We start from the raw sequence: 70666 nt of genomic DNA, 5'->3' as shown, positions 1-70666 counted from the left end.
CTCTCCCTCTCTCTCCTCTTCCTTTCCTTTCATTGTTCGTGCAGTTAATCGAAACCATTTTGGGGTGATACATTTTTTTAGTGATCTAATTCTATGATTCTATTATTCTACTGACCCTTATTGTCATGCAAGGGGGTGTGTGTGTGTGGAATCATTCAGCCTGTCAGCGATTTCATACACTGCACTTGCCGTGACTCATGGCTTTGCGTAAGTGATGCATCTGTAAAAAGCTTTGATAAACAGTAGATCCGTGGTAAACATTTATCTCACAGAAAGACTTGTCCGTGTGACGACGGCTCCTTATAAGGACTTCCCTCACCCCACCCCACCCCAGCCGCCCCAAAAGGAAAAACAGGGGGGGGGAGGCACTTCCGCACAAAGACACAGACAGTTTAAAGAGATTTCTGTACGCTGTTTCCCGAAATCGCAGGCCCTGATCTAACACTAGTCATGTATAATTAGTCATATTTCAACAGCCAGTGGCTCCAGATGCAGCCAGCTGGGTCTCTGGAAAATGTAGGTGCATATCTAGATGACCATCTGCATTTACATCAGCTGCAGCCACAAACCCAAGCCTGCTTTTTTCATGTGGATCTCCCTTAATGGAAAGAAGCAGGTTTCAGCAGCCCTTGGCCATTCTCACAGCTAAGTTGTCCAAATGCCTTGGCGTCGTTCTCCCGCTATTTGCACCACGTCTGCATGCTTTAAGGGCAAATGTGCTGGCGCAGTGGAGCCAGGGACCCAGGAGACCCAAGCTCCAGTGTTGCTTTCGCAGCAGGGAAAAGGACACACCATCTGCTAGATGGATATTTGCCAGAATTGTGAGCCTGGAGGGTTGGAAGGAAACGCTGGTGGGAATGCTGGAAGGCCAGACATGATTGGAAGATGCTGGTTTCTATTTTAAATGACCAGTGACCCATTGTTACGCCTTTTGAATTCTGTGCATAAGCAAAGGATACCAAGGAACTTCCAAACGAAAGGACTGCATATAACATGGGCAAGAATCATGCTTGCAAAAGTTTGGAAGGCTAGTGGCAAGCCTAATATGGTGGAATTGATTAAGGAATTGGTGGGAGGCAATCATTAAACTGAGAATGGCATTAAGGAAACAGAGGGATTATAAAGGAAGACTGAATGGATGGAGGCCAGAGTTTTGTAATAGATAAGAAAACGACTTGGCCAAAGTAGTGGCAAGCTTTTTATTTTCCATTGAATACCTTGATCAACTTCTCTCTCTCTCTCTCTCTCTCTCTCTCTCTCTCTCTCTCTCTCTCTCTCTCTCTGTGTGTGTGTGTGTGTGTGTGTGTGTGTGCTTCTTAATGGACCTCACTTGCTTTTGTGACAGGCATACTTTGAATCTAGTTCAAAGTTCTATGGTAACTACAATAGTCTGGTGGTTTTGAAAGGAGGAGCGTGAGACCAATTGAGCTGCAGCAAATTCTAGTGCTTGCATGATTGTCCAAAGCCTGATCCAAGTTTCAAGGATGGCAGTGGAAGTGAAAGTCATTCTCCCTGTATCCTGTTCACCCCCCCCCCACATCATTATCATTAAAGAGCTGGGAATGTTGTACTCTCCCCTGCCTCCAAGTTTCATTCTGTTCTGCTCTGCTCCAAAGGAATCAATAAAGGTATAGCTTTTATGCCCAAGATGACAGATTTATAGTATTCCACCCCACTTTCTTCATAGGCTGAAATTATGTAATGTGTTTTGCCTGTCCACAACCATAAAGGCTACCCCGCTGTGCAAGTATTTACTGGAGAAGCATAAAACTGGCTTAATATTCGTTTTTATGACTTTCTGCTTTGAAGATAAGTCTTTCCAGACTTATTCTTCCATGATTGGTGAAATGATTGCTGTTTCATTTTTGACTGGAAGAAACTGTACCCCCCTTTTTTGTTGTTGCTCCTGAAATACAAGTGCTGTTTTTCACACATCAACAGAAATGTCATGATGTAACATCAAACCATGTGACATTCTTGGTTTATTGAAAAATAAAGTATCTCCAAACTAATGTCTATAGCGCTTTTGATGTATGAAGTGCTTCACAAATCTCACAGTAATGATTCCCATGCCCGCTTCTGTTGGGAGTTTGAGCGCAACTCAACTTGCAGAAGATGACTTTATCATAGGTTAAGAAAGCTAGAGTGAGGGACCTCCAGATTCTCCATACCTTTGACCCCTTAACCTGACCCCCTCTATCTCTTTGATGTTTAGACTGATCCTCTTAGTTTGCATCCGATTTATACCCTTCCTCCTCTTCCTGCTCCCACTTCACTCTCAGACCTCAAGATGAGAGGTCCCCATGGGACTATCCTTTGAGAACAAAGCAGCAAACATGGCTGCCTTCTCTTTGGTAACTTCACAGATAAGAATTAACAAGCACTTGATAGATTTATAATCCTTTTATTACGGCATCATGTTGTGAGCACATATACACAGCTCTCTGCAAGGAGGCCAGTTGGCTAGTCTAATCCTCCTTCCGGCTTCTGAAGCATTTTGGGTGCCAACAGGCAGTGGCGGAGTAAGGCTCCGCGGTACCCGGGGCGGCAAAGGAAACGCCCCGGGGGCGGGGCGTCGTGACATCACATTGTGACGTCATGACGCTCCGCCCCCAGGGCGTTTCCGGGGGTGCCGGCGCCGCTTCTGCAGCCCTCTTTTAAGCCGAAGAGCTCGCTTTTAAGCTCTCCGGCTCAAAAGGAGGCTGTGGAAGCGGCGATCCGATGACAGAGTGCGCCTGCGCGTGCAGGCGCACTCCGTCGTCGGGCCGTGCGCTGCCGCTCCCAGGGTGACGGAGGGAGCGGCAGCGCGTGGGAATGGTGGGAGGGGCTGCCTCTTGTCACCCCCACGTGCCGCCGTTCGCTCCATTGCCCCAGGAGCAGCAGCACCGCACACACCGTGCGCTGCTGCTCCCGGGGGGACGGAGCCAGCGGCAGCGCGTGGGGCTGACAAGCGCCGGCCCCTCCTGCCACTCCCCACGCTGCCGGTCACCCCGGGAGCAGCAGCGCTGCACGGACGGGGTGCTCCCTCGGCCGTGCGCTGTTGCTCCTGGGGTGACGGAGGGAGCGGCAGCGCTTGGGAATGGCGGGAGGGGCTGCCGCTTGTCACCCCCATGCGCCGCCGCTCGCTCCGGTCGCCCCGGGAGCAACAGCGCACGGCCGAGGGAGCACCCCATCCGTGCAGCGCTGCTGCTCCTGGGGTGACCGGCGTTGCCTGGGGAGTGGCGGGAGGGGCGCCGCTTGTCGCCCCCACCCGCCGCTTGTCGCCCCCACCCGCCGCTTGTGGCCCCTGTCGCCCGGGGGCGTACCGCCCCCACCGCACCCCCCTAGCGACGCCCCTGCCAACAGGAAGTTCCTCCCTCTCTCTGACTCCTTTGCTCTCTGATACATTCGGACCTCCGAGTCCATAGTGAGGGGGCGTCCCCCACGCTCTCAAGAGACGTCTGAACTAGCTTCCCCCTCCCTTCTTGTTCCCTTGTCATTATCCCAAAATTGGGTAACTCCTACCTAAGCTGTTCGGCTTCTTCTCTCTCTCTTCTTCGGAACACGCAGTGGACAAGGGGGGGGCGACTCTCCCCCCTCCAGCTCTCCATCAGAGAGAAGCTGGTCTGCCATAGAATGAATTCCCCAGTCCTCGTCTTCAGACCATTCCCTGACACTGCCTTTTTCTTCTGTAGATTAGGTAGTTAAATAAGCACGATAAACTTTTCTATCCAAGTCATGTACTTCCAACAATAAATTACAGTGTGCTTTTCTTGGGACACGGGTGGCGCTGTGGATTAAACCACAGAGCCTAGGGCTTGCTGATCAGAAGGTCGGCAGTTCAAATCCCCATGACGGGGTGAGCTCCCTTTGCTCGGTCTCAGCTCCTGCCAACCTAGCATGTCGAAAGCATGTCAAAGTGCAAGTAGATAAATAGGTACCACTCCGGCGGGAAGGTAAACGCCGTTTCCGTGCGCTGCTCTGATTCGCCAGAAGTGGCTTAGTCATGCTGGCCACATGACCCGGAAGCTGTACGCCAGCTCCCTCATCCAGTAAAGCAAGATGAGCGCCGCAACCCCAGAGTCGTTCGCGACTGGACCTAATGGTCAGGGGTCCATTTACCTTTACCTTTCTTTTCTTAATCTGTGAGCATTTCTGTGCAACAGGAAAAGTGTGCTGTCTAACCAGATTCACAAGGCATGCGCTGCACACTTTGAGTACAAAAGATCTCTATTAGGTAAGTGGATACAGCATTTCAATATTCACCATCATTGCTCCAGATTTATTCCCTCCCATGGAACCCTTTGATCCTGAAACCTAAGGACTCCTTCACTGTCTTAATCTCACGAAAAGCCTTCATCTGCAAGCTGCGTGGCACCCAAGTAGTGCATCTCCAGGGATTCATCCAGACCTTCACTTGCCTGGCCTGCCTCTTCCTCCTCTTCCTCCAGCTTTGAAGCTTCCGCTGCCTCTGATTCTTGCCTCCTGGCTGGTACCAGTCCCCACAGACTACTGCCCCCCTCTCCTGAGTCAGACTCCAGCCCCCCTTCCGCCAGTGCACACTCATCGGCATCCTGCCAGTCCCTGACACCTGCCTGAAATCCTGGACAGCTGCTGCCAGTCAGTGTAGACAATACTGAATCAGATAAATCAATGGTATCATTCAATATAAAGCAGCAAAGAAGATGCTCTACCTCTGAGCTATGGCCCTTCTATTTGTGGTGCCCCAAAAGGAGCTCACTGGAAGGGCAGATCCTGAAGTTGAGGCTCCAATACTTTGGCCACCTCATGAGAAGAGAAGACTCCCTGGAAAAGACCCTGATGTTGGGAAAGATGGAGGGCACAAGGAGAAGGGGACAACAGAGGATGAGATGGTTGGACAGTGTTCTCGAAGCGACTGGCATGAGTTTGGCCAAACTGCGGGAGGCAGTGGAGGATAGGGGTGGCTGGCGTGCTCTGGCCCATGGGGTCACGAAGAGTCGGACACGACTGAACGACTGAACAACAACAAAAGAGGAGCTCACCTGGTACTTACTTTAATATCTCCATATATTGCTGGACTACAGTTCCCATTATCCTTGACCATTGGATGTGCTGGCTCAGGTTTATGGGTGTCGGAGTCTAATAACATATAGAGGGCCACAAGCTCTCCATTCCTTGATGCAGACTTAAATGACCAATTACATTACTGTTGTACGGTCCTGTGATTCTCCAAGAAGGTTTTGTATTGCAATTTTCCATCCACAGCTTAATGGGTTAAAGCTGTTTTGCTTATTGTTTACTGTGAAGAATGGGGTTTATTTTAAGATGCTTCTGTATGCCTTATCACATGCACTGCTTTACTGAAAGTAAAATTGTTGCTTAAACCTCGCTCCACAACTTCAGTAAATTGCCCCCTTAAATGTACACTGCTTTCATAGTGTTTCAGTTTTAAACTACACTCAGGAATCTCTGCATCTTGAAGTGCTAACATTTATTATCATCTTAGTTTACAAAAGAAATGGGCCCAAGTGGCAGTGATAATCTATAAATAGAGCAGAAAATGGAATATATTCTTTTATTTAGAGAATAGAATATATATTTTGATGTAAGATTATTTGTAAAACCCTTTGGACACCATGCCTGTATATAAAGCACACCCCTTAGAGTTCACAGCAAGGCAAGTGGTCTTTGAAAGCCAAAAGGCAATAAATAAAGAAGACTTTATTTGAATGTACAGGGAGTTCTGTTCAAACCTAATTGCATTCAGTGTTCCTTGTTCTTTACAGTGCATTTTATTTCAGATATATTTTTAACATGAGATGAAAGGTTTTGTGAGGATTGAAACCACAAATAATTTTTTCGACTGCGTGCACATATATTTTTCAATTTCACGCTGCAAGCCAGAAATGGATGCCTTCAGCTGTTGTCTTGCCTGTAACTAGAAGCTGAGGGAGGGGGTGGGAATATTTGTTTATTTAGAATAGGGTGATCCAACTTTTCACACCAAGTGGGCCACAATAGTACTTTGACACAGAACCTGCAGGCCACACACTGCTTTGTTGTGCATGGGGGTGGTGTATTGAGGCCAAAATTTGACACCCCTCCCGGCATTCAGCTCTCACCGGCGGCTCCTAGAAGCTGTCAACATGAAACAGCTGCCACATCCTGGGAAACAGCTTTGACTGGCCTAAACCAGGTGAGGGTAGCCGATGGGTTCCAAACCCTCAGTGAGTTAGGGGCTTCCCCTGCATGCGAAGACAGGCTCTGGCAGATGGAGCGGACAAGACCAATAAGTGGGTCCAACGGTCAAGAAGGCGATTTCTGCATGTGCTGCAAAGGGAAGTGAGGGGCAGATGGGGCTCATCAACCTGGGAAGGGAACCCATCTAGCAGAAGGAAAACTCTTATCCTAAATCTCTGCTGCCTTGCAGGACACCTTCGGGAGGAAAATTAGGCTAAGGAGTAAGCCTTACACAAATCCAGAGTGGAATCCCTAAGACTCATTTTGCCATGTATGCCTCCTTCCAGCAACTCTTGCAGCCAAGCTGGTGCCAAATGTATTGCTCTGTTTTCCTTTGGACCACATCAGGAAGGCTGAGAGGGGGATCTTTTCATCTGAGCAGCCCAGGACCTCCATATATACTGCCCAGGCTTGAGCCCGGGGACGGTCACTTGGGTGCTGCAAATGCAGCAGTTTGACTTCACCCCCCCCCCCGAGACGCACTCGATTGTCTCTCAAGACAGACAGATGCCAAGAACAACTCTACAATGTGCTATGGACACAATAATGGTGCATTAAAGGTAAAGGGACCCCTGACCATTAGGTCCAGTCACAGACGACTCTGGGGTTGCGGCGCTCATCTTGCTTTACTGGATGAGGGAGCTGGCGTACAGCTTCCGGGTCATGTGGCCAGCATGACTAAGCCACTTATGGCGAACCAGAGCAGCGCACAGAAACGCCATTTACCTTCCCACCGGAGCGGCACCTATTTATCTACTTGCACTTTGACATGCTTTCGAACTGCTAGGTTGGCAGGAGCAGGGACCGAGCAACGGGAGCTCACCCCGTCGCGGGGGTTCGAACCACCGACCTTCTGATCAGCAAGCCCTAGACTCTGTGGTTTAGACCACAGCACCACCCACGTCCCCTAATAGTGCATTAGGGTGGATTTATTCTGCTCTGTTGCTCATTCTGTGATGCTTCCCCAGTGCTATCACATCACTGCTGTACAGAGAGCCTATAGCACATCAAAAGTGGGACAAAAATTAACCAGTATGTTTCTGGCATGAGAAGTAGTGGGGTCTCAGTAGGAAGTTAGTGGATATGCATGGATTGGAAATGAAGCAGTATGGCTGTCCCAAAACATTTGCAGGCACAAACACAGGATCACGTGTTTTACTCTCCAGCAGCATCATGAACACAAATCATCATGATCGCATAATGGAAGGGATGACTGGAGGGGCCCTGAGACTAGCAGCTAAATGCTAGCCTGGCAATGGGATGGCATCCTCCACCATACCTAAATGCAGCAGGATCATTTAGGGGCTGCAAGTCAGGTTGTGTGGTACGGGCAACTCGGTTTGCTTCAAACTCTTCACTTTGCCTGACATCCTGAAAGCACAATAAAACAGAAGTCTGTAGAGGACTGAAAGTGCCTCTAAAAGGACTGAATTATGCAATCCTGAAAAGCTGCAAACTCAGCTCTGCCCACTTTGGGCTCTGTCTCCAGCCACCATCAGCTGAAGGCCTCCATTGACTTTTCCTACAAATCAAAAATCTCCATTCCTGTTCTATGGAATCTTGAATTGCATCTTCTGGTTTGTCCACTGGGGGAACCCCCTGCCCCCAAATAAGCAATCATTGTTTTCACTCTAAGGTTTCAGATTTTTATAAGCCTGTAGGAGTCAGATTTGGTGGAAAGAGTGCCTGAAGAACTATGAACTATGAAAGAGTGCCTGAAGAGTACAGGAGGCAGCAACAAAAACCATCCCAATGAAAAGGAAATGCAAGAAAGCAAAGTGGCTGTCCAATGAGCCCTTACAAATAGCAGGGGAGAGAAGGCAAGCAAAATGTGAGGGAGATAGTGAAAGATACAGGAAATTGAATGCAGATTTCAAAAAAAAATAGCAAGGAGAGACAAGAGGGCCTTCTTAAATGAGCAATGCAAAGAAATAGAGGAAAACAACAGAATGGGGAAAACCAGAGATCTGTTCAAGAAAATTGGAGATATGAAAGGAACATTTAATACAAAGATTACCATAATAAAGGACAAAAGTGGGAAGGACCAAACAGAAGCAGAAGACATCAAGAAGAGGTGGCAAGAATACACAGAGGAATTATACCAGAAAGATATGGAGGTCTCGTACACCCTAGGAAGTGTGGTTGCTGACCTTGAGCCAGACATCCTGGAGAGTGAAGTCAAATGGGCCTTAGAAAGCACTGCTAATAACAAGGGCAGTGGAAGCGATGATATTCCAGCTGAATTATTTAAATTTTTAAAGAATGATGCTGTTAAGGTGCTACACTCAATATGCCAGCAAGTTTGGAAAATTCAGCAGTGGCCAGAGGATTGGAGAAGATCAGTCTACATCCCAATCCCAAAGAAGGGCAGTGCCAAAGAATGCTCCAACTACCGCACAATTGTGCTCATTTCACACGCTAGCAATGTTATGCATAAAATTCTACAAGGCAGGCTTAAGCAGTATGTGGACCGAGAACTCTGAGAAGTGCAAGCTGGATTTCGAAGGGGCAGAGGAACCAGAGACCAAATTGCGAACATGTGCTGGATTATGGAGAAAACTAGAGAGTTCCAGAAAAACATCTACTTCTGCTTCATTGACTACGCAAAAGCATTTGACTGTGTTGACCACAGCAAACTATGGCAAGTTCTTAAAGAAATGGGAGTGCTGGATCACCTCATTTGTCTCCTGAGAAATCTCTATGTGGGACAAGAAGCTACGGTTAGAACTGGGTATGGAACAACTGATTGGTTCAAAATTGGGAAAGGAGTACGACAAGGCTGTATATTGTCTCCCTACTTATTTAACTTATATGCAGAATTCATCATGTGAAAGGCTGGACTGGATGAATCCCAAGCCGGAATTAAGATTGCCGGAAGAAATATCAACAACCTCAGATATGCTGATGATACAACCTTGATGGCAGAAAGTGAGGAGGAATTAAAGAACCATTTAATGAGGGTGAAAGAGGAGAGCGAAAAATATGGTCTCAAGCTAAACATCAAAAAAACTAAGATCATGGCCACTGGTTCCATCGCCTCCTGGCAAATAGAAGGGGAAGAAATGGAGGCAGTGAGAGATTTTACTTTCTTGGGCTCCATGATCCCTGCAGATGGTGACAGTAGTCATGAAATTAAAAGATGCCTGTTTCTTGGGAGGAAAGCAATGACAAACCTAGACAGCATCTTAAAAAGCAGAGACATCACCTTGCCGACAAAGGTCTGTATAGTTAAAGCTATGGTTTTCCCAGTAATAATGTATGGAAGTGAGAGCTGGACCGTAAAGAAGACTGATCGCCGAAGAATTGATGCTTTTGAATTATGGTGCTGGAGGAGACTCTTGAGAGTCCCATGGACTGCAAAAAGATCAAACTTATCCATCCTTAAAGAAATCAGCCCTGAGTGCTCACTGGAAGGACAGATCCTGAGGTTGAGGCTCCAGTACTTTGGCCACCTCATGAGAAGAGAAGACTCCCTAGAAAAGACCCTGATGTTGGGAAAGATGGAGGGCACAAGGAGAAGGGGACGACAGAGGATGAGATGGTTGGACAGTGTTCTCTAAGCAACTAGCATGAGTTTGGCCAAACTGCGGGAGGCAGTGAAAGATAGGCGTGCCTGGCGTGCTCTGGTCCACGTGACGGGGTCACGAAGAGTCAGACACAACTGAACGACTGAACAACAACAAGGAGTCATAAAGGACTTTCACCTGCCTTGAACAGAAAAAATAATCAATCCTCCTTCTTCTGTAGGTGCTGTTGGCACATTCAGTTGCCGCACAAACAAGGTCATAAAAACAGAAACAATTTGTGGGCTTCATTGGAAGGAGATGGAAAGGGGATTGATTTCTGTTAATGGAGAGAGAGACAAGCGGTTTGAAAAGAACAGTTCCAGCTTGTTGGAACAAACTCCCACTAGACAGAAAGTTCAGCTAGAATGCTAAAGGGGAATGGTGCAGTTTCCACTTACTAATGCTAATGGAAGTTCCTTCAACACGTCTGATGAGCACTGCAGCCTTCGTACAAGCCATCGCCCTCCGGGATCATCTTCTAAACTTGAAATTCAGACCTTATATCAAGGTGGCCAATAATTAGGGACTTAACACCTCAGAAAGACGTTTTATGAGTGCCTTAGTGATAAATGTTAGGGGATGTTGGGTTTTTGAATCCACCAATAATTCTAGGCCAGCTATCTGAAGAATTCCCTGAAGCCCACGCAAATTTCCCCAGGTTCACGGTTGCACTGCATCATGGATACCATGAGCATTATATCACCTCTGTGCTTTTTACAACCCCTGAATCCCTTTGGGAGAAGATGGGGTACAAATATGATAGGTAAGTAAAATAACAGACAGGATAGATTTCTCATCCTCAAGAAATAATGCAATTTTCTTAACGCTACTGCCGTTCGTGTTCTCTCTCTCTCTCTCTCTCTCTCTCTCTCTCTCTCTCTCTCTCTCTGTAGATCACTACAGATACAGTGGTATCTCTGGTTACGTACTTAATTCGTTCCGGAGGTCCGTTCTTAACCTGAAACTGTTCTTAACCTGAAGCACCACTTTAGCTAATGGGACCTCCCACTCCACTGCTAGAGCACGATTTCTGTTCTTATCCTGAAGCAAAATTCTTAACCTGAAGCGTTATTTCTGGGTTAGCAGAGTCTGTAAGCTGAAGCGTATGTAACCTGAGGTACCACTGTATTACTCACTTTTGAGGTACCACTGTATTACTCACTTATGAGGAGGCTATAGCGCAGTAGTATTTTATTTATTTACTTAGGCTAAACTTTTCTTTATTCACACACCATGGTTACCGCTGTGTCATCCTGAAGTGCTACCTCCAGAAGAGTATTACATACTTTCGCGAGGCTGAATCACGTTGGCTGTACAGTCATCTCCAGGAGTATTGTTCTCCAAGGGCAACAAATATGGAAATAGATTCAGACGCACCATTTAAAGGTATCTGGCAGAACCCTTGCATAAGCAAAACAGCAACGCACATGAATCTCACACAGGTGTAAGTCAGCTTGGAGATGTTAACCTGGAGGTTTGAAGAGCAGCGTGGAGGTGTTTTGTAAATGGGTTTTCAAATAGGCCTGCACCGTGATTCAAAGTCCAGAGAATTAGGGCTTCAAAGAGCAGTGGCATCTGACATCACTATAGCATCAGGCCACTGAGAAGTGTGTGGGGCAGCCCCTTTGTTAAAATCAGCTCTGCAGGAATGGAGAGATAAAAATCTGGCCCACCAGCCAGAAATGTTTCGTCACCCCGATGTAGAGGGTGGGTGGAATTAGCCCCACTATACAACTTGTTTGAGAATAGAACCAGGTTAGAAACTTGGTCATCAGAATTTTATTTATTTATTTGCATAGGGCTAAACAGATGCAATGGTATGATACTCATACATGGCTGGGGTTTTCTGAAAAGAAAGTTAACAATTTATTTATTTTTTAACAATGGAACACTGGCTACTACATTGGGTTAGTAGAATCTGTCACTATGACAACCGCCACTCAGATTCTCTGCAGGATTTATAGCTGAGTCCTCCACACATTACCTTGGAACAAGTTCCAGTTGGCTTCAATAGAATATACTAAGGATTGCAGCCTTTGAAGAAAAAAAAAATCATTCATATGTAGCCACTCTGTGCATGGTGTGTGCTTCATTTATGCAGTCCAAATTGTGTTCATGCAGTGTTAATTCCAGGTGGGGTTGATTGTTTATTTATTTATTTATTTATTTATTTATTTATTTATTTATTTATTAATTATTATTTTGGAGGGGAATGATGGAAAGGCAAACGGGTGTTCCTCCTTGCTCCTGTCACTGCTTGCACGCTTGAAGACGATGGGCAGCAATAGTGGCAAGAAGAAAGAAAGACAAGGGGTTCTGGAGGGTGGTCAACAGTAGGCCCCTCTAAAATGTGGGCCTGGATGGGTGCCTGATGATGATGAGGAAGAGTTTGGATTTGATATCCTGCTTTATCACTACCCTAAGGAGTCTCAAAGCGGCTAACATTCTCCTTTCCCTTCCTCCCCCACAACAAACACTGAGAGACTGAGTGAGTGGGGCTGAGAGACTTCAAAGAAGTGTGACTAGCTCAAGGTCACCCAGCAGCTGCACGTGGAGGAGCGGAAACGTGAACCCGGTTCATCAGATTACGAGTCTACCGCTCTTAACCGCTCTACCACACTGGCCCAGATGATGCTGACATGACCATTCAGCTGGATAGCTTAGTTGGTTAGAGAATGGTGCTGATAATGCCAAGGTTGCAGGTTGGATCCCCTGGGACAGCTGCATATTCCCGTATTGCAGGGGGTTGGACTAGATGATCCTCAGGGTTCCTTCCAGCTGTACAATTCTACGATTCTATAACCAACACTGATTGGCCAGCATCCTAATGTGGTTGGCATGCCAGACTGAAGTTTCAATCTCCTCCTGGATTTCTTTTTTTTTTGGGGGGGGGGTGTTCCTCAGTTGTAACCAGAGGCAGGCATGATCTCAATTTTCATGTGAAAACAAATGCTTTGCATGCACTGTGTCATGTGATTGATTATGCAAGGTGGGGCTTATCTGCCCCCCCCAATGTTTTATTCAAGTTGGCACCCCTGCTGAGGACTGTAATTTATTACAGGCACTGGGAAACATAGCTCCGTGCAGTCTTTTAGCAAGTCTCAGCACCCATAACAAACTACAGTTCCTAGTATTATTTCAGGAGAAGCCATTGACAAAGCAGTATAAGATTGCTTTTAAGTGTATGGTGTGGATGTGGCCATAATTTCAGAGAACTGAAGGTGGTTTGAAAGAATGGGTGTCTCTTGTAGAGTGAACATTTCCCGCACATTTTGTCTGTAGTGAGCAGATAGATTGGAGGTTCCTATACCATCACGACTACTCACAAACTGCATTTGACCAGAGGCAAGACCAGGACAAAAGAAATACCCGCACATGCTGCAGAAAGCAAATCCTCTCTCTCTCTCTCTCTCTCTCTCTCTCTCTCTCTCTCTCTCTCTCTCTCTCTCTCACCATTTCCAGCTTTCTCATCTGCCGCTTCTCTTGTGCTTCCCAAAGCAATTACACACCCATCTCTCCTGAATACAGAGTTCATTTTGAAATTGGAATGAACCGTACGGAAAGTGCAGTTGGGTGTGTTAAACCAGGGCAATGGGGTTGCTTGAGTGTAAGGCAGACATCCCATTAACTTCCCTTCCAAAGGGAGAATAACACATCAGTCTTTCACGCCACCGTAATAAACGCAATTTCATCGACTCGCAGGAGGAGGAGAAACCCTTCCTTTCTCTCTATCATTGCACTTCACGCGGTATAACCCATGATTACGGCTGCAATTGCATCCCACCCCTATATGTTTATACTTCTCAGATTGCTTCTAAATACTTTATGGACTTTAAAGTAGAAAAGGTTAGAAAGGACAGGCGACACTTTACATGCAAATCTGTGTAGCTGCTCAGACAGGGGTTTGTTTGTTTTTCCCTTTAGGCAGGCATAGGCAACCTTCGGCTCTCCAGATGTTTTGGCCTACAACTCCCATGATCCCTAGCTAACAGGACCATTGGTCAGGGATGATGGAAATTGTAGTCCAAAACATCTGGAGAGCCGAAGGTTGCCTATGCCTGCCTTTAGGGAAAATAAGCTTAGGAGGCTGCAGTGTTGAATGGAGGAGTGCTATATTCTCCCTGCTGGCTGTTTTCCTCTCCCTTCAAAGCTTTCATGGGGACATAGGAAGCTGCCTTATACTGAATTAGGACTATTGGTCCATCTAATTCAGTAATTGGCAGAAGCTTTTAGACATGGGTCTCTCTGTTATGAAAACTTCCCGCGGGGGCAAGTTGAGAGACTGACCCCAAGACGGACGAAGCTTCCGTGCCCTCTGGCTTCTGGAGTCCAGGGGCACAATGTAATATGCAGTTGTTCCCAGCTTGAAAACAACATACACCAGCCATTTGGCTAAGTTCTACTTTATTGTAGATAAAGAGCAGAGTATGCCTCTGCGTAGCAGCTCATTATTTCAGAGCTGTGTCTTAAAGCATCTTGCACCTCCTGATGCAAAACAGAAAGAAAAGAAATACAACAGTAATTACAATGACATCACATGTGTGGGAGCTGGTATGCCCAGTGTAATTCCCACAGAGAGGAAACATGACTCTTGAGTCTTGTGACCTTGCTGCAGCGTTCGCAGCTCGTCATGTCATAATATCACAACACTCTCTCCCAGTCCTACCCAGAAAAAGCAAGGATTGAACCTGGGACTTTCTGCATGGGCGGCAGCTGCTCTACTACTGAGCTATAGCCCCTTGCACTAGCAGGGATAGGGACTCCAGCTACCATAATGTGGGAGATTGCCTGGCAAACCTAAGAAATGCATATTCTTGCTAGTTAGCATGAGAAGGGGTTAAGTCCACAGAGCTGTATTGCAGATAGGCCACTAGTCAGACCATAGAAATACAATTGGTAGAGAGGGCTCTGTGTGATGTCATTTCCCCTCTTCTCATGGAGATGAAGGAGCATACAGTACTTCCTGTTCCTCTCTTTCTCTTCAGGCATTTGCCTGAAGCTGGTTTTACTGTAAATATAAGCATTTTGCCTGCATAATCTTTACTGTTACCATTGCTGTGATTATAAAGTATGCATGATTATAAAGTAAGTAAATCTTATTTTTTTAACTTACTTTACAAGTTGTTGCCTGATTCTTTGTTAAGCGGGGTAAGAAAGGGAAAGTCCATTGCTGGACTTGGCAAAACAAAGTTTTACGGCCTAATTCCTATGCTTTGAATTTTGCAGCCATGGATGGGACTTTGAAACTTTGTTTAACCCACACATGCGGTGCCAGGAGGGGTAAATTGCCATTAATATACCCTCTCCTATCCATTAAAACCCTTCCCACACATAAGACCCAGCCAGGGTAGTCAATAATGGTCGGGGATAATGGGAGTTGTAGTCCCAAAGCATCTGCAACCCTGTATTGCTGCAGAACCAGCCACACTGCCCTAAATCCGCCTCGGGCTTCTCTCTTGGTTTCACTTCCACACAGCTATTAAAAGGCAGGGGAAAGTCTGATAATGGCAAGCCAACCATCATTATTCTTTTATGTTGAAAATATAATGGGCTGGAGATAAGCTAAGGCACTGAACTCTTGTTTCAAAATAAAGGGCTACTCTATTGGACCATTGGGCTCACATTTAAGAGAGTTAATCCTATTGGAATCTGAACAAAAAGCTAGGCTGAGAGTGATTACGCTGCTTACACCTAATGAGGCTATTGCGTTATGATATCCGCTGTTTACGTATTACATTTATTTCCAAGCTTTGCTCTAAAGCTCTTTTCTAAAGCTCCCAGCAAGGGATGATGCAGCATCTTCCATGAAGCCACATGTACTGCTGTGAAATCAAAGTAGGAATATTAAGATGGCTTATCCTTTGGATGACTCCTCAGAATTCCTATGAGTTTAATGGGATTTACAATCCCAAATGCTCCTAGAGTCTGCAATCCCAATATAGTTAGGGCCTATGATATAAAGGATGGATAATTCCGTGGATGATGGTGTCATTAGAAATATTCCGAACAAGATGTTGCTGATGAATTGCTGTGATTTTGCACAATCCACAAACAGAAATCGGGTAAATCTCAATTACTGAGAGAGTACTCCAGCATCAGCAATAGTATGAATCAGGTATACAAAAAGGAGTCAAGACTGAGCTGCAAACTCTGAAGGACACATAGATGAGTACCTACTTACAATGTGCATCATAGGTCAGTGACTCACTGTGCATGTTTACTTTGAAGTCCCACTGGGCTTAGTTTTAAGCAGGTATGCCCAGGGATAGTAGCTTAAGCCTGGCATCTGGAGAGTTGCTTTTGGCATGCCCAGTTGGATTTCTGCCACGTGTTCCCCTTTGAACAGCAGGCGCTTTCAGTCATCTTGCGAACCAGTGTGGAAAGGACTTTTCAAAAGCAGTTTACCACACAGTATTAGGTAAGGTAAAGGTAAAGGACCCCTGGACGGTTAAGTCCAGTCAAAGGCAACTACAGTGGTACCTCGGGTTAAGAACTTAATTCGTTCTGGAGGTCGGTTCTTACCCTGAAACTGTTCTTAACCTGAGGTACCACTTTAACTAATGGGGCCTCCTGCTGCCGCCGCGCCAACACCATGCAATTTCTGTTCTCACCCTGAAGCAAAGTTCTTAACTCGAGGTACTATTTCCGGGTCTGTAACCTGAAGCGTCTCTAACCTGAAGCGCCTGTAACCCGAGGTACCACTGTATGGGGTTGTGGCGCTCATCTCGCTTTCAGGCTGAGGGAGCTGGCGTTTGTCCACAGACAGCTTTCTGGGTCATGTGACCAGCATGGCTAAACTGCTTCTAGTGCAACGGACACTATGACAGAAACCAGAGCGCATGGAAACGCTGTTTACTTTCCCACCGCAGCGGTACCTATTTATCTACTTGTACTGGCGTGTTTTCGAACTGCTAGGTTGGCAGGAGCTGGGACAGAGCCAAGGGGAGGTCACCCCGCCGCGCGGAATCGAACCGCCAACCTTCTGATCAGCAAGCCCAGTGGTTTAGACCACAGTGCCACCTGCTCCCCTAGATTCTAATACCTAGACGGTATTAGAGACTGCTGTTCAAGAATTTAAAGTACCTTCATTTGGCTAGTGGAATTAGTTACATAGTTCTATGGAGCCTGGCCTATATCCAGCTTGATTTCAATATGCTAATATAACAAGGGTTTCTGGAAAATTAAGGGGAGGGGTCCACACATAAAAAAGTGAATTTAATTATTTTATTTAAATAGTTTTATTTTGCAATTGTATAACTCAGATCCTCGCATTTTACAAAATCAGTTGTAATTATTTCCCTGTGGTTACATACAGAATGAAACACCAGCCTGTAAGTTTTTTGTTTTTTTTAAGGGGGGGCGTTTAAATGTGTATTTGAATAGGCTCAAAGAGAGATGAGCAACCCTAGCCACCATCTGGTAAAATGGAAATACTCTCATTTAAGCCAAGTTCAGACTAACGAAGTTTGACAAACGTGAAATCCAAATACTTTCAACTTTGCTTGCCCTAAGTTTAAAGAGCAGGTCACTATCAAACAGAGGGATAGGCATATTGGCACCATCTCTTTCACAGTTTCATTCTGTTGCAATCCAGCACTCAGTTGTGGGGTTGCAGAGTCAATTAATACAAAAGTAATGCAAGGAAGCTGCATACTTACAAATGCACGAACAAACAGCATCAGTACAAAAATAAATTATTCTTATAAATGTATGCTTTATAAAAACAGTCTGTTCAGCAGGGGCCGACGTCAAGGTTGGTGCTCACTTGACTTTGTACGATAAAGCCTGTTTGAAACGTCGCTTGAGGTCTTGCATGTTAGGTGATTTGGGTCGAGAAATGAGGGACGACCGCCTCTTGTCTCCGCTACCACAGCTGTGCAACTTACTCACTTCTTTACAAAGATACTGAAATACATCACATACACCTTGGCAGCTATCACTGGTGGAGATTTCTAGAAACACACTGCCTAGTTCATTGGCCAGCTGCAGGCCATCGCTGGCCGCGACCTGCCTGGAGTGAGCCAAGTCGCCTTTGTTGCCTACAATGACAACAGGGATTTTAGAGTCTGGACGGATCTTCCGGATGTGTTGATAAAGGGGGCGGATGGACTGGTAACTACGGTGGTCTGTAATGGAATAGACTAAGACAACACCGTCCGCCCACTTCAGGCACCTGGAGAGCAAATCCAACATCTGTGCAACATCTTCTTGCACCTGGAAAGAAAAAAGAGCACATAGACTTAAATAAATGAGATACAAGCGGGAAGCTTTTCAACAGCAACTATATCAAATGCCTTTCCAAATAAGAACAGGTTTGCTTCAAGGCGGGCTGGTTGCTTTGGAAGGAGAAAATCCAGCTTGAAATCTGCTGCTGGCACAGCTGTTCCCAACTTGAGGCCCGCCAGATGTTTTGGACTACAAATACCATCGGCCTCAGCCAGCGTGGTCAACAGTCAAGGCTGATGGGAATTGTAGTCCAAAGTGTCTGGAGGGCACCAGGTTGGGGGAGGCTATCTTATCCAATAGCCAGTTCACAAAGGGTGCGTGACACTGGCGCATTATAACTGCGCCATGTGTGCTTCTCAAGTGTGGAATGGCTGTGTGCAACAGCTTTAGAGGCGCATCAGAACCAGCATGACCACTGATGCTTTTGCATCTGAATCTAGAAGGGATTGCCAAAGGCAATGTGTAGGTCTTCATCCGTGGTGGCTTTTGACCCCCAACCAGCAAGGTGAGCAACTCTACTGAATAATGCAGAAACAAAGAGCTTCAAATGACTTTTAGTTTCTGCATGAAACGTAGCAAAAGTCACACCACTTTCTAAACAGCCTACGAGAGCATTATTTCTAAGACTGCAATAATAGGAAGCTGCCTTATGCAGTCATAGACTATTGGTGAATCTAGCTTAGTACTGTCTACACTGACTGGCAGCAGTACCTGGAGATGCCGGCAATTGAACCTGGGACCTTCTGCGTGCAAAGAAGATACTCTTACAACTGCTGAAAAATGCTTGCTTGAAATAAGCCCTCTTGAAAACACAGTGGGTCTTCTGAAATGCCTACAAGTTACTTGCTGGTTGTGGTTACAGACAATTGCCATGCAATTCCACATTCTATGCAACAAATCTTTTCCATTTGTTTCCTCCAACCCTTTAACCATTGGACTTCAGTCGTAGAACGTCATTTGCATTAATGTGCAGGTTGCATCAATGAACGTGAAAGATAGCAGCCTACTCCTACCAATGGGAATTTTCTCAGCAACATTCATATCTACGGATGGAATGAATAAAACCTCAAAAGGCTGACAGAACGGACATATTTATGATTGTTTCCGTACCTCAATACATCCTGGGGTGTCTTGGATTTGCAAGAAAATCTGGTCACCTTCAACGTGAACGAGCCTTGAATAGAGATTGCCTGGAGAAAGAAAAATGGAAGCTCATTTAAAAACTGTTGCACTTTATTTGGAGGTAGGAGGTATATTATAAAGAAGCAGGGGAACTGATGTTAAACACATCCTTTCTCCATGGGGGTGCAATGTAAATAAAAGGAACCGGGGTGGTCAGAGAATTGGGGAGGCTTAGCTAGGCAACTCACTGGGTGACTAAGAGTCATTCACATTTTCTCAGCCTAATTTACCATTTTATGATGCTGTGAAGATTAAAAAAACTCACATACACTTTCCTGGGCTCTTCGGAGGGAGGGTGTCATTCTATTCATTTGTTAGTGTTCATTTATTATATCTCTAGCCCTCCAATGAGCTCAAGGTGCTTCATTCCCCTCCCCCTTTTTATCCTCACAACAACCCTGCGAGGGAGGCTAGGCTGACAAATAGTGATTTTCCTAAGGTCATCCAGGAAGCTTCATGGCAGAGTTGAAATCAGAACCTGGATCTCTCCAGTTCTAGTCTTACACTCAGTCTAACCACACTAGACCTAGGGTCTGCAAAATTATAAGGTTATATTAAAAAAACACACAACACTGCTTCTCCCCTGTCCTCTCCTCCCTTTTGGTCAAGCACAGAAGCACAGGAGAAGGGCTGCATGGTGTTATGGGAAGCATACTCAGATCCATTTCCCAGACTTCCCTGGAATGGAACCATTCAAGGCTATATGTGCATGATCCCCACAAGCACCAGGCCCAGATTCACAGAGAGATTCTATGAAAGAAAGAAGCTCACCTGTGTTGGGTTCATAGTCTCCAATGAACCTCCTGGTTAGGTACCGTACAATCATAGCTGAAAAGAAACGAGAGTTGTTGGGTTACTAGCGGTGACAAAGGAAGACGCATCGAACGACACACATCCCTTTGATAAAAATAGCATTTGCACAAAAAAGGGGGGGGGCTGTGATGATGTTCTGCTACAAGCAAACACAGCCACACAAAGCATTCAGTAAAATGAGTGTGGTCTCCTTAGCTACGATGGTTGCTTGCCAGCAGAGGCACCTCCAGCCTGTAACGCAACAGGCGTGTAGAGTCTGCTTCGAAAGCAACTCTCTTCTCTGAATATGTTCGCAGCTTCTTTGTGTCAGGAGAAGATCTGCACGTACATATGCCTCCGTGGCTTTAGGAGAGCATTCCCCCCCAGAAGTCATTCATTCATTCACTCATTCATTCTGGGAGACAAGAGGGCTGAAACGTGGATGGCTTTGGGAACAAGAGGTGGCTGCCTTGCAACAAACCAGGAAAATTATCCTTCCCGCTTACCAGGGGCGTAGGAAGGGGGGTGGGGATGCGGTCCGCCCCGGGTGTCATCCCTGAGGGGGTGACAAAATGGCACACCACCGGGGGGGCGGCACTTACCGCAGGGCCTGGCCTGCAGCACGCTGGAGCTATGTGTCTCTCCTGGGAGTGATGCGGCAGCTTGAGGCCTGCGCTGCCCGAAACGGCAGCATGGGGCTTGCGCCCACCAGGTGAACTCCGTGGGCAGCTCGCCACGCCACACCCCTGGCTGCTCGCCCTGCCCCCATGGGCGGCTTGCCCCATCTCCGCCGCTCCGGGTGCCGGATCAGCTAGCTACGCCCCTGCTGCTTACTACTGTCTGAACAAAGGGCAGCCAATGCAGATGTTGTGAACTGCAACTCCCATCAGCACGGCTAATGGTCATGGATGAAGGGGGCTGTAGCTCACAAAATCTGGAGGGCATCGGGTTGCGGGGGGGGGGGGCTGAGTTAGTCCACCAGCATCTGGCAGCTGCCTTATAGGCACGTCAAACCAAGGATGCATCTAGCTCAAGAGTGGCCACACTGACCAGGAATCGAGTGACTCCCTCTCCTTCCTTGTAGGTGGTTAAGCAGAGGTTGGATGCTTTAGCTGAGATTCCTGCATTGCAGGGGGTTGGACTCGATGACTCTTGGGGTCCCTTCCACCTCTACAATTCCATGATTACAAGGGTTGGGCAAACGGGACCTTTTGCATTCAAAACACGTGCCGCCGCCACCCACCCCCCGTCCCGTTTCGATCGGTTCCATCCCGCTTTGCAGCGGACACGGCGCAGCGGTGACCTTGGCGCTTACCGCTTTTCCCCACGCTCCCCGTTCCCAGCACAGCCAGCTTCACGTCTTTGACCAGGTAGTCGGAGGGGCACTCCTGGATCGGAGCTAAAAGGTAGTTGTGAGACATGATCGACAGCCGCATGGGGATAGGCTCCCCTTCCTCCCGCGCCCGGCGAGGCGAAGGCGAATCCGGAGGGGCGCAGCTAGCGGCGTCGAGGCGACCTTTCCAGAGGGCAGCTGGAGAGGAGGAGAGAAAGGACAGCGAGCCAGGTTCTCGGTTCCAGCTTCTGCTCCGGATCGCAGCCGCCGAGCCTTTAAAGCGCGCAGGGCGGCGGGCGGGCGGGAGCTGTCTCCGCCCCTTCGCCTCCATCTATGGGCCGGGGAAGGGCCGGCGCTGCGTGCGGAGGAGGGCCGGGAGCTGTGCGCGCACCGCGCCGAGCGCCGCCCAGCGCAGACCGTGGGAAATGCACGCGGTTCCAATGGTGCTCTGAGGTTGTGCGGCGGCAGCGGAAAGAGGGAGCTTTGTGTAGGGGTGCGCTTTATTGGACAGCCGCGGCTCGATCCTGGCTTGCGGCTTGGATGGGCGTGAATGAATGGGAGCCCCCCGCTCCGCACGCACCGGGAGTGACTACGACCTACGTGAATAAAATATGGGGAGGTGGGGTTTCCAGTATTTTATTGGAGGGGACCTTGGTCTCTAGGAGTCTGCTCCTATGGCACGCACAGACTGCCAAAAGGCAGAGGGTGACCCAGTAAGGCAAAGCCAACAACGACAACAACAACAACAACAGGTAAAGGAAATGCATCTCTAAAAAAAAGGAGGATGAAAGATGACACAGGTTTGTGCAACATTTGCGTTAGCTGATGTAAATAGAATTTAGAAATCATGGCTGCAGTTTAACAAGAAATACAATACATTTCACACTGCAATTTCACTGCGGTCAGGTGAGCTGTACACCTGCTAAGTTTTAGTCCAGGTTGGTGCTGACATATTGATGGCCTCTGTTGTCTAATCTGAGGGTCCTTCATCTTTTAACCAGACTGGACGGCCCTTCAAATATAGGACTGCCCTCTGTAAAGCAAGATGCTGGTCACTACTATATTAAAATATGGTGCTTCTCAAACTGGCTTCACACCTATCAGAGTCCTTAAGCTGCTCCTTAATTCGTCTCAAGCCATGTGCAAAAGGTGAAGAGAAGAATGCCATGGTACATCTGCATCGGCACAACTGGACGCCTTCCTTTGCTCCAGCTGCAACAAAATATGTCTTTCCTGTATCAGTCTCTACAGCCACAGCAATGTGCTGTAACTCGCCAGTGGTTTGTGTCTCTCCACCCATGAAGGAACTCTTCCATTGTCAGATGGATGCCAACCATGTCACCAGTGCCCACTGGGGTGAATGCAAACAGAAATGAATGAAGCTGTGCTGACATAAACAGCTAGGGAGGGAAGGAGCCATGAAACATGCCGGAAAAACAATTTCACTGCACTCTAAGGGAGCCATGTGAACACACCCTAAGTAACTGTGCACAGGACCAGGCTGCCCCTCTGTGTACAGCTGTCATGGGGAAGCAATGTTACTTGCAACATGTATGAAGTGTGCCTGTCACAAACACACGTCATGTTTTTGTCCTTTAAGCATCTTTTTACTCATATCTGGAAACCATGATTCAATCAGGGCGTCTGGCAACAGAAGACTGCTTATGTGAGCTTCTTCTGTGTGAAAATTAAAATCGCAGCAATTCTGGGGGTTTTTTTGCCAGTGAAACTTTCCTCTCAGAAGAATAGCTGCAGACCACGCGCGAGAGCAGTTTTCTGGCACAAAGCAGCCATGAGCACATAACTGCAGAAGAAGAGCTCTTCTGGATCAGACTGAAGGATCATTCAGTGCAACACCCTGCTTTCATATCGGCCAGCAGGGCTTGAGTGCGATAGTGCTCTTCCCCACTTGCGATACCCAGCCACTGCTATTCAGAGGCATACTTTCAATGATGCAGCGCAGATACACTCCGAAACAATTCAGGGATATCAGATGGGTATGCACAGTTGTTTAAAGATATATTTCTACAGAGCCTATGTGACAACTGCATGACAAAACGGGTGGGGCGAAATGACTGGTCTGTAAGGACAGGAGGAGTTCTGTGGAATCATGCTAAAAAGTTACTAAAACATTTTATTGGGGAGGAAATGTTCCCGTGGCTACCACAGTAGGCATGCATCCGATGTGGCATAGGATAGGACTGTCTGCTACAGAGCTACAGTTCCCAACAACATCCTTAGCAAGTTACAGTTCCCAGAATTCTTTGGGGTGGAAGAGTCTTGTGCTTGGAATGTGCGTTGAATGCGCTTTAAGTGTATTGTGTGGGCCTGCAGTTCAGGACCTGAGGGATTTCAAAGCACCGCTTCCAAAGATGCGAGGTGGCAGCCTTTCACCTTTAAGCGGAGATGCTATATGTACTTTTCCTAACTGCAAAAAACAAAGCTGCTTCACTGAGTGTTACTGAGTGAGAACAGCTATGGGGAGAGGGAGGCGACAGGGATAGGGAGCTGGGAGAACCAGCCCACAGCCCCCTTCCCTCGGCTTACTTCCAGACCCTACCCCAAGCACTTTAGAGTTGGAAAGGACTCTTGTCATCTAGTACAACCCCCTGCAACGCAGGAATATTATGCCCAACATGAGGCTCAAACTCAGGACCTGAGTGGGGGCAGTGGTAGGTGAGAGGACCATGGGGTAGGCTACACAAGCTAAAAACGACCCAATCCACATGGTCAATTATGATCAAAGCCAGTGTTTCCCAAACTTGGGTCTCTAGCTGTTTTTGGACTACAACTCCCATCATTCCTAGCAAGCAAGACCAGTGGTCAGTGATGATGGGAATTGTAGTCTGAAAACAGCTGGAAATACTGGGAAACACGAGAGAGCACCACATTGATTGCCTCTTGTTGGGGTTGATAGGAACTCTAGTTGAAATACTTCTGGATATCTCAATGTTGGCTCCCCTGGCATATCTAGCTAGATTTGTGTGATTTCACTGAGAAGAGTTTAAACTATACCAGCCTCCGGGCCAAGCTTTTGTTATTCTCCTCTTCCAGATTTTTATCTCTGGTAACAGTGTGATGCGTGTTTGTTGTGTCTCATGTGCCTCGCCGGTTTGCTCATAAACAATGCCATTAAAATTAGAATTTCTCAGTCATGTTGTGAAATGAGTAAAAAAAAGAAAAAGAAAAGAGTACGATATTGCTTTTGTAAGTGCAATAAACCTACATTGCAAAAATATTACGCTGCAGTACTAATCTACTTTTTAAAATTGTTGAATATATTTTTCTCCCCTGTGTAAAAATAAAATAAAACTACTGACACACTAAAAGAAATTCGTTCCCGTTTTAGTCCTCTAGAGGGATGCGCTTCATAGCTGTTTGGCTGAAATCTGTAAGAAAAAGAAACACCCTCACATATAAGAGAGATGAGAGGCATCATTATGTGGATCCACATGGAACATCACAGCTAATAGAGGTGCGTTCTGAGATGGTTTATTAGCTGGCACTCTGAATTGTTCCCTTCCAGTGTGAATTCAATTTCATGGGTGTGAACACACTGCTAGCAGACCACAGATACAGGGCATGTTCAGAGCAGTTCCCGAAATGCGGCAAAAGGTTGTGTACTTGGATGATTCGGAAAGGGAACCTGCAAGAGAATGTTGCAGTATGGAGTGCTCCTGCCTAGCATTGAGCCAGACAGTCTTTCTCACCCCCCCTCCTTCCCTTGCCTGTGGTTCCTAGAAGCTGTCAGCATGTGACAGCAGCCATATCCCAGGAACAGCTTTTGACTGGCTGGCTAAACCAGTTGAGGGCAGCTGATGGGTCCCAGAACCTCACTGAGTTAGGGACTTCCCCAGCAATAATTTATTATTGTTATACTGCCCATCTGATTCAGTTGCTCCCACAACTCTGGTTAGCTTCCAACAAATTAAAACACAACAAGACATCAAACATTAAAAACTTCCTTATCCAGAGCTGCCTTCCAGAGGTGTCTTCTAAAAGTCAGATAGTTGTTCATTTCCTTGACATCTGATGGGAGGGCGTTCCACAGGGTGGGCGCCACTCCTGAGAAGGCCCTCTGCCTGGTTCCCTGTAACTTCACTTTTGGCAGTGAGGGAACTGCCAGAAGGCCCTCAGAGCTGGACCTCAGTGTCTCTGGGCTGTATGATGGGGATGGACATGTATCCTTCAGGTATATGGGGCCGAAGCCATTTTAGGATTTTAAAAGTCAACACCAACACTTTGAATTGTGCTTGGAAACGTACTGGGAGCCAATGTAGGCATTTCAGGACTGGTGTTATGTGGTTCTGGTGGCCGTTCCAAGTCACCAATCTGGCAACCGCATTCCGGGTTAGTTGTAGTTTCTGAGCCACCTTCAAAGGCAGCCCCATGTAGAGCGCATTGCAGTAATCCAAACAGGAGATATTCTTGGAATACTCTTGGGCAAGACACCTTCTGTAGCCCTCCCCCCCCCCCGGCAGTTTCCCACCTCACTGCAGCAGGGGAATTCTGGGGATTCTTGTAAGTAGGTCTGTTGGAGTGTAGGCCTCTAGCAGATGCCCAACCAGGCTGACTTTTGAATCTACCTGTGCTTACCACACTATGGACTGAAGTATCCAGGAGTGTGGAAAGGGCTGCAACACCTTGCATTAGAGCTCTGCAATCTGCTGACGCAAAAAAAATGCATTTCCATTAGGGACACAGGAAGTTGCCTTATACTGAACCAGATGCGTTGGCCCCTCTGCCTCAGTATCGCCCACACTGACTGGCAGCTGTTCCCCAGGGTTTCAGGCAGGATCCTCTCTCAGCCCTACCTGGGGATGCCAGAGATTGAATATGAGGCCTTCTTCATGCACAATAAATGCTCTGCTACTGAGGTGCGACACTTTCCCAAGCAATAGGAGGTTGACCAGCAAAGGGGCAACCAGGAGCCATGCCCCATACGAGAGCAGAGAAGTCTGCTTTTCTTTATGCTGCCCATATAAACTTGTTTATTGCACTTGCATGGGGAAAGGTAACAAATCTGAATTGAGAGGCTGTTTTTCTCCTCGTCTTCTTTCTTCAAGCGGCAACACCTGAGTGCAGGATTTATTGATTCAAGTCTACACACAAAAGCTGGAACATTGCTTATTGTCATTTCCTCGAAAAATCCGCTGACAACAGATTCGAAATTACCACCCATCCCCTCTCCTGCATCCTCTTGAGCTGTGCAAATATAGATCATAGGTGCAGGCTTGAAAACAGATGTGTGTGTTTGTGTTATCTTTCTTTGCGTACAGCCAGCATCCTCTTGTGCCTGTATTAACTCTTCTCAGAGAGAAAAGACAAGTTGCTACTTGAAGGGACTAGTAAAGCAAATGGCAAAAGGGTTGTGGCTCCCTGCTTGTAGAATCACAGTCATTTCACATTTTGTCAGTTCGTGATTGTTTAACTTGCTCTGTCTTTTCAATGGTGGATATCCTAAGAAGCGTCCAAATACATAGCTAACAAACAGTTTTCCAATGGTTGTAAACTGCTCCCTGGACATTTTCAGTTGAATGGTGAGTATGGAAATGTTTTTTTAAAAAAATATCAGAATAACCCAATTATCAGCATATGGTTTAAAGCAGCCGTATATTCATGCACTACTCTGGAAGCTGTGGGTGAACAGGAACTCCATGCAGGCAACTCAAGAGGCTGGTGTCTCTCTTGCACCCAGCAAAAAAGTCAAGTCTGCCTGCATAGAAATACATTGGACTGCTGCTGCTGCAGGAGAAGGAGAAGGAGAAGGAGAAGGAGAAGGAGAAGAAGAAGAAGAAGAAGAAGAAGAAGAAGAAGAAGAAGAAGAAGAAGAAGAAGAGGAGGAGGAGTTTGGATTTGATATCCCGCTTTATCACTACCTGAAAGAGTCTCAAAGCGGCTAACATTCTCTTTTCCCTTCCTCCCCCACAACAAACGCTCTTTGAAGTGAGTGGGGCTGAGAGACTTTAGAGAAGTGTGACTAGCCCAAGGTCACCTAGCAGCTGCATGTGGAGGAGCGGAGACGCGAACCCGGTTCACCAGATTACGAGTCTACCGCTCTTAACCACTGCACCACACTGGTGAGGGGAGAGACTTCATCAGGCAAGGCCTTCTTCCACCTGCCTTGCCCCAGCCTCTGGCCCTAGGAGTCCTCATAAGGCAGGGGTGGCCAACTCCCAAGAGACTGCGATCTACTCACAGTTAAAAACTGGCAGTGATCCATCCCCTTTTTGAGGGGGTTCAGGTCAAAGTTGTTGAGTTTTTTCAGGGAGGAGGTAAAACGTTGAATTTTCTTTTTTTTAGGGGAGCCACAGTTGTTCAGCTTCTTTGGGGGGAGCCAATGATCTACCAGTGATCTACCGGTAGATCACGATCCAACTGTTGGACATGCCTGTCATAAGGGAAGGGAGCTGTTCCTGAAGGAAGAACTGTGAGGGGAAAGACTCCATCAGGCAAGGCCTCCTTCCACCTGCCTTGCTCCACCCTCTAGTCTCTGCTTCTCTATTTGTATTGTATTATTTTATGCACTGTGGCTTGCCTTTGTTTTATTGATTGTAGTTTAGAAATTATTTATTATAATGGTTAAGAGTGAATTTCTGTTTAATTTTTATATGCTGGTATTATTATTCTATAATAATATTAGAATATTATTCTAATGGTTGTTACATTTTTTTATGTAGGTTGCTTAAAGTTATGTTTTATTATAACATTTTTGATTGCATTAGATTGTTAAAAGGTGTACATTCCTTGTTTCTTCAGCTTGTAAACCGCCTTGGGTACTGTAAAATAGACAGCATACAAATTAAGAATGATTAACAATGATGATTATAGTTTTAAGTTACTTTCTTTTGTCTGCCTTCACTCATTGCCCTGAGTTCCAGTATTATGAGACAAGGACATAGGAAGAACTTCCTGGATCAGGCCATTTGCCCTAGTCCAGTCCAGCATCCTGTTCTCACAGTGGCCACCTGGAAGCCTGTGGAAAACTTGCAAGCAGGACCCAGCCATAGCAGCACTCTAGCCTCCAGCAACTGGGACGCGAGTGGCTCTGTGGGTTAAGCCACAGAGCCTAGGGCTTGCTGATCAGAAGGTCGGCGGTTCGAATCCCCGCAATGGGGTGAGCTCCTGTTGCTCGGTCTCAGCTCCTGCTAACCTAGCAGTTCGAAAGCACGTCAAAGTGCAAGTAGATAAATAGGGACCGCTCCGGCGGGAAGGTAAACGGCGTTTCCATGCGCTGCTCTGGTTCACCAGAAGCGGCTTAGTCATGCTGGCCACATGACCCGGAAGCTGTACGCCGGCTCCCTCGGCCAGTAACACGAGATGAGCACCGCAACCCCAGAGTCAGACACGACTGGGCCTAATGGTCAGGGGTCACTTTACCTTTACTGCCTCATCTGAGCTTGGAACAAAGGGGATTTGCTTGCATGTCCTTTAACCTTTTTCACATGTGAAAAATGGAGATCCCACAACTGAGACAGTGAAGCATGTGTTACTCGTAACCTTTTGTAGTGGGTAGCTCTGCACCAGACTGAATCACACTCTCATCAGTGTTTCTCCCATAGAATAGTACAGTCACTTTTTCTATTCAGTTGATTTCAACAAAGAAACCACACAGCTAAAAAGGAAGCTTGTTTTGCCCACCTACATTTTTTATTTGATTGAAAAAAAGAGAAAAACCTTGATAGGTTTCTTTCCAGACAAAAGCTGCTTTTAATAACGTAACCTATTTCTGACTCCCATCTTTTGCTTTCTGCAGCTCTCTGTAAAAGCACACATTTGTATGGCACTCTTGAAACATACACATGGTCTGAAGTGGTTTTGACTCTTTCAGTGTGTTTTGACCCATGAAGAATGAGCTGGCTAGGTATAAGTTGAATGACAGATGTAGGGGTGAGGATACAGAGCTAAGACTGGATGAGACAGAAGATGGAATAGCAGCAAACAAGGGGAAGGACCGCAGAAGATTAAGAAATAGAAATACTTGAAAAAAGGATGCTAATGAAGAGAACATAGGGGGACGAGCCAGAGAAAGAAACAAAGACACAGAGATCAAGACTTAAATAGTACAAAGGTGACATCTTTAGAAGATTGAAAAATACGTGCTGCTCCAAAATCTGTTGGTAGAATGTAGTCATGTAAAGACATGGTGCTTTCTGGCACAACTTGTTCTGAGGCATGGATATTATGCTTGTTATGTAGAATGACAGAAAATAACACATAGGAAGCTGCCTTATAGTCAGACCATTGGTCCATCTAGCTCAGTTTCAGGTAGGAATCTCCCAGCCCTACCTGGACATGACAAAAATTGAATCTGGGACATCCAGCATGTACCTGTAATCAGATACCCTGTCACTGAGCTAGACCTTCAGCCTTAACCTATGATCTGATGGTGGTTTTAAGGGAATCCTTGGTAAAAATTACAAGGACCCCTAAGCATGCATGCTGCAGTTCTTTTTGGAAGGCACCAGATCTGTGTTGTCAGTAGAGATCTGATGTCTGACATCACAGTACTCGTGCTGTAGAACCCATGAAAAAAAACATGCAATTTCTAGGATGTTTTACCAGAACCAGTGTTTTCTGTTGACTTACCAGCCCATTCATCCCATATTTTATCTCCCAGGTCACTCTTTTCTCACTGATCCCCCCAGATGTGTTTTCTGTAGAAGGAAGTCAAGCAGCAGGGTGACAAGGCTAAAATGCTGAATTACTCATATTTAAAAGATTGACATGGGTTTATAATCTCACACTAAGTGGATCCGCTAGTGTTGGTGCGGGCAAGAGGCAAATGTAGTGGAAAGGGGGTAGAGGAAGGGAAATAAGGGATGCTGTCATCTCTTATCCTGACACAATAAAGGACAAAAAACTTCAATGGAGACTGGATTCCTTTTTGAGTCTACTCAATTCAGCAACTTCAGCCCAATTGTAGTTGAATACCAAGTGATTAAACTGGGCTACGTTGGTGTATTTTTGGAACATCACTCCTGTAGCTACAGAAAGCATAATTGTACTAAGCCATCAAGGACAAGAGGAAAGTGCAATCAATGTAATGAACAGCACTTAATTTATAAGAACAAAGGGTGTTATTTTTTAGTGTCTGCAACGTGTCAAACTCTCAATTCACACAGGTGATTACGTGCAATTTCCCCCCACAGCCACAGAATGGGCGGTTGGAATGTGCTAAACTTTTCCAAAATGGATTTTGTTGACCCAAGTTTATAAAGATATAGCTTGGCATAGATAAGAGAGATAAATAACCCTTACTGATCAAAAGCTGTACTCCATCTGCATGTACCCTTTATAGACTGAAAAAAACACTTGGTTTCTGCTTCATCTCATTAGTGCAAGAGAATAGGTTGATTTCATTAGCCAAATGGTAAGTTGTGTGTAGACACACGCACACAGAAGCAACAACCATTTTGTGTGCATTTAACTGATGTGTAACCACCGATGTATGGGTCCTTTTGGACCCAGAAGAGGGCAGAAAGGGGGCAGAACAGGTCGGGCTCATGCATGCTCCGCACACACAAAATCATATAATAATCATATATCTACACAAAATCACTAATATATATATATATATATATATATCTCACATCCCTACCAGATTGGCACACCTAGAACTCTGCTCAAGTTACTAAATTTTATAACCCAAACCAATGCTTTGAGAGACTATGCTAATCAGCTCTAACTAATAAGTATTATTTATGCATTTTTAAACATCCAGCTCACTTAGCTGGAATTAAATTAACAGCATACCCACAATTAAGAATTCTGGGCCAATTTATAGTGCATTGGGGATTGGACAGCCCTCAGGGGTGAGAAAAAAATGGCTATCTTTAAAGTGATCATTTCTGCCTATAATTTAACTCAACACTCCATTCATGCCAGTTATTGTCTTTTTAAAGAGCACAATGCTAGTGAAGAATAATTTGACCACACCAACACAAACTTAGGTCCTCAACATGGTATTTTATTTTGTTCACATACACTATGCCATAAACTCATATGGAATTGGTTCCAGCAGCTCTGGCTCCTTGCCATTGTTTCTCACAAAGTGGGCTTCTCTTGGAGGAGCAGGCTAGAAGGCAGAAAAAGAAATTCAAACATAAATCCAAGTTACAATAGCATTGTTTAGTCCAGGTGCCATCTGTTGGGCTTTCCTTGTTTTTACTGCAGCGCTATGTCCCTAGAACAACAAAAAACTACAATACTTTGCACTTGAGAAAGCATGGCACCTCATCTCACAATATGGCAACTGATAATTCTATGCATGAATCATTTTATAATTTGTTAAATATATTTTCCCCTAACAAGTTTGCTGTATCACTTGAGAATAGGATGAGTCACATAGTAGCAATTTTTTAAAGCAAGCAAACTGCAGCTTTCTGCCCCGCCCTGCCATAATATGCACAAAGATTACCTACTAGCACTGAAAAAAACTTTATAAAAATAATACCAGGGCTAAATGCATCTGAAACATACTTGGATTATGCAGAAAACCCCCCACTAGTGTTTATGACTAAACTTCCTTCAAATCTGAAAAAATGTGTTAATGGAATTACCTGACATTCTTCTCTTGTCAGAAACTTAATTACTTCTTGACATCTTAGTCACATAGAATGTTCAAGTCACTTAGGCTCTTCCTCTCCACTACCGTAAAAAAAAAAACCCCGCCCAACTTTCTTTGCAGAGTACATATACTTTGTTCACATCTCAATACATTACCTGGCGTTTTAGTTCAAACCAAGTTCCCTTTTCCTTTCCTTCTATTTTCTTTCTTTCATTTTCTTTCACACGCTGCAAGAAGCTGTCTCTGCTCTTTGAGTGCTTAATATGCTCAATTCGCACATTAATTCTCTTGGCCAGAATCTTGCCCCTAGACACAGAACACCAACACTGTTAGATTTAGCAGCTTTTGCTGCGGGATTTTTTTTTAAAACAAGTAGGAGCCCAAGTCAGTACACATGGTTACCATGCTGGTTTCAGAGCACAGGCAACTCTGACTGCTGTAGGAACATGTAAGCTTTCAGGTTTTGAAGAACTTTTCAATATGTTTCCTCTGACAGGATCCAATCCAATTAAGTATTAACTGGTTGGGTTTTAAAAGGATATTGTCTCTGCCCCAACTGAATGGCCAATGGAGACAACAAATGTCTAACTGGCAAAGTGAATGGGGAAAAAGGAACCCATGAATGCAACTAATGCTCCAAACCATTTTAGTAGCACTTACTTAACTTTCTTGTTCACAATAATGCCCACAGCATGCTGGGTAATGTTGTATACCCTTCCTGTCTTGCCATGGTAACATTTGTGGGGCATGCCTTTCTGAATTGTGCCCATGCCCTGTTAATAAAAGACAAACAGAAAATATTACCATAGCTTATCTTACAAAAAAATGCCAAAGATATATTGAACTAAAGCAGTTGCAATCATAACATTAGCAACATTTCCCAAAAAGCTTCCAATATCAGATATCAGAAAGAACATGTTTAAAAATATATATTTGTCCCAAAGCCCTCCAATGTCAGGTTCCCAAGCTTTAACTAGACTAAGCATCTGTCTTATAATTAAACTATCAAGTAAGCTACTGTTTTCGATTATACAGTTGGTAATATCTAGCAAGTCATACTCAGAATAGTCCTATTGCAATCAATGGGCTAGATTTCAATTGGTCTACTCTGCAAATGGAGTAGCATTGTGTATCAAGCAATGCTTACCATTTGAAATAAAATTCTAGAGTAAAGTACTGGGTCTTCCAGCTGCTCACTTATCCTGTTGCAGGAAATCAGATCATGCAGCAGCCATATCCAGACAGATGAATGGTTTTGCCAATACACGCATGGTTGCCACAATTATCCTTACACATTAATGCTATCTTAAAATATTCAATCAAATAAAATTAAATCTGAAGAACTGGACATCTCTGGTTTGCTTTCAGTGCCGGTGAAATGATTTGCTCACTTTGCTATTACAAAAGCAATCATATGAGACAATCATCATCAAGCTCCAGAGTGTTATGGAATAAAAATTTCAAGTGAAGTTCTGTATCAGCAATAGTGTGATATACTGAAGAGGGCAACCTTCTGGCAAATTAATACTCCTCTGTGTATTTTCCAAGTTATATTGTAAGATGAAATGCAAATTCGAGCATGATTCAAATCCCAGCATTCAATACTCTAGGCAGGGCAAGCAAAACAATATTTTTTATTCTGTTAGATTGCATTTAATTTGAATTTTGTTTTAAAAGGACAATGAGAGAACTACAGTATTAGATTTAGCATTAGAGCAGCATTTTTAAATTTAAAAATACCTTTATGTCAACAATATCACCCTTCTTATAGATGCGCATGTAGGTAGCGAGAGGGACCACACCTATGAAAAAATGTAATGATAATTATATTTTTACTCAAGTTAGTTTTGTATGTTTAGCTTGAGAAGCAGGTGGTTGAGAGAGTATATTATAGGCATCTTCAAATAACTAATGGGCTGTCACATGAGGGTTGGAGCAAGCATGTTTTCTCTTGCTCTGAAAGTAAACTGAAGCAATGGATTCAAGTCACAAGAAAGGAGATTCAAACTAAACTTTAGAATGAACTTTCTGACAGTAAGGGCTGCTTGACAATGGAATGGGACTCCCTTGGGAAGGTGGTGGACTCTCCTTCCTTGGAGGATTTTAAGCAGAGGTTGGACTAGTTGACCCTTGGGATCTCTTCCAACTTTACAACTCTATGAAATGTATTAAAATTGACTTGCAACATTCAGGCTATATAAGTAAAGCTACACATAGAAGCAATTGCTCTTCCCAAAGCCCCTCTATTAGTGCTGCTTTCTGAGCTTTCTAGCCTGCATCTAGTGATTTCTAGCAGTGTATATGGAAATACATTTTTTAAAATTAAAGATGCATAAGTCTCAGCTGATACTGATAGCATATGGACTATGGGGTGTGAAGGTTCACCTGACCTTGGTGGTCACATCTGTTTACTGAAATAACCCTTATTCCTGGATCAACTAGAGGCAACAAACCCACTGACCAACAAAACTAGCTGAACAAATATTCCCTACCATGTTTGCGAAAGGGTCTTGAGAACATGTAACGTGTCCCCCTCCTCTTCCCCTTGGTGTTGGTCATCTTGACGGATCACTGAAAGAGAAAATAAAATTGGATCAAAAATTAACAGAAAATAAAAATAAAACATGCACAATGCTAGCTTTCCCCCCAAAGCAAATAGCAACGAGGGGAGGAGGTGTATGTCAAGATTGTCAGTGGGGAGGGATTATATACCTCTCACACTACAATACTGCAGAAAAGCCCTGTCTAGCATTGAACACGTTTAGCATCATGTCTAATTTGAGCCTGAATATCTTGTCAGAATAATTACCTGTGCAACATCTTGAAATCCATATACTACTGTACATGCATTTTACACCCATGTATCTACACCCACTTTTGCTTTCGTGTGCATACACACGATATCCTCCAAAACACTTCCAAGTTCATTTGCACATGCACAGTTAAGCCACTCTGCTACCTCCAGTATAAAAAGGACCAGTAATTGAGGCGGTACAAAAGATCTCCCTGCCCAAGCCTCTGGAAAAGCCACTGACCCTCAAGAGCATGCGATAAAGGGTTTAATGGGGGAATGGGGGGGATCTCCGTAAAGAATGATAAGAAACGTTCCCAGGAGAGACTATTGCCCCTTAGTGGCACCTAGTCCTTTTGAGGCGTGGGTGCTTCCCAGCCCTGCCACCAGAGGCCCTGCCTTAACTGGAGAAGCCAGGGACGGGAACCTGGGGCCTTCTGCATGCAAGGCATGCGCTCAGTTCACTGAGAAAACGAGGAGAAAGCAGAAGAAGGCGGCCTCCATCGCGAACCTCCACGTGCGCTTAGATCGCGCCCGTTGCTTCCGTTTCCTCCTAGGCCAGCGCACCCCACTAGCGCCGCTCCCGGGTCCCGCCGCCGCCACCAGCCTCTCCCACCTAGCCGGCCTCCCCCCTCCTCCCAAAGGCCAGGCCGCCCTCCGCGAAACGGCTCTCGCTCCCTCGCCCTCCCCACTTCCAAGCGCCCCCCCTCCCCGCCACCGGCCCATTTCGCCCCAAAGCCCCTCACGGACCCGCTACAAGCGGCCCCTCAGGAGTGGAAGAGGAGCAGCCGAGCTCCGCCGTGTACCTGTAAGATGGCGTCCGAGGCCGAAAAGAAAGAAGGCGGGGCTTCCTGCGCTCTCCGCTCCTTCCTGCCCGCGTGCAGGGGCCCTCCGGGATGTACGGCTGTCCCGCAGAAACGCCGGAGTGACTGCGACGTCGGGTGCTGGCGTGGAAACTTATATATATATATAAAATAATATATAAAGGAAGCGAGACGGGTTCTGGGGAGAAAGCAGCCGAGCATGGAATAAACACCTCTGTCTTCCGTAGTCCGGTGAACGGAAGCAGGCAGTTGTCATAGACGCGCTTTCCAGGAGGCCCCTGCTAGGCAAAAGGAGGCCAGCGGCCGAGGAGCTGACCCCGCCCACACAGGCGTTAAGCAGCGCGTGCAGCTGGTTGCCGTCACGTGGTCCCAAGGAACCGGGTTGAATGGAGTCATGTGCCGCTGTGAATAGCACCATCTGTGTAATAACTGTATGTTGCACGCAGCGGATAGGCCGTGTTGGACATTTTATTTTTCTTATGGAGGAACAACTGCGATGGAGGGCAGGTTTTTGGCGCACTGTAAGCGACCTCAAATGCAGCATTCTCCCTGCGCTAATTTCGAAAGAATGAATGGCACGTAAGAGAAAGTTACAGTATAGAGGTATACTCTGGACTGTTGGGGACACCAGCTAAGCTTGCTCATTGCACCTGTTTGGCTCAACCATTGAGCATCAGTTCTTCTAATTAGGTTCACATACACACCACCATGCCTTCATATGTACTGCCTCAACACTTCACACAATGGGGAATACCTCAGATGCAATACTGGGCACTGCCAATTTCAAATTTTTTAAGACCTTGGAGAGTCCCTGAGTAAATGCTTATTTGTCAGTTGGATACATGTTGAAAGATGCACTGTGTGAAAACGTACATTTTTATTTGCCCCGAATCTTCCACTATTCAGCTTCATTAGATGGTGCCGAGTTCTAATATGAGGTAGAAAAGCTTTTATTTATACAAGGAGCCCTGGAGCCCCATCAGATGGGAGACAAGTGCAAAATACATTACCAACATTTTGATGTACTACCATCTTACACAGTGGCATTAAACTGCATCAGGCCATGTTATGGAGAGATGCATGAGCAGTCCAACAATCAGGAGCTCTTCCTCTTCTAGATAGCCACAATAATAACTGTTTCATAAGGAGCACAATTTGTGCTTAAGCTTGCCTTTCGCTTCTCCCCTCTTCATGTCTCTCTAGAATGTGAACCTGAGGGCAGGGACCATCTTAGAATTGATTTTTGTAAGGCTCTCAGGGAGACTTTTGACCAAAGAGTGGTATTTAAATGCTGTAAATTTTCAATGAAACACACAGCACAAAAGGAAAGGGGATTAGGGAGAGGAGGGGAAAAGCAATATTGGAGTATTTTAATATTTGTTGCTTCAAACAGAGCAAGATGCAGCAGCAAAAAAAAGCTAATGCTGTTCTAGGCTGCATGTAGTGTCTAGATCAAGGGAAGTAATAGTACCATTCTATTCTGCCTTAGTCAGACCACACTTGGAATACTGTGTCCAATTCTGGGCACCACAATTTAAGAAGGATATTGACAAGCTGGAACATGTGCAGAGAAGGGCAACCAAGATGATCAAGGGTCTGGAAACTAACCCTTATGAGGAGTGATTGAAGGAGCTGGGTATGTTTAGCCTGGAAAAGAGGAAACTGATAGGATATGGATATGATAGCCATCTTCATATATCTTAAGGTACCGGTATGTCACATGGATGAGGGAGCAAGCTTGTTTTCTCCTGCTCTGGAGGGTAGGATTGAACCAATGGCTTCAAGTTGCAAGATTCTGACTAAACATTCGGAAAAACTTTCTGACGGAGCTGTTCAGCAGTGGCAGGGGCGTCACAAGGGGGGGCGGGCCGCCCCTAGGTCAAGGGGAGGGGGGGTGACACTTTGGCCGGCCCCTTACACCCCGCCCCGCCGGGCGGACCCGAATAGGGGGCATGTCGCCTTTTCCCCCTCCCAGCGACTATTTTTCGGCGGGGGTGCCAACCAGCGAGGGGGGTGTCAAACTTGTCACCCCCTCCTCGCTGGCCACCACCCCCCGCCGAAAAAACCGCTGGGGGGCGGGGAAAGGAAGCAGAACAGGCGCACATTCAAGCGCTTGCTCTGCTTCTTTTTGCCCTTTCCGCCGCTTTTTTTCAGCGGGGGGGGGCCGACCAGCGAGGAGGGGGTGTCACGCTTGTCACCCCCTCCTAGCTGACCACCACCCCGCCCAAAAAAACCGCTGGGGGGGCGAGGAAAGGAAGCAGAACAGGCACGCATTCAAGCGCTTGCTCTGCTTCTTTTTGCTCTTTCTGCCGCTTTTTTCGGCGGGAGGGGCCCGACCAGCGAGGAGGGGGTGTCACGCTTGTCACCCCCTCCTAGCTGACCACCCCCCGCCGAAAAAAAACGCTGGGGGGCGAGGAAAGGAAGCAGAACAGGCGCATTCAAGCGCTTGCTCTGCTTTTTGCCCTTTCCGCCGCTTTTTTTCGGCGGGGGGGGGCCCCGACCAGCGAGGAGGGGGTGTCACGCTTGTCACCCCCTCCTAGCTGACCACCACCCCTCTCTGAAAAAAAGCCTCGGAAAGGGGGAAATTCCCCCTTTCTGCATACACGTGTACCGTGACGTCATGATGATGTCACGACGCACGCGTCGTGCCCCTCCCCCAGGGGGGGTGCCTCTGCGCTGCCGCCGCCCCCAGTAGCGCAGAGGCTAGCTACGCCACTGAGCAGTGGTAAAGAGTCTCATGAGAGGTGGTGGAGTCTTCTTCCTTGGAGATTTTTAAAGAGAGGTTGGATGGCCATTTGTCATGGATGCTTTAGCTGAGATTCCTGCATTGCAGGGGGTTGGACTAGGTGACCCTTGGGGCCCCTTCCAACTCTAGATTCTATGATTAGATCATTTACCCCTGCTGCCATTTCAAGCTGCATTTGTGCTGTGTTGTTTACATCAGAGAGGATCGGGATGTATTTATTCCATGTACATGACTTTTTTGGTTTTCCACCGCTGTAAACACCCACCCTAGAACTGCGCATGCACAACAGCTGGCACATACGTTCACATTCCCACTTACTCCGCATCCAGATTTCTAGTTGGATTAAAGCTGGTTTGAGGTGAGAAATGCATCAAACACCAGCATTTGTGAAGAAACTACAGGATTGATATGGTTTATGGCTAACAACATGTGAATGCAGTTTCAAAAACTAGCGGTGGGAACACATTGACTGCAGTTATTGGTAACATGAACATTGGTAACGTGTTACAGGTAGGTAGCCGTGTTGTTCTGCCATAGTCGGGGGGGGGGGAATTCCTTCCAGTAGCACCTTAGAGACCAGCTAAGTTTGTTCTTGGTATGAGCTTTCGTGTGCATGCACACTTCTTCAGATACACTGAAATAGAAGTCACCAGACCCTTATATATAGTGAGAGAGTGGGGATGGGTATTACTCAGAAGGGTGGTGGGAATGGGTGATTGGCTGATAGGTGTGGAAAACCTGTTGACGACTGTTAACGACTGCAATTGGTCTTACAGGAAAAGGCAAGGGGTGAGATGGCTAAAGATAGCTTTGTCATGTATAGTGAGAAAAGAATCCAATGTCTTTGTTCAGACCAGGTTTCTCCATGGTTTTAAGTTTGGTAATTAGTTGCAATTCAGCAACTTCTCTTTCCAGTCTATTTTTGAAATTCCTTTGTAGTAAGACAGCTACTTTGAGATCTTGTATAGAATGTCCTGGGTGACTGAAGTGTTCACCTACTGGTTTCTCTGTCTTGCAATTCCTGATATCAGATTTATGTCCATTTATCCTTTGGTGTAGGGTTTGGCCTGCAGTTATTGGTAACAAGAACATGCAGTTTCTTGGCACTTTAATTATTGGCATGACCAGTGGAAAGATTTCAAGGAGTTATGAAAGCCTCTGGTCTTTTAGCAGTACAGCACTGATGGAGAGAAGTCCCATTTCTCTCTCCTTCTCCTATAACTGGATGGAACGACTGCTGTGACCTTTGAGGAAGGAACATAACAGAGATGCTTTTTCAGCACAGCAGTCCCATCTCTTTCCTCTCCTATAGCCTGATGGGATGGCTGATGATGCATCTGATCATGACTTTTATGTGTCTGATGCAGTGGAGTGTGTCCCCCCAAAAGCTTATGCTATAATAAATTCCAGTCTTTAAGGTGGTGTAGTGTGCACATGGGGAGGGTCGTGGTGGTCGGTGGCTACTATTTCTGCAGCAGGGTCCCTGCAGCATCCCTCTTTCTGGGGTCCTAGAGCAGCCAGACCAAGCATGAAGAGAGAGCTTTTAAGCCACTGTGTACTCCAAAGCCAATCATTTAGGAAGCCTGAAAACATCAGGCGCTTCCATCCCAAGAGAACCGTGTTGTATTTACTGGAATGTCACGGAAAACGCAACCTAATGAATTTGGAGCTCTCCCAAATCGTTTGCCCATGTTATGAGCGCATAAAACAGTATATATCTAGATGAAAGGCAACCCACAGTGATCTGCAATAATCGCTGCAGTGCATCTTTAATTACAGTATTACTGTTGTATAATTAAAAAGTTACTGTATAACCTTCGAAGCTTGCATAATGTTAGAAGGGGAGCAGGGTAAGAAGCATGGCTGCAACTATCACGAAGAGGCTGGTTGCTCTCGTTGCAGAAACACATAACATTCCTACTACTAACCTCTCTTGTTTCGTGCTCGCAGGAGCCTAAAACACACAACGCATCACCTGCGCGCGTGTATGAGAGAGAGAGAGACGCGTATTAACCACGAACAGCAAGAACGGGGATGGGGGGGGGAAAACACCCCAAAATAAAAACTATTCGACGTATAGCGCTAGGACCTAGGGGAGCCACGGAGAAGGCAGCCGGCGTGCTCTCGCGCTGCTCAGGGAAAGCGGATTGGCTGCGCTCCTGGGGGCCTGCGAGACTTACGGCGCTACGGTTCCGGGTAGCAAGCCGTAGGGGCAGCGGGGCTCGTGCGGGCGGAAGAGGCTTGCGCCAGGCTGCGCGGAGAGGCGCGGTTGGTTTAGTGCCGAGGGCAAAGCGAGCGGACGCAGCACGTGCCCTCCGTCACCCTCACCTCCCCCCGCCCACCGTCGTCTGTCTCGCGCGCGCCCTTCGGCGGTTGGAACTGCTTACGGGTCGTTTCGTCAGGCGGGCGGAGCTCTCGGGGAGCCCGGAGTGGTGGGGCCGGGAGGGGGGCGGAGGCATCCCGCTCTCCCTCAGCCGTTGCTTGGGGGCGGCGCCCGGGTCTTTCTCTTTTTTTTTCTTCCCTTCCCCTCCTCCTCCTCCGGTGGGAAACTCCCCCGGCTCGCCTCGACGTGTGATTGGGTGGAAGATGGCGCTGCGCGGATGGAAATCCTAATGACAGTCTCCAAATTCGCCTCCATCTGTACCATGGTGAGGAGCGGGCGAAGGGGTGGGAAGCTGCTATCTCCTCTTCCGCCCCTTTTCGGCTGCCCTGTGTGGTGATGGCGGCGGCGGTTTGAGGAATCCCCCAGGGGAGAGGGAGCGCCTCGAGCTGGGCTCCGAAGGGGCCTGAGGGCGTGTGCCGAGACGGGACGGTTGGCCACCGGGGGCACCTCCCTGCCTGGATGGTATTTCCGCTTGAGTACACGTTTCTGCCGGGGGTGAGGCCTACCGGGTCCGAACCTGGATTAGGGTGGCTACCGCTTTGGGGTAAACCTTAAAGCAGAAGCATGCGGGGGTTTGGGCTGCTGGAGGCGGTGACAGGAAAGATGAGTGAGCCCCTTAAAACGAAAAAGGTGTGGAAATGGGTGGGCGAGCAAAGATTTTGGAGGTGGGCCTCAAGGTAGGACTGTATAGAGAGGAGTGTTGGCACAGCAGGATATGAGTAGCTGCTATGTAGGCAGTACAGTACATGGAGCTTCAAGCGAGGAGGGTGCTTTTCCTCATGCAAATTAAAGCATTCTGGTGTGGTAACTGGCGTGTTGCACCAAAATCGAGGTATCCTGTGTTTTTTAAAAGGCTAACACATAGCTCTTGTGGGTTAAGAGCTTGCTTCATCCAGCAGGTTGAGTGTCCTGCCTGTCACCGTCTTCATTTGAATATTCAGCTTCCTCTTCCTAGGCTTGCTTTCCACATAGGTTTCATTTCCTTATGCTTTAATTACTTGGGAAAGCAGGACAGGATCAAAACCGCTGTTAATCAGCTTTAGAGTGCACAACATTGATGTCAACACTGGCATACTTTGACGTGTGTCTCATTTAAGTAGCTATGAAAGAGAGTAGCAAATGAAGCTTTCAAGTACAGACCTGAGTAAATTAAAAAGCCCCCTCAAGGAGGACATTCTTCCTGGCACATGGGGATTTTTATTCATAATCTGTTAAGTGTGCTAACTGGACTTTTCTCTTTAACAATTAAGTTAAAATCCTTAACTGTTTATCTTAAGAGTGGGGAAACTTGATACTATTTCCCTTTTGACATAGAAGCCTTTTAGAAGGTAGGAGCAAAGCTAATAGGAAATATCTTCCCAAAATATATGTCACCATTCTGCAGAAGACTGCAAATGTTGCCTTATCTGGGCCCAGTTGGTTTGTAGCAGTTAGCCTCAGCCCCGCAGGTCTGTGAGAATAGTATTGAAGTTTGCATTGAAGTGGCTAGTGGAATCTCCTTCTTAAGAACAGGCTGGCCCCTGTCCTCCCAAGGGTTTTGTTGTTGCTCCCCTGGACCTGAGTAATTTGGCAACTAATTTTTTTAAAAAACAACTCTGCTAAAGTGCTGTAGTGTTCCCCAAAAGTGGACATTTCTGCCTGAACTTAGCTTGCAAATGCACATCATCATCTTATGGTGAGGTGTTTACGGCAAGAAAGCCTCCGAATTTTGGAAACAAGAAAGTTGACTTTGTCCTGTTTCCTGAGCCCTAAGACTTTCTTGCAATGGGAAGGAGAATAGGCACATTTACAAAGTAAGAAGACTTCTGAATCATTTTTGGTCCTCAGCACAGTGATGGAGTAGAAGCAGAAATACTGTGGGGACCCCCCCACTAGTCTGCCTGCCTGTCTGAATGTGTGTATGTCTGGCTGTGTGTATGTGTGGGTTATATATATGGTAAGTGTTTGTGTGTGTGCCTGCTCATGCATTTATTGACCAGGCCACTCTGACCACTTCCATTCTTGATATGTAGATCTCAGATGGGTGGTCAGCCCTCAATGCAGCCCTCCTGCTGAAAAAATTAGCCTGTAGGATGTAATCTCTGCTTTAAAGACTACATCCTTCCTTTCCCCCAATCTCAAATTACTTCCTTCTCCCCTTTATCCAAGTTTTGATATTTTGTGGTGTTTTCCACAAAGCCCTTGTTCTTTCTCTTACTGTGCATACCTATCTCTCTCCTTTTTTGTCTTTAGCCATCACCTCTTCCTGTAGTTGACATGCCTACATGTTAGCAGGGGAATCTTTTTAATCTTCTGTGTTGTTACTGTATTCCTCATAGATGCCCGTGTGCCTTAGCAAGATGGGCTCTTCAAGAATACGTTAGGCATAGATGCCTTTTGACTGCTTTATTTAGCCCCACCCCATACATACAATGTGATGCCATTATACTATGCTCAGTCTTTACTGGAAAAGAAGAAATGCGAGATAAATGTTATGTACATTTGTAGACTGGGCTTCTTTCTATTATCACCAGGAGTAAGGTTTTTAAAGATGATTAATTCTGGAGAAGTGACAGAAATTACTTCCTCCATTGTACCCTGGAGGTCCTAATCTAGTTGTGCAGCAGTAATGTAAGCGCCATACAAATGTAGTTGTGGCAATGGAGATAAAATGATTGCAGAGGAATTGCTTTTGCTGCTTTTTTCTCATGGAAGTTGATTAGTGATTGTGGGTCAGGGGATACAAGCACATATCTTTCCAAGACAAAAAAAATGCTCAAAAGGCATTGGAATGAGCATATCCTTCCAAGACAAAAAAAAATGCTCAAAAGGCATTGGAATGAGCATTTGTGAGATTCTTTCATAACATAAGGGAAAAAATATTTTGAAAGTAAAGGAAGAGGAACAACAAAAACATGTATACTTACCAGTGGGTGCTGAACTGATGAAAGGCTCGTAATGTGAGAAACAGTTAAACTTGCAGTAAAGTATTTATGGACTAAGCAGAGCTGTGAACCTAATAAAATGGAATTTGGAACCACTCTGATGTATCACCACAATACATTTATAGTTATTTTCTGTCACTTTTCTTTCGTCACAATATCTGTTTTCAGAGTTCCGATATGCAAGTTAGTGCTAGGCACTAGTTGTGCATTTATTTATTTATACTTATAGCCTGCCCTTCAGCATATAGTCTTTGGGTGGGTTACAAAAATTTCACAATTAAAAACAAAACACACAGTCATTAAAATCATAAAACTGCAACCACAAAACCAACCAATAATAAAATTAGTTGAACAGGAGTGTAGAGCAACAGTGCTTTAATGCTTTAGTAGGATGAAATACTGATTAAGACATTATCAAAATGTCTATAATTATTTAATTGAATTGCCACAAAATTCATTGGGATAGTTCTAATACTGTCCCTATGGGATGTTAGTAGCAGGTGAGTAGTTCACTGTTATCAGTCATTATTCTGGCACAATTATTGGCTGCCGTCATATTTTATTTTATTTTGTTTGGAACAGCATCTATCCTGAATCTGCCTGTTGACATTTCTGACAACTGTACAGTGCTGCAGATTTCCAGACTGAATGTAGTATCTTTTTATATACTATTATATACTTATTAAAGCATTTCAGAGCAACATTGCAACTTAAGATATGAAATACAGTAATGTGACAATAAAAAAATGGGAGTATGAAAAAATGTGTAAATAAAGTTTTCATCTAGCACTGAAAAAGAGAATAAAGATGGTGCCCCACAACCCTCTTTGAGAAGGCAGTTCCACAAATCAGGTTCTGCCACAAGGTTATACAGATACTGGTGGATAGCAAAAGTGTTTTAAAAATCTGATTTTAAATATTGCTGGTTTTAGATAATGAATATTAAAATGCTTCTAGATTTCTGGTTTTGTATGCTGCAGTGAGAACCCTTGGTTGGGCTGAGCATCATGAGGTAAATGCAATGGATAGTAGATTTGCAGTATATGCATTGGACAATGACAGATAGCTCTACTCTTTTCTCCTGACTTAAACTTATACTTGACATTTCTTCTTTTCAAAGCCCAGCTACATATTATGTTAAATGAATAGATTTGCATAGGTGTTTGTGGTTTGCTTTTTTTTAAAAGAGGAGCTATGAGAGGAGATCTACTGTAGATCAGGTCTGTGGCAGGGCTGCTTCACTGCTATTACAACACTGTAGTTTAGCCTTTGCCCTGTGTGCTAATAAGAGGCATACTAAGCAAGTATGTATGGCTGATTAAGCATCCTGGTAGGAGAAGGCGCTGAATCTGATTACCAGACCAGAGGTTATGCAAGTTTGCTCTCCACTGTGAGAATAGTTCAAACTTTGTATGAGAACAATAAGGTTCTTTGACTTCTGAGATTGGTTTGAAACATAGAACTTTAAAGATTTTGTATGCGATCTGGTAGTGTTCATATATCATTAAAAAATGCTGCCAGCTTGTGTTGAAGAAAGCAGTTCAATCACATGTAGAGTGTGAATTCTTCAATACCTAATGTATCCAACCTTGCTTTCCAAAATGAATAAATTACAAGTGGATAAGAAAGCACAACACAGCAGCCAATATGTCAAATATTGAGATACATCATCAGAGAAAACAAACCCATCCTGGAACCAGAAGGAGTGTAAAGAAAATGAGGCCAAATGAACATAACCATTTCCCCTATAAATATCTCTTAAAACCTAGGGGTAGAATCAGAGGCCAGGTGAAGGGTGTCCTAATCTTCATAATCAAGCACAGCCCATTGCTGCATGCCAAAGTGAGAGTATGAAATGGACTGACCCAGCCATTAAAATTGTAAAAACTCAGGAAAAAAGAATAATCATAACACCCCCCCCCCCGGAAACCTTCCTGTCAAATCTTCCAATAACATTAATTGGGATAGTAGTAAAGACTAGCGTTCTCGACAGTGTTCTCGAAGCTACTAACATGAGTTTGGCCAAACTACGAGAGGCAGTGAAGGATAGGCGTGCCTGGCGTGCTCTGGTCCATGGGGTCACGAAGAGTCGGACACGACTGAACGACTGAACAACAACAAAGACTAGCACTCAGATGCTCCTCTGGCTTCAATGGCTTGATATAATCATTGATTGCCATTAAGTCTGAAGTTGACAAACTAAGTTTAGCACTAATCAGGAAGTAGGTTTGTAAGCTGGGAAGCTCCCCATGTGTGCAATGGAAGTGCAACCTTAAAAGGGGTATAATGGTGAACACACTCTTGAAAAACCAATTATCTGTACAAACGCTAATAAGTTTTTATATTTTCAAGCTGCTTTGAACCAAAAATTTGCTCCCAAAGTAGCTTACAGCAGATAGAAGATAATACGTAGTGTTACTGTGAGAGGGGGTTCTCAGCTGGGTAATAGATTTCCATTTTGTTTTTCTTCTGTCAGTATCCTAGCAGCTCAGACCACCCCAGGGAAACAAATCACCCAATCATATTAAATTCACCATCCCTTGACATCCCTTGCTGAACGCAACAGGTTTAAACAGTACAATCAGGCAAGTTGTCACATTGCAGAGTGAATAGTTTTATGTTCACGACATAATACGTTTTCTATTTTACTGATCTGCTTCTTCTGTATACTTTGACACTGTGATTATGCACTTAATTATGAAGCCCATCATGTGCTTTGTTGAAAAAGTATATTTCCTTACATTTTAAATAGGGCAACTTGTACAAAGTTCATTCATCAATTAGAGTCTCCCTGTAAGTCTCCTCAAAAGACAACCAATGTCACTTTATTCGACCATTGGAAAAGGTTCAAGCAGAATTGTGATCTCTGAACTCTTTGTATTTTTAAACCAGTTACTTCATAAAATATTTCAATGTGAAATGCTGGATCCATAATTGCAGAACTGTTTATCCATCCTACAGAGGAGCATCCATTCATTTTAAAAAGAAAATATTGGCAGTAAGGTCATCAATAGGAATTGAATCACATTCTTGTGTTGCTACTTCCTCTGTCATTGACTACCGGTATATTTAAATATTTAAGTAAATTTATATTAATTCCAGTTATACATAAAAATGGAAGGAGATTAGTACTGGGATGATATCCTGGTAGTTAATGTCAGAAATGATGGGTGTGCAAATTAATGCTACTTACTCCTTTACCATAAAATTTAATCTAGAGTCCTATATAAATCTAAGAAAGAGCAACATTAAACATACCTGGGCTTATTTCTGAATTGCCATTCCTAAGGTTTTTGCTTATATTTGAGTACGTTTAACTGATCCAAGAAGTCCTTGTTAGTGCTGGACTATATTCACAAATTTGTCAAGACAGGCATAAGTCCAAGGAACAGATGCATGTTATCAAGTCAATGAGCAATGTAAAGATCAGCTAATTTTTGCATTTGTATAACTAACATGTGCAGGATGTTTATTTTTAAACACCACTATTCCAATAATGTGCCACAGCCTTAAAAATGAGCATGGGTGCCTTTAATTTTCAGCCCTTCTAGTTAAAACTGATTCTATAACGCTTTAGTGTGGAGTAGAATTGTGAGGATTCCCTCCATACACTTAGTAATGTGTCAGGCTTCCGCAGCTATGAGCTTGGCTTCTTCTCTCCCATATTGGTCTCTCAAAACATAATGATCCTTCAGAGCTCCTTAAACACTCTGGACGGCAACTAGCTTTAGCTAACCAAGAACTAATAACTTAGATAAATAAATAGTAAAGGCATGCTCCATTTTTAACCATTTTAATTTCAGAGTGTAGTTACTGGCCTGGGTCACTTAAACAAGATTGTGGAGCAGCTGCGGAACTGCTAACATGTTACCTGGTAAACTAGTTTGGCTTCTCTGCCTTCCTTCTATCCTAATAACAGCAGGCTGCAATACTATATTCTGTTTTATGGCTTAATGATAATGTGTCTGCCATAGCAGGTTTGCATTTCTAGTATAATTTCTGACCTTTAGTTCTCTTTGTGTGAGAGAAAGAGGGGGAGTGAGTAGGTAAGTGAAAAATGACATGGGAGCTGCTGCTAAAACCATTGATGGTTTAATCTATTTGAAAGTGTTCTGTGTTTTTTTAACCCAGGCATCTGGTGAAATTGGAAATTTTAATTTTTGTCATTGTAGTCCCGCTTGTTTGTCAGACCTGTTTATATGATTTGTAATTTTGGTATATTGTTTTTCTCTGTTTTTATTACTTTGTTCCCAATTCTGAGATTGAAAATAATGAAGAGCAGGCTATAAATACTGTAAACAAATGAGAAACAACAGCAACTATGTGTTGTTTGAAGAAGTAACAAACAGAAGTACTGTTTGTTAGTGTTACAAACTAGTATATCAGTTGTCAGCTCAACATGCACAGCCATACTTTTGTATGTACAGAGAAACTTGCATCACTTGTATTCTTGCTTTGGACATCCTCCTTTAGTTGTTCTTAATCAAACTCTTTGCCTAATTTGCCTGCATGGGTAAACCGTGCCATAGAACAGGTCATGGTAATTACTGGTGTGGTTTTTTTTTTTCTCCCTCTAGGGCGCTAATGCCTCGGCCTTGGAGAAAGAAATTGGTCCGGAACAGTTTCCAGTCAATGAGCATTATTTTGGTTTAGTAAATGTAAGTTGCAGATATTACTTGTTTTGAAATAAAGTGAATGTATATGAAAGAAGTTGCTTGCCTGTGCCTTAAAGGTAAACAGACCCCTGACCGTTAGATCCAGTTGCAGACAACTCTGGGGTTGCGGCGCTCATCTTGCTTTAAGGTAAAGGTAAAGGGACCCCTGACCGTTAGGTCCAGTCGTGTCCGACTCTGGGGTTGCGGCGCTCATCTCACGTTACTGGCCGAGGGAGCCGGTGTACAGCTTCTGGGTCATGTGGTCAGCATGACTAAGCCACTTCTGGCAAACCAGAGCAGCGCACGGAAACACTGTTTAGCTTTCCGCCGGAGCGATACCTATATATCTACTTGCACTTTTTACGTGCTTTCGAACTGCTAGGTGGGCAGGAGCTGGGACCGAGCAACGGGAGCTCACCCCACTGCGGGGATTCGAACAGCCGACCTTCTGATCAGCAAGCCCTAGGCTCTGGTATACTGGCACACAAATTCTGGGCATAAAGAAATTATAAAAGCTCTCTAGCACTTGATTAAATGTGTTTTCTATTTTGAGTGGAAAAATATATTCAATCTTTATTCAGACTTAAGTTCAGACTCTAAACTAATTGCAAGAGTAGTGTTTTAAACTGTTCTGGAGAATCCTGGGATTCCTAGGAAGCCTGGTAGGAGTTACTTAACGAGAAGGTGAGTAAAAGTGAAGAAGAGTCACTGAAAGACAGCTTGCCCATCTCTGGTAATTTTATTTCTTGCAGTGTACACACAGCCTCAGGAGAGGTATATCCTAGGTCCCTCATTGTTCATGAGAGCCAGTTGTGACGCTAGCCAATGCTTGCCATATGTGCCAGCCTGAGTGTCCACTCAGAACATGCAGGGAACTATATGCAGTGTGCTGGGTGTCCATGGTGCATGTTCATGGTACATGGGAGTTAAGGTTAAGAGGATTTGCTGAAGTGAGTAATAATGGCATTAGGATATCTTTAAACTAAAAATTAAAAGTAGCCAACAAGCAAAACTCCCATCTTAATTGGACTGAAACCTTGTATTCTTATGTTGCTAGTTGATGCATTAGACCAAAAGGACAATAATATAAAATTCATTGGAGTAGTTTAATTGACTGGGAGTTGGACCTGTTTAAAAGATGACTCAAACAGCTGGTAGACTGTATGGCTTTCAAAACTTAAAATAGTGATATATGGGTTCTCTGTTCCCCACCCCATTAAAAAAAAACAACACCCACGTTTCAGTGGTGATCTTGGTGGATATAACGCTGTGGGCCCTCACACATTTCTCTTCTCTTTCTAGCAATAATTCCCTTCTCTTAGTGACCTTAACCGTGATTCAGGGTTACTTCTGCACCAACTCTAAGCTTGATTGACCCTAATCAGAACTCCCAGCTAAGCCAAAATTTGAAGTAAAACATTGGTGTAGTTGTAAAGATAGAACTGTAGGTAAGCCTAACAAGGAAGAAGAGGGAATTTGCTCTGAAGAGGGGGAAGAGGAAGTACATGAGCCTATGGCTCATTCGCAGCCTTGTAACCATACTAAACAGAGCTATCAGCCTCTTGACAAGGCATGGGTATGAACTTCAAATTTTACAGCATTAACAGTGCATACATTTTATAAAATGGAGAATACAACATAGACAGTTATACCCAAATGTAAGTTCCTGGGAGTGGAACAGATTTCCATTAGTGGAATGGGGCTCCCCCTTCCTCTCCACCTCCTGTAGCCTCCCTCATGACCCTCACATTTTCTCTGGAAGTTTGGGAGACCCACCAAAACAGATCTGAGGCAGAGAAAAGGCAGCCCCATTGCTCAGTTAGACTATTATTTGATATTAGATATTACCCAGAGTTTTAGATATTACCGGAGTTTTTCTGGTGAATTTTCAAAACAATACATTTACTAATGCTGCATAGATTTTGCATTGTAGAAAGAAAACGCATTGGTGGTCAGATATTTCTAAAAATAAAATGTGTACAACAGAGAAGCCAGATGGCAGTAAAAGGTGCATGCTTTGCTGACTGTTAAATCTGCCACTAGTTAATGGATAAATTATACTTCAGTATCCAAAAATCAGTAAGAGACACTTTTGCTAATATACACTTTTGTTTCACACCACTCTCTTTGTAAACAGTCTTCCTTTTCAATGAGAACTAATAGATAATTTCTTTGTGTTTCAGTTTGGAAATACATGCTACTGCAATTCAGTTCTTCAGGCACTTTATTTTTGTCGTCCATTTCGGGAGAAAGTCTTGGCATACAAAAGTCAGCCCAGAAAAAAGGAAAGTCTTCTTACTTGCTTAGCTGATCTTTTCCACAGCATAGCCACCCAGAAGAAAAAAGTTGGAGTAATACCTCCAAAAAAGTTCATAACAAGACTTCGGAAAGAGAATGGTAATGCTTTATTTTGCTGTTATGACACGTTTTCCTTTATCAGTTTTACTCAGTCAGAAAAAGGGTGTTGTCTCTCTGTTGTTCATTCTTGTTCTTCTAATTTGGACTGACACTCAGAAACTGAATTTATGGTTCCCCACCCCCACCCTGGTGATAGTTAAAGTACTATATTATCCCTATTAAATGTGGGCATAGCCCTGTATTTTGCCACACTTGCAATAAATATTTTATTTTAAAGGTTTAAATGTCACCCTGTATTGAGGTGGTTTACAATCTCATAATATCACTAAGATGCACAGCAAAATTCCAGTAAAATTTAAAATTTGATGGCCATATCATTTACACTTACTTTGCCTCTTTTTATTAGAATATGCTGGAACAGCAATAACATATATCCTAAGGTCAATAATGTTAAACAGTATTTTTAAACTATTAAAATCCTCAGAATTATGATGGCCAGTATGCATACTAGTGGAGAGTGTAGCTTGTTTATTGCAAAACTCTTTTGCATAATATTAGAAGGTGGTCTGTCTATAGATAGAACTTTCTTGCTTTTTGTTCAACCGTCTTATATCCTAGTTAATATGTTTTGCAGAGCTTTTTGACAACTATATGCAGCAAGATGCGCATGAGTTCTTGAACTATCTGCTAAATACAGTTGCTGATATTTTGCAAGAGGAGAGTAAACAAGAGAAGCAAAATGGCCGTTTACCGAATGGCAGCATTGACAGTGAAAATAACAACAGTCCACCAGACCCAACGTGGGTTCATGAGATTTTTCAGGGAACGTTAACAAATGAAACCAGATGTCTTACTTGTGAAACGGTAGGTATTTCCTATAGATTACTTTGATTTCTTTTATTGTGCAAATGTGTCTTTTGTATGCTTGTTTCTATATCAATCAATCAGATTTTTATTACGGTCGCAGACCAGCGTAAGTAGGGTGGAGAACAATCATTTAAAATCTGTAAAACATTTTGGAAAGCTAAAATTACTAAAACAGAAGGTATATATAAAATACTATAAGAATCTAAATGAGGCTAAAAGAATCTAAAAGAAGGGTTAGGAGCATTCTTGCTTCTCGGCCTTTAGGCTAAGATCAAGTGTAGTTGTTTCTGTAGTGTATCACAACTCTTTTGACTGTATTTAGATAATCATATCTCAGCTTATTAAGCAGTAATATGAATTAGGCTTTTGCCTCCGTTCCGCACACAGCCCTTTCACTCCTTCCTTCACAGTGTGAGCAAACAAAGTGAGGAGCCTCTAATTAGAGTTTCCCACTTTATCCAAACCAGGAAACGATGGTTTACTGGTGTTAGATTTCAGTTGTGTGAGGATTTGAGAACAGAGAAAAATGAAGCTGCTTATTTCATAGTCTAGCTTGATGAAAGTTAACCATTTAATAGCAGCTATTAAAATTAACACTTGTTCACATGTTTCCTTTCTTGATGGAGTAGTTCTAGAATTTCTCTCTAATTCTGCAAACAAGAATGAGTGCCTTCAATTTTTGCAAAAGAATTGCATGGAAAATATGTAGGATTTCTATGTACCAAAGATTGGGACAGAAAAACATTTACAACAAGCATCTTCCTGCCATATGTGTTAATAAGTTGCTTCAAGGAGATGGGGAAATTATTTACAATTATTTTTTTTTGTTTTATTATTATTAATGTTTTTCTGTATTTATATTCGGTGTTAGCCGCCCTGAGCCCGGTCTTGGCTGGGGAGGGAGGGGTATAAATAAATTATTATTATTATTATTATTATTATTATTATTATTATTATTATTATTTATTTCATGTTAACACTCAGTTTGCTAGAGTTCTCAGAGTTCAAAGGTATATGTCAAAATGTGGAATATAAAAGGCCTAATCTAAAAGTGAGAATGTATGGCACTTTCTTTCTAAAATTGGTTACCATTATTTTAAAAGAAGGAGAGTTTTCTGTACACAGGACTCTAACCTCAATATTTCTTTTATCCTTGCACTGCAGTATTCAGAGCACTGCAGCATTTTTTGAGAGTCCTGACTTTCTAATATAAAACAATTCTAGTGTTGTTATTCATGTCTTGCATGAAAGCACAATTGAATATGGAACTTCAAAGAAAATCTTATGTAGCTTTTACTACAGACAATGTGTAAGCATATTTTTCAACGAGAGGTGTGCATCATTAATGAATGAATTATCCAAGACTTAGCTGGTATGTGTCTGTTTTTATAACCATTGTGCTCTGATATTGACCCTCCACCGCTGGCATTCTGTCCCCTAACCTCTCCTAGCCCACCCAGTTTCAAAATTGCTGTTACATAGTATGCCCCTGGGTAGGATGCCACATACCAAGCTTTACCCAGCGCTTATTAACTTAACTTCAAGAAAATTTAGTACTCTAATTTTTTTGTACGATTGAAAACAAACATCTAGCAGAGTTTTTGTACTTAAAAAACTAGTAATAGCAGCAGCAATAGATTTAGATACATCATGACTTTGATTCAGGTCTGGTATTGGGAATGCAAAGACTGATGGAGTTCACTTTTCAGTAACAAGGGTCAGAAAAGGAAAGCAGCTGTGAATTTGCAGTCCAATATTCATATGCTTATTGTACCAAGAACAATTAATACTATGTAAATTTATCTGCAGATGTTGTCCCAGTCAGAGACAAGGCATCAAGATTCCAGTTCCATTTGTATCACTTGCTCTTTTGTCAGTATTTACACATGGGGTATTACAGAACAGAAACTAATATCTATACAGTACTGTTAAGACTGTATTCATAAGAGAGAAATTATATTCCCAATCCATCAATTCATTTGCTTTTATCTTGCTCACTGGAGAGCATACAGAGTTCAGTAGGTTTCCAAACCAAGTTCTGACAAGTGTTGCCTTAGGCATTTGTCAGTGTATTTTATTCTATCTTTCATAAAGCTTCTGCATCTGCTGTAAGAAAAACAAAAAGCAAACAAAAAAATTAAAGTGAAAAAATGCATTTTTTCTGGTCTGCATACTGGTAAATAGAAGAAAATGGTAAACCCATCTTACTAATGTGCTTGTACAGCCTGTTAAATGGTAATTCATCTTGAAAAACCCCTATTAGCTTTTTATCACCATTTGATTTATAGGTCAGTTTGAGACCTTGTTTCAAAATGTGCTTTGTGCAGGGAAATAAAAAAATTTTTGCACACCCCCCCCAATTGCAGATAAGCAGTAAAGATGAAGATTTTTTAGACCTTTCTGTTGATGTGGAGCAAAACACGTCTATCACTCACTGTTTAAGGTATGGAAGATATTCAAATTTTGGACTGTTTGTTTGTTTGTTTGTTGGTTGGTTGGTTGGTTTGATTTCTTACCCACCCTTCACCATAAGGTTCCAGGGAGGTTACAAGAATATAATATGCCCATATAAAATCAGCTGAAATGGTTACAATTAGAAAAATAAGTAGTACTATTCCAGCCGGAGCACTATAAATTCAGCAAAAGAGGTGGGTCTCACAAAACAACATACTTTGACTGTCACAGGCCAAGCTAAAGAGGTTTATCTTCAGCATATAGTGAAAGCTATATGGCAAATATGCTAGATGCACCTCTGTAGGGAAGGGAGTCGCACAATTCCCTGGGCTGCCATTCCCACATTTCTGTATTCATCCAACTATGGAAGTTAACAAGAGAGAAAGTTGGTAAAAATGTATCTTTTATTGCACCAACTTAGACTGCTACTAGCAGGGGCGTAGCAAGGGGGGGCGAGGGGGCGGGCTGCCCCGGGTTCCATAATGGAGGGGGTGACAAATTATCAAAGAACATTTTTTTTAAAAAAATGTGGAAATTTTTTTTGAATTTTTTTGTGAATTTTTTTTTGAAAATGCCTGCTCCGAAGGTCTTGTCTTACTATAGTAGGGATTATATAGCTATATATGAAATTTCTTGCATATCGGTTAATATCTTGACCCTCCTCCACCGAAATAGCTGATCACTATGTCATGAAGGCTGAAATTTCAGTTCAGAGAACACTTACTGTTCCCAACCCTAAGCCTGTGGAAAGCCATCTAATTAGACTTTAATTTGATTTTGAGATGTTTTTAGGAGGTAATTTAATTATTGTTTGATTTTATACCAATGTTATGAATCTGATGTTAGCCATCCTGAGCCCGACTTTGGTCGGGGAGGGTGGGATATAAATAAAAGTTTTTTATTATTACTTGTTATTATTTCTTTGTAAGAAAATATGAAAAAACATAAAACCATTTTTGCGGGAGGGGTTGACAAGAAATTTTCCGCACCAGGTACCACCTGACCTTCCCATGCCTCGGGGGGGGGGGGGTGACAATTTTTTTTTTGCCCCCGGGTACCAATTTACCTTGCTACGCCCCTGGCTACTAGGAATCTCAAGCCTTTCCCTTTCATGGAGTTCTTCATGCTCTGTATTAACCAAACTTGAACTACTAGATATCATTATACTTGCTATTTCTTGTCCTTTGGGATTGGCATGACAATCGCTGCCAGCTTAAATTCAGTACATTTAAGCAAGATGTTGAGAGTTGGCCTGTCTTTCACGTTAATGCCTGTTCTTCTGTTTTAGGGGATTCAGCAATACAGAAACCCTGTGCAGTGAATATAAATATTACTGTGAAGAGTGTCGCAGTAAACAGGAAGCACACAAAAGGTACCATAAGCATATATTGTAGGTTTCACAGTTGTTAGCAACCTATCCAAATATTTTTCCTTACGTTGTGTTTTGAAAGTTTAATTTGGTTATAACACCAATAAATGTTCTGTAGCAACCAAGATACTTGAGGTTCATTGTGATTGATTACCTAATTGCGTGATTTCTGCCTCTCACGTTTTCAGCCCCTAATATTTCAATATGATTTAAAAAGCTAATCCTAATTGTCTTCGCTGTCTTCCCACCTACCCCCTTCCCTTTTGTATTTCATCTGCAAATTTTATACACTTACACTGGCTCAAGCTCCAGATGTTACCATGGTACCAGTATTCAGACAAATACTATTTGGAGCAGCCAACCTTGAGTGGCTGGACAAAGCAATGTGAGATGTTATCAGGATATGATCCATCATTGGAGATGGTGAGCACTGTATATTTTAAGAAGGTTAAAAATCTGATCTTTAACCAGTTTTTTTACAAAGATTCTGTATGAGAAATGGGAATTGTTGGACGTCATGATAAGCTTTGGCATATGACGGGAATGGCCCACATCAGGCTTTCGTTTTTTGCACTCTTCTCCCCTCCTCCTTATTTCAGGAGTGAAAAACCCTTCCCCCCCCCTTCAAGGGCTGCATGCTGGCAATGGGAGAAGCCAGAGCCAAAAGGGGAGGGGCTTTTTCTCATCCTCAGAGCAGGCTGCCAAAGGAGGAGGCTGCATGAAATTAGGCTGTGAGCGACAGGTTCTCCATCTCTGGCTTTTTGTTATATGTAATCTGAGCCCAGCTAGCTGAAAAGGATCTATTTTTATATCCTTGTAAAAATTAAAGTATGGGAGAACATAGGCTACTGTAAACATTTTGACATGAATTGTTCTGTTCATAAAATTGTACATTTGGCTCGTTTACCTATGTAACATTTTCATTTCTACTATATGTTTCCATTATTTTCCTTGGAGTTTTGAATCTTCATGGTGATGATGACATATGACTTAAGCTACGGTTTAGCCGAGTGATGATTAAAATTTCATAAGACTATTCTTGTCTATGCTTAAGTCATTAATTAAATTGATCTGTACTTTTGTGGAATTTCACTTGATGCTTCTGTAAGAGTTAAGTGTTTTTAGTTTTGATAAAAGGAGGTATATCTGAAGGGTTGTCATGCAGACAAGTAGACATCTTTGTTGCTCCAGAGGGCAGAACTAGAACCACTGGGTGGAAACTGCAGGGAAAGGGATTTTGGCTAAGCATTCAAAGAAGCTTCCTAGTGGCAAGAGCTATTATACAATAGAACAGACTTGCCTTGGAAGTTGGAGGTATTCTAACAGATGCTGGGCAGCCACTTGTCAGGTATGCCACAGTTGCATCCTGCACTATAGAGAAGAAGAAGAAAAGAAGTTTGGATTTGATATCCCGCTTTATCACTACCCGAAGGAGTCTCAAAGTGGCTAACATTCTCCTTTCCCTTCCTCCCCCACAATAAACACTCTGTGAGGTGAGTGGGGCTGAGAGACTTCAAAGAAGTGTGACTAGCCCAAGGTCACCCAGCAGCTGCATGTGGAGGAGTGGAGTTGCGAACCTGGTTCACCAGATTACAAGTCTACTGCTCTTAACCACTACACCACACTGGCTCTGTACTGAGTAGGGGATTTAGACTCAATGGCCTCCAAAGTCTCTTCCAGCTCTATGATTCTATGGGTCAGGAAACTATCAGTCCTTGAATATGTTCACTCACCATTTTTTGTCTGCGTGTAGTTCTATACTAGGGGTCCCCAAACTAAGGCCCGTGGGCCAGATACGGCCCGAGCGAGCCAGTTATCCGGCCCGCAACACCGCCCGCTCTTAACGGCGTGGCACGGCAGCCCATCTCCAGGTTGGCGGAGTGCCGGAAATAGTTTGTGCGCATGCGCAAGCGTAATTTCTGGTGCACTTCCAGGTCGGAGGAGGCCCACGGGCACAAGCTATTTCCAGTGCTCCGCCAACCTGGAAGTGCACTGGAAATAGCGTGTGCGCACGCATATGGGCGCGTGCTCCGCAGCCCTCCAGTCCGCTGTGCGATCGGTGCCGAAGGAACCGGCCTGAGGCTGGGTAAGTTTGCCGACGCCTGTTCTACACCATGGAAATGATAGATTTCTAGCTACTTGGGTCTACAACTGGTTTTCACTTTCACCTCATGATGGGTCACACCAGTAGCACCATTGCTAGTTTTATTACACTTTTAAGAAAAAGAAAAAGGAGATAAAGCAAGAAAATCAGAAGGGAGGATAAGACTATATGGTTTTTTATATAAAAGTAAAAGCAGATCTCACTTTGGAGGCTAGGGTTAAAACTGAGCTCCAAATCTAGAAATGTTACTACTTTTTACATTATATCAATTTTTCTACAAGGGATGTGATCAAAGCATTCACACTAGATAAAATGAAGCAGTAAGTCCTTTGCTCTAGCCATCACTGTTTACCAGTAGGATCCAACAACTGTTAATAATAACTGTGGTTCCTAAAAGTTTAAATAAAATCTTGGTGTTGGTATACTTGCAACACAGTCCTAATCATGTCTGCTCAGAACAATGTCCTATTGAATTTAGTGGGGGCTATTCCAAGATAAGTAGGGTTGGAATTGCAGCCTTGTATATTTGTTCAGTTCAGTTTTTAATTTAATGTCTATAAAGTGTGGTATTCCAGGTTTTAGACTAATTCAAAGTAAATTTGTATGTAATAATGCACATTACCTGTCCATCAACCTTCATTGTTCAAACCATTGCTGTTTTCATCTTGTTTGCTTTTAAGTGCATGGCTGTGCTTCAGGAAAGTAAAGCATGCATTTGCAAGCAGTGATGTACTACTGAAGTTTAATGATGCCTGATTTTCAGTGTGAAAAGTGCTTCGTTGAGGGGTGCAAAAAGCTCTGACATGCTGCTCCTTAGTGAACATTTTAGAACTTTCTTAATTTTTGCATATGAACTAGGAATTGCAGAATGAGCATGTTGACGCCATTGTCAAAATGCACCTTCCCCTGAAAATAATGCTGTGTGGATTGATGATGTCCATAAGCATGTTATTCATTTGCACTGCATTGCTTTTTAAATGGGCTGCCCCAGATAGTCAGGTACTGTATAGAGCAGTGTTTTTCAACCTTTTTTGGGCAAAGGCACACTTGTTTCATGAAAAAAATCACGAGGCACACCACCATTAGAAAATGTTAAAAAATTTAACTCTGTGCCTATATTGACTATATATAAAGTAATTCTCTTGAATAGGAATCAAATAAACAAATTTTTCCCACGGCACACCAGGCAACATCTCGCGGCACACTAGTGTGCCGCGGAACAGTGGTTGAAAAACACTGGTATAGAGGACTAGATTGTATAGGAGGAAGTGTTGGCTCAGCATCAGGAATGTCTTCCCATTTCCATTAATATGCACACACACGCCCCACTTGCAAACAATCTACATTATTTTGCAAATATGTGAAAAATTGCCCCAAAGGAGTGGAATGTTTTACAGGAGTAGAACATGCTCACAAAATGCTCACCCCTTTTGGCTCAGTGTAGCTTTCAAGCAGTGGCACACAAATAGTTTTAGTTCCTACTTCAGAAGCTCTGTTCCAAGTTCTCAAACTGCTTTCAGTCTTCTGTATATAATAGTTTGTGACTTGCTTGGTTTCAACCATGTTCCCTTCCCCACAAAATTGCTATGGCACCTTCCAAACATTGTTAGGGGCTTTCGGGGGCATGCAGTTCTCAACAGCTAGCAAGTGGTAATTGCTGTGTGAATGTATTGCTGTTTAACATATTTGTATACTTAAGTCGACTGATTTTAATAAGTCTACTGTGAGATATGACTTCATTGGCTACTGCCCACCATCAGAAAAAGTAGGTTTTAAAATGCAGTTGAATCTTGGACATTTATGACCACACTAAAATAAATATACTTTGTTTCAGGATGAAAGTGAAAAAGCTGCCTATGATCCTAGCTCTCCATCTGAAGAGATTTAAATACATGGATCAGCTACATCGATATACAAAACTCTCCTACAGGGTAGTGTTTCCCTTGGAGCTTCGGCTGTTTAATACATCAGGAGATGCCACTAATCCCGACAGAATGTATGATCTTGTGGCTGTGGTAGTCCACTGTGGAAGGTAAGAAAATCCAATGTGACACATTACTGCTACTGATTTACTGTGAAATAGCATTGTATCTTTCTTTAAAATCATCAAAACAATAGGCCTTTGATGGACTCTATTAACATATGTAGAGTTATGTGCCAGCATTATTGTTTCCTTCAAGTGTCATAGTTGAGTGTTAGTTACAGGTAGGTAGGCCGTGTTGGTCTGCAACTAAGTTTGTTCTTGTATGAGCTTTCGTGTGCATGCACACTTCTTCAGATACACTGAAACAGAAGTCACCAGACCCTTAGGTATTACTCAGAAGGGTGGTGGGAATGGGTGATTGGCTGAAAGGTGTGGTAAACCTGTTGATAACTTTTAATGACTGAAATTGGTCTTGAGTGTTGTTGTTTTTATACAGCGATTAAATTAGCTGCTTCTTTGGTTCTTGTTCTTTATGAAAAATCAATATTTGAAGCTTGTTTTTGTTAGAGATTTCAGAGTTGCCTACGTGCAGAAATTCAGCTGTCTATCTTCAAGCAATTACTAGTTGGCAGAAAGCCCAGATCTGCTCTCTCTCAGACCCTTAGCAACGACCTGTGATTGGTCAATGAGTTCCTAAAGACTGAGCTCTGTGTGAGAGCTTGTGTGGTTAGTGTGTGGTGCAGGTGTTGGTGTGGAGAAAGTGGTCAGTGTAGAGAGAGAGAGACAGAGAGGAAAAGATTTTATGTTTTGTTTCTTTTATTTTGTAAAGTCTGTACATAGTAACTTATGGATACTAGTTGCTTCAATAAATACTGTATATAGTTATCCAGCGAGTTGCTGAGTTCCTGCGTTGTGCTGTCCAGTTAATTACACAACAGCCACAAGCTTCCAGAAAAGTCTGCGTCTAACTCTGCGGTGTCCAGGAATACGTTATACTCCTGACACTAAATCTTAAGAGTTTTCATATAAATGTTGTGTTTAAAAGATAAAATAAGTGGGTGTAGTTGTCAGAATTCTTCAACATTTTCTTCTGAGGAAAAAATGATGTTAAATGATGATGAAGACCTTAATGTGAATTGCTTTCTTCTTCACAGTGGACCTAACAGAGGACACTATATTGCAATAGTGAAGAGTCATGATTTTTGGTTACTCTTTGATGATGACATTGTAGAGGTAAGAACGTCTGTAATTCCAGATTCTAAACGTTATTCTGTGTCTACTACTTACTTTTTAGATTATCTCCAAGACAATAGATTTTGCAAAGAAACTGTTAACCTGTTACCAATGTTAGGAGAACATGGTAACATTTCTAGTAAAGAGAGTATGCCTTTGCATATTTATTTTCTTTGGAGTGTCTTTTTCAGTGTGTCTCCTTCTAGCAAACAGCTACTGTAGTAATCTTAAAATGATAGCCAATGGTGTTTGTTAGCTAGAGCAGTGTTTGTCAACCACTGTTCCGCGGCACACTAGTGTGCCGCGAGATGTTGCCTGGTGTGCCGTGGGAAAAATTGAAAAATTCGAAAGATTTTTTAAAAAAATAAATGTCAATTTTTCGCCTACTAGGCGGGCACCGGACTGTGTCCTGGGTATGGGGTGGGGTGGGGTTTTTGACCCCACCCTCGGCCAGCAGGGGCGCCGATTGGCGCTGCCTAGGGGGACACCCTCCACTTTCTAATGGTGGTGTGCCTCGTGATTTTTTTCATGAAACAAGTGTGCCTTTGCCCAAAAAAGGTTGAAAAACACTGAGCTAGAGGTATGAATGCAGTTTATGGAATGTATTCTCTGCCCCTGGCAGCCCTCTGCACAAACCTACACAAGAGGGTTGAGGGGTATGTAGGCAGTTGCAGGAGAAGGAGAAGGGAAGGGAAATCCTGTTGCATGAGCAGAAATGTGTTCCTGAAATGTTTGCTATTACCCTTAACTTCTATCTTTTTTCCTTTGTTATGAAGCATAAGAGTTTAGGCTGCAATCTTGCCACCCCACCCACTGTTGTTGTTGGTTGGAGAAAGGGGGCTAGCATGCAGTCCTGTCTCCTCCCACCCCCAACCCCCACCAGCAAAGAGAAACATTGCCGATGAGGTTCTGCTGTGGTGGAGGCCCAAGCTGTTCCCAAACTGTTGTGAAGCTCTCACCAGTAGTTCTGCCATTGGCAGTAGCCAGTTGAAAACCTGGAAATAGGGTGGTCTTGGGGTGGGACACTGGAGGTTTTGAATTGACAAGACCCCAGACCCTTGATTGTCCTTGAGATATGGCAATGGCTCCAGCACTCTTATCTCTCCCAACCCCAATTAGAATTGCTGTAGCCATGCTAGATAAATTGGAATGGGTTTTCTTTTTACAGAAATTATATCCTCTGCATTTCGTTTCAGAAAATAGATGCACAAGCGATTGAAGAATTCTACGGGTTGACATCAGACATCTCAAAAAACTCTGAGTCTGGTTATATCCTCTTCTATCAGTCTAGGGACTGAAATGGGTCTGTGGTGAAAAGTGACGTCCTGTATCGCTGCTTTTCTGGCATTTGTGGAAAGGAGAAAATACTAATTCCAGAGAAGGGGGGGGGGGGGGAAATGCAGAGTCAAAAGAGTGGTAGCACAGTTTGCACAGAACAAAGCCAATGTTTCAGAGAGGCTTTCTTAAGCTCTTTATATCATGCTCATTTAATTTGCTCAGGTGTCATACTGAGAATGCTGATCCGCAACAATTGCTCAGTGGGAACATTGAGGCCAGCTGCTCTCATAAGAGCTAGCTATCAAGCAGCTGAAACTCTGCTAGAAGATTTTATCAAAAGTCCATTCAAGTCAGTGGTAATATTTTCATGATCTTCAGTACGCTTTGAATTTCGGCCAGTGTTGCACAGGAAATAAGTGTAACAGAAACAATATTAATTTGACATACATATTTTGTTTGTTTGTTTGTTTCTTATTAAAAGTGCAAATGATTCTCTGTTCATTTATGCTCAGTTTCTGGGTTTATCACACACCTAATTAGAGAGAGTAAGCCTAACAGTTGCCTTCCTGGCCAGAATAAATTAATAGAATTTGGTGTTAGCTAATAGAATCAAGAAGGCAAGTATGTTTTGCTTCTTTTAAGAAGCTTACATTATGGTAATATGTACCTCTATAATTGGTAACAGTTTGGGATTTTAAACTCCCTATGGGGAATAACTTGGTTTATAACTATAGTTTATTTTTATTTATGTATTACTGTAACTTCTAGAGGTTTTGTATTATTCTCAATTCCAACATGTTTTGGAGCCTAGTTTTGTATATTAGCTTATATCAGATTTAAATATTTTATTTCATTGCATATCTAAGATTTATATCATATCTCAATAAGGATACATTCAAAGCCTGAAGTAACTGAAGAAGGTATAGTTTTACTTCCTTCCATGAGGAACTGATGACTCTGGCTATGTATTTGACATGATTTATATAAGGAGTTGGAAAAGGAACTTTCCTCTGACCTTGTAAAACAGCTTACTTGTTTATCACAGTGAGAGACTAGAGCACCGTTGGTATGCTAGACTTTCTGTTCTAAGTCTTCTAAACAATTGGCTGCAAAGTAGGTCAGAGTTCCTCATGCTTAAGTTCCAGTAGAATCAGAGTGTGGGCTTAATTGTGACATTTAATTAAAAACTGAAAATAGTTTGAGAATATCTCAATCTACAATCTGTGGCTACAGTGGATTTTAAAATCCCAGATGTATGTTGGATAAAATGACTCCTTACAATTCTGTGATGGTTCTATTCAGTAAAATTTAGATAGTAATAAAATTGTCCTTTGATATTTGATTGGATCATGACAGCAACAGATGATATGGAACAGATCTCTTCTGATGGAATTGAACTCTTCTAGCTAACATTTCCATGCATTATCATTGTTGTCTGACGGTGGCTGAATGTGAAAGAAAGAAAGAAAGAAAGAAAGAAAGAAAGAAAGAAAGAAAGAGAGAGAGAGAAAGAAAGAGAGAGAGAGAGGCTGAGCGCACATTCCCAATAAGAGCATTTATGCCTTGATAGAATGTGGTTTTTGTTTTGTTGGACCTGTTAAAATGTAACCCCCCCCCCCTTTCTGCTGCTATAATTAATGCATATACTTTATCGGTATCATTTAGCTCAGGAAAACAACTTCATATAACTGAACAGATTTCTAACAGGGTCACCAAGTGGGCTACTTTATTTAACAAATGTGAAAATGTCATGTCAAATTGTAAAGATTCTTTTTATATAAAAACAAACATTATAAAATTCTTGTTTTGGTCCGCTCTTCTTTTTTAAAAAACAAACAAAAAACCTGCTACTTAGCTAAAATACCAGCATTTCAAAGATGACCATATTAAGTCTTCAATGAGAATACATAGTGGTTTTAAAAGTAACAAATGTAAATTAAATATATGGCTTATGGTTCATAGCCATTGTGACTTTCCCATATGGTGACATGAAGCTTGAATAATTTTGATATGGGATCTTTTGATAAAGAGAGGAGAATGTGTTGCTTTATGTCAGCAATGTGTGTGGAGTTTTTTTAAAACTAGGCTTTGCTTCTGGCTACTGTTTCTCAGATGCCTGAAATTCCAAGAATGGCTTAGGGTGGTATTCAATTAAGTTTTACATAGAGTAGGCCAACTGAAATGAGTGAACATGATTAAATTAGGTACATTAATTTCAGTATTTCAACACTGAGTAAAACTGAGTTGAATACCACAGAGATTCATGCAAGGACTTGTACATATATCCAGTAATACATGTACTTTTTCTAAATTCATTTCCTTGTACACCTGGCCCCCTTTCATATCACAACTGTTTTGAAATTACCCTTAACATCATCTTGAATCTGGGAAGGCAGAGAAATGCTGATCAAAAACAAGTCCAAAACCTCTTTGGGTCTATGAAAGTAGTTGCACAGTTCTTTGAATTCTAGCCATGACATTTATCTTATTCCTGGTGCTGTTGAAAATATAAGGAGGTGGTTCTTTAAATATAAACAATTTGCTTGCATCACAGTGCAGCTTAATTTGAGAAGCACTGAGAGCTTGAAATAGTCACTTGAAAAAAGGATAACAACCTTCCAAAGAGATAGGGAAGAAATCTTCAGATATAAATTATGATTGGTATGCAGTTTGTATTTTGTGCAGGGGATTAGAATTTCTGTTAAATAGTTCATTGTCAGTGAGAAATTACATATTATAATTTTAAAGCTTGAAAACACTTTTTTTTATTTTCTCTCTTAGCTTTCTCATGCATCTTCTTGCAGTGTCAAAAACATGGATAGAGTCATACAGGGTTTTATTCTAACTGATAAGTAGTACAAATGTTACAAAAGTAATGTGTTTATTGGTTCATTAAGTTGGTGTTAGCAGCAAAGAGTATTTTCCTAGGTAAGGTAAAGGTAAAGGACCCCGGATGGTTAAGTCCAGTTAAAAGCGACTGTGGGATGCAGCACTCATCTCGCTTTCAGGCTGAGGGAGCTGGCGTTTGTCCACTGACAGCTTTTCGGGTCTTGTGACCAGCATGACTGCACCGCTTCCGGCAAAGCAGAACACAGTGACGACGCCAGAGCCCATGGAAACGCTGTTTACCTTCCCACCACAGCAGTACCTGTTTATCTACTTGCACTGGCATGCTTTCGAACTGCTAAGTTGACAGGAGCCAGGACAGAGCTTACTTCGTTGTGGGGATTTGAACCTCCGACCTTCCGATCGGCAAGCCCAAGAGGCTCAGTGGTATAGACCACAGCGCCACATATGACCTCTTTAATCCTGATCTGAAGATTAATAGCTCTAGTGTCGGAGTCAGCACACCTCTGATACTGATGAGAGAGGCGGTGGTATTCTGTTTGTGCGCTTTATTGAGGCATCTGGCTGGCTTCTGTGGAACAGAATTTTAGACTAAATGGGCCTTTACTCTGATTCGGTGGGACTCTCTTTATATTCCTTTAAGATAAAGAATTCTCTTAGGCTTCATTAAGATTGCACATCCTGACTCTCCAGTGTTAGGGAGGCTGACTCTGGCAGCCCACCGACCCCTGACTGCAATCTATTTTTTTAAAATAAAAAATACCTTTTTGAATGCTCCCTACTGTTACGGCATATTAAATGTGAACAATTAAAGTGGAGTATGGGCCCTGTCTGCTAACTGGAACGATGTTTCATGAACTTGGAATACTTTTTCTGCTGAATTTAGTATTCGCCTTCAAGAGTGAAACATTGAATCAGCCCTGCACATCAGCTTTGTATGAAACTGCTATGTGTGATAAGGTGCCATTAAAGGTAAAGGGACCCCTCACCATCGGTTCCAGTCGTGTCCGACTCTGGGGTTGCGGCGCTCATCTCGCGTTACTGGCAGAGGGAGCCGGCGTTTGTCCACAGACAGCTTCCGGGTCATGTGGCCAGTATGACAAAGCCGCTTCTGGCGAACCAGAGCAGCGCACAAAAACGCCGTTTACCTTCCCGTTGGAGCGGTCCCTATTTATCTACTTGCACTTTGACGTGCTTTCGAACTGCTAGGTGGGCAGGAGCTGGGACCCGCTGACCTTCTGATCAGCAAGCCCTAGACTCTGTGGTTTAACCCACAGCACCACCTGGGTCCCTTAGGTGGTCCTAATATCTCAGCAGTATACACTGTACACTTAGATGTTTATGTGAATATCTGAGCATAACTTTTAGGAGTTCTTTCCAGCCAGAGTATAGGCTTGTAGCGCCATCCATTTATTTATTTATTTTTACAGAGAGAGAGAGAGGTGTGGCTTGAAGTCAAGAAGAAGCGCTGTTGATCACAGCTTATTCCCCAGTCCTAAATTAGATGCAAGTATGATCATAAACTTAACCCCCAGCACATTTTAATTCAGCAGTGGCTGAATACTGGAAACGGTTTAACCTCTGTTTCTTGATATAAATATTGTGCAATAATTTTATGTACCCATGATTTTATATACCACAAATGTAAGATAGGAAGAGCTTAACCAAATTTGGTAGATGGTTAAAACACAAGCTGGATTTTTGGGAGCTAATTAAGAGTGCATATATACTGATATCTTCCTAAATCAAGAGCAAATTACCCAACTGGAAGATCTGTTTGAATCTGGCACACTGTTATATAGGTTGTGTTATGTAAACCTGTATGAAAAGAAGCTGTTTTGAAACTTGTAGTTTTTGAAAATGAGACACTTGAGAATTTGAAGTTCATGTCCCACATTTTTATTCCTAACCCCTGAGAGACGCCATTGTAACACATAGGTGTGGTGAAGCATGGGCTTGTATGGGATCATTTGCATCTTCAGCCTTGCATCTGAGGGAAAGAGCATCTTTAGTATGCTCCTTGCTGCAGCTGGATGTAAATTAAAAGTCCAGCCATGCTAGTAGCAGTGGGCAGGGGCGTGGCAAAACTTTTTGTGACACTTTTAAGTGTGTGTGGGGGGGGAATTGTGGCATAAGCTTTTGAGAGACAGACCCCATATTGTCAAATGTTTGAAGTGGTCACCTATGTGAGTAGATTCATACAGGGGGATCTGCGAGTGTAAGCATGCTTAAATTCCGCTTTCCCTGAGTACTTCCTAAATTTTCTCTGGAGGGTTGTGGGGAGGAATCCACAAGAGTTTGGGGGGTTGAGAAGCGAGAGGGTTCTGGTGTGCACTCCAAAGTGCTTATGCTTGTGGAACATTTTAGTTGGATATTGCCCAAAGAAGAAGAAAAACTTGTAAACTAAAATTGGTGAAGCTAAAAGACAACAGGTGTAATAGATAGTAAGAGATGTCTTGGAATATTAGCCATAGCAGAAAGGAATGCAGACTCAATCAAATGAAAGCAAGATTCAGTTGGTTTCAGTGTGATGAAGTCCCAGCTAAGCCCAAGAGTGATAAATAGGCATAGTGGGTTAGTTTCTAGTTCCTTTACTGTTAACTATTCACTTTAAAATAATGGGCCAGTTGCAGCCTGTTCCCCAGGAGGAATATATGTGTGATGTGCCAAAACTATTGCAGCATTCCTGTATGCGTTCCGTATAGGGAACACTTGTGGAAATGGGATGGAGTTGACTTAAAGTTTGGTAGTATAATACTGCCAATCCACTATGTCCTCTGTGTGATCCATAATTAAATTATTCCTGTATTAAAAAAGAGAGATAGACTGCCTCTTCTACAACACAGCTGCAGCGTCTAAAAATAAAGAATGCTGCTTTTCTTCAGAGCTGCTGTTCTCATGCTAATAATGCAAATTTATTTTTTTAAAAAATCTAATTGACTAAGATTTCTTGAGCTTAGAACCTAGAAAGCTTTCCCACTAGGGCCACCAACCGAACTCGGATGTGTGTTTGCAGGAAGCAGGGCAGGGTGAAGAGGAAAAAGGAAGCCCAAGGTGTTCTGAGGATCTCCTCCCATCATGACAAAATTTTCTCTATGTGCTGCTCCTTTCATCATATGAACTTCTACTAACTTATGGTTTAAAAGGATTTGCTGAGTTTATCTGACCCCAGAGGGAAGTACCTGGTTTAATAAAACTTTGATATCAGCCATTCACTATTTACTGACCTGTTTGGCATGGGCATGTATGCAATCTCAGTATACACAAAGCTCATTTTCTAGAATGGGAAAGGTAGGCAGCTGAGCCTCAGGGAAGACAGAAGAAAGAAGAACATTAATTGTCTGGTGTTTCTAGGGTATCAACAGCAGAAGAGTTGATAGTTGAAATAATTCACTTTCTGTGGCTATATTTAATTTTCAGAGGTCAAGTGCATGTTCTACATTTGTAATAAAATGTTTGAAATGTGGCCTGTAAAGAAATCTGAGCTCTGCTATTTAAGCTTCGAAGTCTGTTTATGTTTGCATGATCCACATCATTACTCCAGTCATGTATTTATAGAGACGGAGATTATAGAAGTCATCTTCTGCCATTAACACCCCAGATACTTTGGTAAATTCATTTCATGGTTTGGCTTTAATTTGAACCGGGGCTGTACTTCTTCACATACTTGGAATGCCAACAAAGTGTGAGATTATTGTTTTGGCAAAGTAATTCTGAATATATGCAGAGTGCATCCCCTGCACCAATAAGTAACCCTGGTGTGGCTAACCTGTTGCCCTCAATATCTTGTTGAAATCTCAACTCCCATCAGCTTCCAGTCCAGAATGATGGGAGTTTGAGTCTAACAAGATCTGGAAGATCACAGATTCCCCATCGCTTCTCTAGTCAAAGAGTGTTATTTCTAGGCAGGCATAAGGCCTCTCAAGTTCAACTGAAAAAGTTTCCTACCCCTGTTGTCAAAATCTGCAAGGGGAGGTACATTTTAACCTGGCGCTGAAGGCACCAGGGAGGCGGATGTTCCACTCAATAGAGAACCACCACTGAAAACCCCTGGTCATTCTTCATGCTTCCCTTGAAGGAGGGACTCGTAGGAAGACCTCAAAGCTAGTAACTAAATCAGCATCTGCTTGTAGGAAAATTGACCTTGGTCCATCTGTCACCTCTGAAACCATTTATACTTGGCTTGTACTTTAAAAAAAAAATTGTTACTGGTTCCCCATTTTCCCCAACCTAACATGAAAGAGGGTTATGTTATATGAAGAAATAGTGCATACTACTGACAATACTACATAAACCACAAAACCCACAATTGTTTCTACTTGCACAATGAAACAATGACTCAAAACATCATTTGGGCCAAACGGATGTGCGGTGTGAAGAATTATCCACAAGACAACACATCATTAACCAGAAGTGGCGGCCTGTGAGTTGAGTCCTAACACTTGCAGTAGCAAAGACTAAACAATCTAGCTTTTGCCTCTGTGCCACATTCTTTTCTGTCAGATGTGGGGCTTGGGTTTATATTGCCGATGAAGTCATTCCCATCTATGATATTGCAAGCTTGATTCATGCCCAGCACTTGCATTTACAACAACCCTCCAAATGAAGAGATGAGGATTTTTAATTTTTTTAAGGAGATCATTTAGAGCTACATCTTATTTTCTTACTACATATGTGATTATCAGCCAAAGCTATAGTCATGACAAGCTCCTATTTTAGAAACAAAATAAAAAATAAAATAAATTCCTTCCAGCAGCACCTTAAAGGTAAAGGGACCCCTGACCATCAGGTCCAGTCGTGTCCGACTCTGGGGTTGCGGCGCTCATCTCGCTCTATAGGCCGAGGGAGCCGGCGTTTGTCTACAGACAGCTTCCGGGTCATGTGGCCAGCATGACAAAGCTGCTTCTGGCGAACCAGAGCAGCGCACGGAAATGCCGTTTACCTTCCCGCCGGAGCGGTCCCTATTTATCTACTTGCACTTTCACATGCTTTCGAACTGCTAGGTGGGTAGGAGCTGGGACTGGGCAACGGGAGCTCACCCCGTGGCAGGGATTCAAACCGCCGACCTTCTGATCAGCAAGCCCTAGGCTCTGTGGTTTAACCCACAGCGCCACCTGGGTCCCAAAAGTTAGCTGGCCCGTACGGGGATCGAACCCGCGACCTTGGCGTTATTAGCACCACTCTCTAACCAACTGAGCTAACCGGCCATAGTAGCACCTTAGAGACCAACTAAGTTTGTTATTGGTGTAAGCTTTCGTGTGCATGCACACTTCTTCAGATACCTATTTTAGAAAAGCTTTTCATTTGTTGGGATAAACAAAAATGAAGGAAGACAAAGTATTCAAAAAAGTTATTATCCAAGATCTAGGTCCTGTTTTCAGGCTTCCCACAGTGATCTGGATGGTCACTGTCAGAATAAGATGCTGGACTAGATGGGCCATTGGCCTCATTCAGCAGACTCTTATGTTACAAAGAGTGCTGAGAACACCATAAGTATAGGATGCAGCTTTACTAAATGAGATCATAGGTCCATCAGTGTTGTCTGCACAGACTCACAGCAGCTCTCCAGGGTCTCAGGCAGCAGTCTTTCCTAGTCCTAACTGGAGATGCCAGAGATTAACCCTTGACCCATTTGCATGCATTGAGCTGCATCCCTTCCCCTAAAATCATGCCTGACTTGCTTGCAAAAATTTTAAGACTGAACACTGTTTGCTGGTTGACCTTGTAATACCTGGTGAAGCAGGCCAAGCGTCCATCTTAGTGCAGCCGGCACTTTTGATGGATTGTCATTTTTGATGGATTGTGTGCAGTTTCCAGAACATTTCATAGCAAAGACAGGTAAACTATACATTGTGAAGCCCAGTGCTTGCCTGCTTGAAAAGCAGCTTTGGGGAGAGAAATTTTAAGCAGAAAAGTGGTGTGGGAGGGAATGCTTGACCCTTTCCCTCTCTGCTATGTCTCCACTTCAAATTGCACCCCAATTGTTTCCCTCCCACATAGGGGGTGGGGAAAGAGCCACCAGGGAAGCAGGCATTCCAT

At 43.6% G+C, this 70666-nt stretch overlaps 3 protein-coding genes and 3 non-coding genes across 7 annotated transcripts; 1 reads left to right on the top strand and 5 right to left on the bottom strand.

The window, feature by feature from the left end:
• Window positions 1–16974: 16974 nt before the first annotated feature.
• RASL11A (RAS like family 11 member A) lies at window positions 16975–21519 on the bottom strand. Its single transcript, XM_033146405.1, has 4 exons — window positions 21283–21519; window positions 19947–20003; window positions 19104–19183; window positions 16975–17981 (listed from the first exon to the last, which is right to left on the bottom strand). Exons 1-4 carry the CDS (start codon window positions 21401–21403, stop codon window positions 17529–17531), a joined length of 711 nt encoding a protein of 236 aa, XP_033002296.1. The 5' UTR covers window positions 21404–21519; the 3' UTR covers window positions 16975–17528.
• A 9730-nt stretch (window positions 21520–31249) lies between these two features.
• On the bottom strand, window positions 31250–35546 carry RPL21 (ribosomal protein L21). Of its 2 annotated transcripts, none has more exons than XM_033146402.1 (6): window positions 35468–35546; window positions 34363–34441; window positions 33611–33672; window positions 32531–32643; window positions 32026–32176; window positions 31250–31378 (listed from the first exon to the last, which is right to left on the bottom strand). In XM_033146402.1, exons 2-6 carry the CDS (start codon window positions 34427–34429, stop codon window positions 31289–31291), a joined length of 483 nt encoding a protein of 160 aa, XP_033002293.1. In that variant the 5' UTR covers window positions 34430–34441; window positions 35468–35546; the 3' UTR covers window positions 31250–31288. The 2 variants fall into 2 exon arrangements, with proteins under 2 accessions (XP_033002293.1, XP_033002294.1); XM_033146403.1 differs by lacking the exon at window positions 35468–35546 and adding an exon at window positions 35412–35467.
• Window positions 32349–32480, bottom strand: LOC117046180. The gene has a single exon (XR_004426543.1). It is a non-coding gene; the product is annotated as a small nucleolar RNA SNORA27 (small nucleolar RNA).
• LOC117046168 lies at window positions 33230–33306 on the bottom strand. The gene has a single exon (XR_004426532.1). It is a non-coding gene; the product is annotated as a small nucleolar RNA SNORD102 (small nucleolar RNA).
• A 5131-nt stretch (window positions 35547–40677) lies between the features above and the next one.
• On the top strand, window positions 40678–63580 carry USP12 (ubiquitin specific peptidase 12). Its single transcript, XM_033146401.1, has 9 exons — window positions 40678–40879; window positions 48116–48196; window positions 50377–50590; window positions 51186–51415; window positions 53785–53861; window positions 55161–55244; window positions 59180–59377; window positions 60424–60502; window positions 61699–63580. The coding sequence occupies exons 1-9, from the start codon at window positions 40832–40834 to the stop codon at window positions 61798–61800; spliced, it is 1113 nt and encodes a 370-aa protein (XP_033002292.1). The 5' UTR covers window positions 40678–40831; the 3' UTR covers window positions 61801–63580.
• Window positions 63581–69760: 6180 nt separating this feature from the next.
• Window positions 69761–69834, bottom strand: TRNAI-AAU. The gene has a single exon. It is a non-coding gene; the product is annotated as a tRNA-Ile (tRNA).
• Window positions 69835–70666: the final 832 nt, after the last annotated feature.

The sequence above is a fragment of the Lacerta agilis genome, chromosome 4 (genome assembly GCF_009819535.1).
Source record: "Lacerta agilis isolate rLacAgi1 chromosome 4, rLacAgi1.pri, whole genome shotgun sequence".
NCBI classification, from domain to species: Eukaryota; Metazoa; Chordata; class Lepidosauria; order Squamata; family Lacertidae; genus Lacerta; species Lacerta agilis.
Note: the sequence above shows the minus strand (reverse complement) of the source record. Positions and strands in the feature narration are given on the sequence as shown.

What these genes read in the sequence shown, in the direction of transcription:
- USP12 (XM_033146401.1), top strand. Translation starts at nt 40,832, where the DNA reads ATGGAAATCCTAATGACAGTCTCCAAATTCGCCTCCATCTGTACCATG. An exon ending in AAGACTTCGGAAAGAGAATG is followed by an intron (nt 50,591 to 51,185) that starts GTAATGCTTTAT and finishes TATGTTTTGCAG; the next exon opens with AGCTTTTTGACAACTATATG. An exon ending in GTGGTAGTCCACTGTGGAAG is followed by an intron (nt 59,378 to 60,423) that starts GTAAGAAAATCC and finishes TCTTCTTCACAG; the next exon opens with TGGACCTAACAGAGGACACT.
- RASL11A (XM_033146405.1), bottom strand. Translation starts at nt 21,403, where the DNA reads ATGCGGCTGTCGATCATGTCTCACAACTACCTTTTAGCTCCGATCCAG. An exon ending in AGACTATGAACCCAACACAG is followed by an intron (nt 19,184 to 19,946) that starts GTGAGCTTCTTT and finishes TTCTTTCTCCAG; the next exon opens with GCAATCTCTATTCAAGGCTC. An exon ending in ACACCCCAGGATGTATTGAG is followed by an intron (nt 17,982 to 19,103) that starts GTACGGAAACAA and finishes TTTTCTTTCCAG; the next exon opens with GTGCAAGAAGATGTTGCACA.
- RPL21 (XM_033146402.1), bottom strand. Translation starts at nt 34,429, where the DNA reads ATGACCAACACCAAGGGGAAGAGGAGGGGGACACGTTACATGTTCTCA. An exon ending in GTGATATTGTTGACATAAAG is followed by an intron (nt 32,644 to 33,610) that starts GTATTTTTAAAT and finishes TTTTATTAACAG; the next exon opens with GGCATGGGCACAATTCAGAA. An exon ending in ATTGTGAACAAGAAAGTTAA is followed by an intron (nt 32,177 to 32,530) that starts GTAAGTGCTACT and finishes TTCTGTGTCTAG; the next exon opens with GGGCAAGATTCTGGCCAAGA.